General features: G+C 35.3%; 1 protein-coding gene and 1 non-coding gene across 10 annotated transcripts; one reads left to right on the top strand and one right to left on the bottom strand.

The window, feature by feature from the left end:
• Positions 1–26,686: 26,686 nt before the first annotated feature.
• On the bottom strand, positions 26,687–59,436 carry LOC141668111 (YTH domain-containing protein ECT3-like). 9 transcript variants are annotated; one of them, XR_012552923.1, is made up of 10 exons: positions 59,274–59,434; positions 58,038–58,109; positions 50,592–50,710; positions 50,427–50,504; positions 49,052–49,098; positions 48,192–48,527; positions 47,861–48,070; positions 47,473–47,627; positions 47,253–47,366; positions 26,687–37,457 (listed from the first exon to the last, which is right to left on the bottom strand). XR_012552923.1 is itself a non-coding variant. In XM_074474810.1 (10 exons), exons 4-9 carry the CDS (start codon positions 50,695–50,697, stop codon positions 47,493–47,495), a joined length of 912 nt encoding a protein of 303 aa, XP_074330911.1. In that variant the 5' UTR covers positions 50,698–50,710; positions 51,239–51,504; positions 58,038–58,109; positions 59,274–59,358; the 3' UTR covers positions 46,418–47,366; positions 47,473–47,492. The 9 variants fall into 9 exon arrangements, 5 of the variants coding, with proteins under 5 accessions (XP_074330908.1, XP_074330909.1, XP_074330911.1 ...); XR_012552924.1 differs by lacking the exon at positions 26,687–37,457 and adding an exon at positions 46,415–47,180; XM_074474810.1 differs by lacking the exon at positions 26,687–37,457 and adding an exon at positions 51,239–51,504 and having other exon boundaries at positions 46,418–47,366; positions 59,274–59,358.
• Positions 36,807–36,913, top strand: LOC141669155 (small nucleolar RNA R71). Its single transcript, XR_012553447.1, has one exon. It is a non-coding gene; the product is annotated as a small nucleolar RNA R71 (small nucleolar RNA).
• Positions 59,437–72,089: the final 12,653 nt, after the last annotated feature.

Here is a 72,089-nt window from a genome sequence, read left to right as displayed (position 1 = left end):
ACCAAGTTAGATTTAAATACTGGTTCTTCAGTAGATACAACTAACTATAGAGGTATGATTGGCTCAATCCTGTATCTGACTGCTAGTAAACCTAATATCATGTATGCTACTTGTCTTTGTGCAAGGTTCCAAGTTGACCCTAGATAACCTCATCTATTAGCTGTGAAAAGAATTTTTAAGTATCTCAAAGGCACCATGAATCTGGGATTATGGTATCCTAGAGATTCAGACTAAGCTAATTGGATAATCAGATGCAGAAGCAGAATACATTATTGCAGGAAGCTGTTGTGCTCAGATTCTATGAATGAAGAATCAATTACTGGAATATGGGTTAGACTATTCTTTTATTCCTATATATTGTGATAATCAAAGTGCTATTGCAATGACAGGAAATCCAGTGCAACATTCAATGACTAAGCACATCAGTATCAGATACTATATCATAAGGGAACATGTGGAAGATGGTATAGTGGAATTTGTCTTTGTTCCAACAGATCAGCAAGTAGCATATATATTCACCAAGCCTCTCTGTGAAGCTACTTTCACAAGATTGGTGAATGAATTGGGAATGATTTTAGGACAATTCTCAAACTCTGATAATTAAGTCTGCTAATATTATTGAAGCATGGTATCTTATTATTTGTCAGTACTTGTTAGATACTGATTCTTATGCTAAATATTGATGCCATGATAACATACAAATTGTGCTAAATGATTTTATGTGAAAACTGCATGTTGAACTACTGATTTTGCTTACATGCTCAGTTATTATTTAAACTTGTTTTGACTAATAGGTTCTATCAGTAGTTGATAAAATTCTGATATTGGTCAACCCATTTTTGACTGATAAGTCCTGATATTCGTAATTAAAATGCTGATAATAATCAAAACTTGATTTATTATTATACTTCATTGATTATTTTGAACTTGTTCAAAATAAATTATGAAGCAGTATTTTTAATTATACAGTGAGATAGTGGAATATCTTTCAATTGCTTAAATGGGTTAGTCATTGATGCAAGTATCTTGTGAAACTTGAGTATTTACATTGGGAATAGGAATCTGAAAAGAGAGATTATTTATTGTTTACCTAGATACGCGTAATCGTGTATTTGCATTATGGTCAATTATTACATGGTTAATTAAAGAGTGTCTTCAGTTTCTGAACTTCTTTTCTATAAATATAACCCTTCTCTTTCAAAACTTCTCACTGCCTTTTCACTCGGAAATTCCAAATATACTCATTTTCTTCATTCAGAATCTATGGCCACCTTCTATTCTCTTTCACATCGAGTTTATCGTCCAGTAGCAATTCCTGAATACGGAAGATTATATTTCGACATCGATCGACTTAGGGTAGTCTTCCACGACCAAGATTATTCTCTCCCTGAGATTCCTCAATAGATTCTTGATCGACTGAACTCAAATGACACTCAATCTCTTCATCTCTTTAGACTAGACGTCCGCTTTGAAAAATGAGACGAGCTGATGTGGCTGCACAACAGCGTCTTGAGGAAGAACAACGTCGCCTCATATGGCTAGCATTTCAAGAGAATATCATTTCTCTTACGGGTTCTATGTCCCGGATCTTTCATCAGAGGACGGTGAAGAAGTTGGAAGAAGAAAAGAAGAAGAAGTCGGAATAGTTAGATTGTTTAGGGTTTTATTTTTAAAATTCTCTGAAAATCTTGTACTCTGCTTCTTAATGATCAATGAAGTATTCTATCTTCCTTGATTCTTATTTGATTACTTATTTACTTTCTTGTTTGTGTGTGCTTGAATGCCTTTACATGATATATCCAAATTAGTACTGCATGCTAAACTTCGAATGTTTTTAATAGTGCATGTGAATAAACTAATCTCTGTTTAAGTTCATGTGATCACTTCAGTATAGATTGAGCAAACTATAGGAGGTAACTGTTATTAAAAAAGAAATTTATGGAAGATTTAATTCTTAGTCAATGAGGATTATTATCTTGAGTGTTACATTCTATTTAGAATCTTTGAAACTTTCTTTTTCTCATCAAGAAAGTTGTTCACACTCATTTCTTAACATTACACATCTTAAATCTTAAATTTCTTCTCACAACTGAAACACTTGAATTCTTTTCTCAAATGTTTCCAAAAATCAAGTGACATAATTCTTGAATTATGCTCACCACTCAAAAACAACATTTAGTTGGTTAGAGATTACTTGCTGAGGTAGATCCTAATGATACCAACAGAGACACAGAGGTTTCATCAGTTTTTACTGAAGACTCTGTGATAGCTTTCAATAAACACATTCAAGTATTAGTTCTTTGCCAGAAGAACAAGGTTTGAGATCATGGTACATGACAATAACCTGATCAAATCCTCTTCAATTCAAAAGGAGGTTCTCATTATTGATGAACAACAACTGTCATAACCACAGTATCAATTGTGAGCTAAATTGTGTATTCACAAGGTATAAATACTGTTATTACTTTATCAGCATTTATTCTAAATACCGATCTAGTTCTTTCAGCAATTATTATATTTTTTATGATATAAATCTTGTTGGCATGATTACTCCTAGACCTTATTTAAGGAATACCTCTAGTTGTATGACCACAGGTCACCTTTTTTTAGCCACCTCTTATTTCTGTAGGACAATCTTTCTGAACCTTTTTCTGTGAGATGTGTGAAAAGATTGAGAGAAAAACAGAATTTAAGAGAGGCAGGATCCTTCCTGGAAAAAGGAGAGGTAGATGAGAGATAAGATTTAGTAATCCTTATGAGGAAGCTCTGACTATTTAAAGTCATGAGATGTGTGGTGTGAGGAGTAATGACACTACTTTAAAAGAATAGAGAGATTAAGGTTTATTCACTATATGTTTGCAGGTGCTTAGAGTCCTAAGAAACAGATACTGAACAGCAGTCTGTTGAACATCAAGAACACTCTGATACACCAAGGGCTATTAATCTCCATGCAAGTCTAAGTACTGATACTTTCTTGCAGTCCATACATTCTTCTATTCCAGCACATAGTACAATCCCTGTTTTTGTTGAAAAACAGTCCATTTACTCTACTTTACCATCACCTGAGGAAATCCCTGTTGTTTCTGAAGATGTAGTAGCGCAACAGTCCATTCATAAAGTTTCATTCATTTAAGGATCACCACAGCATGTTACAGGAACTGAGATTCTGGAAGTAAATCTCGAAGCTCCAATTCATTTATCTACAATACTTGAAGATGTGGAGTTAACTGCTGAAGGTGTGGAAGCTTCTGAAGCTACTGGATCACATACTGCAGAAATTTCTAAATCTATTGTACATGCTGAAGCTAATGATGAAGTTCAGCTATTAGTGCAAAATCCGGTTGCTGTTGAAGTATCTAATGATGGTGAAGGAGCTAATGTTTCTAATGCTATTATAGATCCTAAGGATGATCTTTTCTTCCCTGAAGATATGCCTATGCATGTAAGACAACAGAAACTGAAAGAGTTAGATGATACAAAAGAAAAGGATTATTCTGATAATCTCTGGAATGCTCATTGGAAAGATAATACATATCCTATTTCCAGAACACAAGTTGTTGTACAACTGGAAACTACAAACAGCTCATGAAGCAACTACTACTCAAATCAATCAGATTAAAAAATCTTTGATTGCTTCAAAGCTGACTACTCATCAGGAAATTCAGAAACAAATTTCACCAATAGTTGCCAAACAAACTGCAATTGAAACCAGTCAAGCTAGATTGGAAGCTAAACAAGATCAAATGTCTGCTCAACTTACAGAAGTACAGAATTCAATGGAGCTTATTCTTTCTCTACTGCTTGGTGATGATGCCAAAACGGGGGGGGGGGGGGATTATTAAATCTAAATGCAAACAGCTGTCATTGACAAGTACTGATGATGAAAATCTTGATGGAGGTAATAAGGGGGGATAGAAGGATAGGAAAAGGAGAAAATGAAAGAAGAGTTGAAGATTTGACTGTGACTATAAAAATGCAAAAATCTTCACAAGTCACAATTGTTGCTGATGAAGACCAAGGTATTCTGGAGATAGAAGCCGGTGCTGAAGCAAGGCAATTTCTTCGATCTCTGAAAGACAACTCTGTTCTACAAGGATCTAAAGATTCAATTGTTTGATTCTGAGGAGAGTAGAAGAATATGTGCAAAAGAAAATCCAAGAGTTGATCTTGAAAAGCTAAGGTAAATAGAGGAAGACTTCAAGAATTCCATGAAGACAGCAAATGCTGATATTACTGTTATTTCTCAAGTACTTTATGAAGATGTCCTTTTAACAGACCAACCAGCGGTGTAGTTATAAGGGAAATCAGTCAAGCAAAAGATCTCAGATCACAAGTTACAGTAACTGCTGACTTGAAGCTTAAAGGAAAAGAGAAAATAGGAGAGAAGTCAAAGTTTTCAAAGTCTAAAGTCAAAGTTGTTATTAAAAAAATAAGGAAGATTATTGAAGCATTCTGAGCTGAGGAAGTGGAATTAACCTCTGACATTGCTCAAGTTAAAGAAGCAGTTCAGGATGAAGATTAAAGTCTGATATTCACTGAAGCAAGATTGAATATGCATATTTGATTCCTGCATTTAGATACTTTTGACATCATCAATTGGAACTTGTCCATATTTCCATAATGAACAAGTTGTAGGTGATTGTTAGGAGCAATTAATGATATCAAACAGAAACTATCAGAAGCATCGACGGATGATGACTACATCGACGGATGATAATAACAGCGATGGGTGATGATTACATCGATGGATGATGATGAGCAAAATCTTGCATAAATATAAAATTTCATTAAAATATTGAGCAAATACATTTTATGAAATTTAAATTACATCACAAAATTACAAGATTGTCCTAAGCTACAAATCCTAACATCAACAGCTTTTGTCCTAAGCTAAGAAGCCTGACAAAGCTGATGGTGAAGAAAAATAGGTAGCAGAAATTATTTCTTCTTCCTACTCTCAACAAAAAGAACAACGAGACGAATGATTCGCTCCTGCTGTCGGAGACGACGGAGATGTAGATCTCTTCGGACTGTCAACAGATCACGTTTAATGATCTCTGGAAATTGAATCCAGAGATTATGAGGAATGTTGTTGATATGGTATGGAGTTGGAATTCCATTTTGAAAAACATGTACAGTCTCAGTGCCATAATTGTAAAACCAGCCAAACGCAGCCATTTGTGGTGATAAGAATAAGACAAGAGTAAGTTTGTGAGAAAATGAGAGATGTGCTGGCTGGAATGAAGTGTTGGTTTATATAGCCAATGGAATGTCTGGAGATACAAGGAAAATTTAATGATTATAGGTAGAAATAATTCTACCTCATCTCCCTAGACTGATGAGAATAAAAACAGCCATTGGAAGTTTAAAACAGGATTTAATGCGCACATGAAACAAGTAAAAATAACTGTACATGGACGAGTACCACTAATCCTAATTGTATTGACTGTTAATATCTCACCCAAACATATTCTGATTTTAAATAAGACTGTTTCAGATTTTAAACACAGATAAGTCAAGTAAAGAATCAGAGTGTAATATCAGGACTTAGACTTATATCAGAACTTAACAGTCATCAGAATATAATTTCTTAACTCGAAAAATGAATGCCTATTTCTGTAATTCTTCACACAAATTTTGATTTCGTTTCTTCAGAACTTAATCATCAGAACTTCCATCATAACTTGTCCTAAGAATTTATGCAATCTGACACATAAACTGTTTATCTAAAAAATCATTTATCACCACAGTAATTTTCATCATTCATATGGAGTGTATGTGTGTGCAGTAAGCTAAATATCAGATAAGGATTAAAGTCTGATTTACTTCAGTTCATCTTAAAAATAAGGCATAACTAAGAACTTTGCTCAAAATCTGTCATGATTCTGAAGTCCACTTTAGAATGAGTTCATGCATGAGTCCACCTCAACTGTTTTGTGCTCATTTTATGCATCTTTTAAAATTCCATTTTACAGTGGCTTCTCAGTACAAGTGAGTCATGACTGCTTATCAGAATCTATGCTAATATCAGAGTATTTCTCCAGTAATCATAGAGTGTGAAAAGTCACCAAGAAAAAGATTTGTTTTTGCTTTTCTGATGCATATTACTTAATACCATCAATGCACTTGGGTCTTCCCTTTCACAGTTTTTACTCTAGATCTCAAAGGAGTACCTGATTTTTATTTCTTTTTCTTTTCCTTTTCTTTTGATAAGTGAGGCTTATCAGCACTTAGTACATTCATCAGATTTACTAACATCAGAACTTAACAGATAAGAAACATTATTTTAGTTTTTGACTTAGTAATAAGATAGACAAAGTAAACTTAACTAAGCTCAATATCAGAATTTGCTTGTGTCAATAGATTTCCACATAAATAATTACTTCTAGCATGGGATTTGGTAGTATATTAAAGTTTACTAGGTCAGCATCTAGCATACTTATCCTCATTGGATTGAATAATTACAGAAACATTCATATCACTATCAGAGTTTAGAAATTCACATCAGCCAACAATCAGTACTTAAGCAATTTTTCAATTAGGCACAGAATACACAAAGATAGCTATATCTGGAAATACTGATCATAAAGTCTGATACATCAGAACAAAAGCTAAGCAGATTTAGAAAAAGAACCTGAAACCATTCCAAGTTCATTTACCAATCTTGTAAAAGTAGCTTCACACAGTGGTTTTGTGAAGATATCTGCTAGTTGTTGATCTGTTGGAACAAAGTACAATTCCACTGTACCTTCATCCACATGTTCGCTTATGAAGTGGTACCTTATGCTGATGTGCTTTATCATTGAGTGTTGGACTGGATTACCTGTCATAGCAATAGCACTTTGATTATCACAGTAAATAGGGATTTTAAAATATGTTAACCCATAATCTAGTAACTAATTCTTCACCCAAAGAATCTGTGCACAACAGCTTCCTGCAGTAATGTACTCTGCTTCTGCAGTTGATGTGGAAATTGACTTTTGTTTCTTGCTAAACTAATAAACCAATCTGCCTCCAAGAAATTTGCAGCTTCCACTTGTGCTTTTCCTGTCAATTTTGCAACCTGCAAAATCTGCATCTGAGTAACCTATTAGTTTAAAATCTAATTCTCTAGGATACCATAATCCTAGATCAGCTGTTCCCTTAAGATACTTGAAAATTCTTTTCACAGCTGTTAAGTGAGGTTCTCTTGGATCTGCTTGAAATCTTGCACAAAGACAGGTAGCATACATGATATCAGGTCTACTAGCAGTTAGATAGAGTAGAGAGCCAATCATACCTCTGTAATCAGTAATATCTACTGATTTACCAGTATCCTTATCCAATTTTGTTGCAGTGGTCATGGGAGTGGATGCACTTGAACAATCTTGCATTCCAAATTTCTTCAGCAAATTTCTGGTGTACTTGGTTTGACAAATAAAAGTGCCTTCTTCATTCTGCTTGACTTGAAGGCCCAGAAAATAGCTAAGTTCCCCCATCATACTCATTTGATATCTTGACTGCATCAGTTTGGCAAACTTCTTGCAAAGTCTGTCATTTGTACAACCAAAGATGATATCATCAACATATATCTGAACCAAAAGTAAGTCCTTTCCATGGTTGAGGTAGAACAGTGTTTTGTTTATGGTTCCTATGTTAAATCCACTCTCCAGAAGAAACTGAGCTAAAGTCTCATACCATGCTCTTGGAGCTTGCTTAAGGCCATAAAGTGCTTTATCAAGCCTGTAGACATGATTTGGATATTTGGGATCTACAAAGCCTGGAGGTTGTTCAACATATACTTCCTCTTCCAATTCTCCATTGAGAAAAGCACTTTTCACATCCATTTGAAAGACAGTAAACTTTTTGTGAGCAGCATAAGCCAAAAATATCCTTATGGTTTCCAATCTAGCAACTGGTGCAAATGTTTCATCATAATCAATTCCCTCCTGTTGAGAATATCCTTTTGCAACCAACCTTGGTTTATTCCTTGTAATTATGACATCACTATCAGTTTTGTTTCTGAACACCCACTTTGTACCAACAACAGATCTGTTCTTTGGTCTTGGCACTAGTGTCCAGACTTTATTTCTTTCAAATTCATTTAACTCTTCCTACATTGCTTGCATCCAATCAGCATGTTGAAGAGCTTCTTCCACTTTCTTTGGTTCAGTCTGAGAAAGAAAAGAATTATAAAGACATTCACTTGAAGTAGTTGTTCTAGTTCTGACACCTGCATCAGGATTTCCAATTATTAAGTCAGGTGTATATGATTTCGTCCACTTCCTTGTAGATGGAAGGTTTTCTCTAGAACTGGATGCTCCCCCATGATCCATGCCATCTTTATCAACATTTTCTGATGCTCCCCCTGAAACTATGCTCTCTGAGTTGGATCCTTCAGAATTTAAGTTTTCTGAACTATCAGAACTTGGCTTATCAGAACTTGATGAATCAGAACTTGAAGAGCCAGTTGTATATTCTGATGCTTCTTGAGATGTGGTTGTATCTTCAGTATGCTCCCCCTGCACAGGTGCATCTTCCTTTGACGTAGTCATCACAGTTTCAATAACATCAGAGTTTAATCCATCAGAGTTTGCAGTATCAGGATTTTCAGAATCAAAATTTAAGTCTTCATTGTCGAATCTCAGCTGATCATGATCATTGAAATCTTCAATTCCAGTAATCTTCTTATCATCAAAGGAGACATTGATAGATTCCATGACAACCCTTGTTCTTAAATTGTAGACTCTGAAGGCTTTTGTGGAAAGTGGATATCCAACAAAAATTCCTTTATCAGCTTTTAAATTAAATTTGGATAGCTGTTCAGGATGAGTCTTAAGAACAAAACACTTGCATCTAAATACATGAAAATACTTCAGATTTGGCTTCTTTTTATTCACCATCTCATATGGTGTCTTTCCATGCTTGTTAATGAGTGTTGCATTCTGAGTAAATAAGCAGTCTACACAGCTTTAGCCCAAAAATAGGTTGGTAGCTTTGCTTCATCAAGCATAGTTTGTGCAGCTTCAATAAGAGTTCTATTCTTTCTTTCAACAACTCCATTTTGCTGTGGAGTTCCAAGAGCAGAAAATTCCTGCTTGATTCCATAGTCTTTGCAGAACTCTTCCATTGTCAAATTCTTGAACTAGTGTCATTATCACTTCTTATGATCTTCACATAATCTTTGACCAATTTATCCAGTTGCTTGAGATGATCAATCAAGATAGATGCAGTTTCACTTTTTGTGTGCAAGAAATACACCCATGTGTATCTGGTGAACTCATCCACTATGACCAAGCATATTTCTTCTTTGTAATAGACATGACATTCACTGGACCAAATAGATCAACATGTAGTAGGTGATAAGGCTCAAGAATTGATGATTCAGTCTTGCTCTTGAATGAAGATTTTCTTTGTTTAGCCTTCTGACATGAATCACAAAGGCCATCAGAAGCAAATACTGATTTTGGCAGTCCTCTCACAAGATCTTTCTTGACTAGTTCATTTATATTGTTGAAATTTAAATGAGAGAGTTTCTTGTGCCAGTTCCAGCTTTCTTCAATTGATGCTCTACTCATCAGACAGACTGCAGAACCATCAGTAATTGTTGAAAGCTTGGCTTCATAAATGTTACCATGCATGTATCCTTTCGGAACAACTTTGCCTGTAGATTTGCTTACAACTTCACAGTGTTTTTCAAAGAAATCCACATGATAATCTCTGTCACAGATTTGACTAACACTCAGCAGATTGTGTTCAAGTCCTGAGACCAGAGCTACTTGTTTAATGATGACATTCCCAAGATTGATATTGTCATATCCCAGTGTTTTTCCAATGTTTCCATCTCCATAAGAAACACTTAGGCCAGCTTTATCCACAAAGTCTGATAGTAGGGCTTTATTTCCAGTCATATGTCCTGAGCATCCACTGTCCAGAACTAGGATGTTTTTCATGTTGCCCTGCAATCACAAAGACCACTAATGATTAGTTTTAAGGACCCAGACTTGCTTGGATCCTTTGGCCTTATTAAGTTTGTTAACATTTGCAGCGGATTTAGCATCAGAGTTTATGTTAACATTTTTCTTATCAGCATTTACACTATCAGACTTTGTATCAAAATTTACACTAGAAGGAACAATGCTAACTTTCTTTAAAGAAGGTTTTATTTGATAATAATCATAGTACAAACTATGATATTCCTTACACGTATAAATGGAATGCCATAAACTACCATAATGAAAACAAGGATTTTGTGGCTTATATCTAACAGACTGACTCTTAACTCCTGACTTTGAAGGTAAGGAGTTTATGTTCTTATTCTTCCTGCAAAAAGAAGCCAGATGGTTAGAACTTCCACAGTTATGACATGTTTTTCTAGGAGCATTAGGAACAGGCTTATAATCATTGCTTTTATTTACTCCTTCCTTTCCATTCCTATTTTTCCTAGGTGACTTTACCTTGTTTACATTCCTAACTTCTTTCAGCTTATGCTTAAGCTGCTTCTTAGTCATTAAGCCTACGTTTACTTCAGTTGTCTTTTCCTGTTTTAGTTTGTTAGAAGTTAATTCCTCTTTAACTTCTGATTTCTCAGTTTCAGACTTTACAGCTACAAACTTAACAGGTTTTAACTTTGGCTTTTGTTTAACAACTATAGGCTTAATATCTAAAGTTCCTTTATCATTTTTATCATCTCCATAACCTAAGCCCTCTTTCCAGTTTCCACTACTTAACAAATTCTGAGTTATTCTGCCAGAGTTAGTCCAAGTCCTGATAATCTCTCTTTCCTTTTCTAACTCAGATTTTAGAGATTCATTCATTTTAAGTACTTCATCCCTAACATAGAAAGCATCATCTCTATCTTTCTGAGTTTGATGGAACATGACTAACTCTTTTTCTAAATAATCATTCCTCTTTTTACAAGCAAGATTTTCAGAAGTTAATTTTTCACATGTTAAAGTCTGATCTCTATAACTAATGAACATGGTTTTAAGATATCTTCTCAACTCATTAATATCTTCAGTATGAAAGGCATAAGTAGTTTGAGGTACCTTTAACTCAGCAGCATCAGAACTGCTATCAGCATTTGCCATATCAGCATTTACCATCAAGGCATAGTTCTCCTCACTTTCAAAATCTGAAGTGTATGTCCAACTTTTCTTCTATGTGACAAGAGCCTTTCCTTTGTCACTCTTCACTTTCTTGCAATCAGGAGATATGTGGCCTTTCTCACCACAGTTGTAGCATTTGACATTTGTGTAATCTCCTCTGTCAGACTTTCCTCCTTTGCCTTCAGACTTTCTGAAATTCTTCTTATCAGAACTTGCACCTTTCCTGGAAAACTTCTTTCCCCTCCTGAATTTTCTGTATGCAATCCTTGTGATTCCTTTCACCATAAGAGCACACAGCTTCATCATCTCTTCATCAGCATCCATCTCAGGCAAGCTTTCAGTTTCTGAGTCATCATCACTATCAGAATTTGATGACTCAGTATCAGACTTTGTGATGAGCGCTTTTCCCTTGCCTTTCCTTGAGGTAGCTGCCTTTGGGGATTCTTCTTCAGCCTTAAGAGCAACTGTCCTTGACTTTCCTCCTTTCCTCTTGCTTCTTTGTTCCATCTCAAGTTCATGAGTCTTCAGCATTGTTAGGTCCCAATATGTTTGTAGAAGGGGGGTTGAATACAAACTATACCGTTTAATCGAATAAAATGCGGAATAAAAAAATGAAACAAAATTCAAGTTAAATAAAACTATTATTAAACTTGAAAGGTGTTACAACAACGGTATCGTTTACAAGGGATTAATGTCAAATAAATTATTCCAAATCTAGAATAAATTCGACATGAACTTTTTCTATTTTTGAAATAAAAAGATCAAATGCTAAAAGCAATTCGAGATTAAGTTCTAGGGATTTTGATCCGCTAGATAGTTACACAAGAACAAGAGAAGGATTTCTAGTGGTTTAGATTTAACAATAAATACTAGAAATTAATGTCATGAAATATTGCAGTTGAAGATAATAAGTTCTCTGCTTTTCTTTTTTTGTTCTGTGTTCTTCAGTTGGTTGAGATATTCAATGTTGTTTTTTGTTGAAATATCAGCTTCTGATGTTAAGTAATCAAAACAATCCAATTGAATTGTACTGGCAAGACAATCCTTTGATCTAGCAAGATAATCGGTGAGACTATTGAATGAACTGGCAAGACTATCGGCAAGACAATCCTTTGAGCTGGAAAGACTTTCGGCAAGACTATCTAAGAGAACTGGAAAGACTTTCGGTATGACAATCCAATTGTCATACCAGTTCAAATATTTGTCTTGCTGAATTAATATTGAATATTAATTCAAAATCAATTCTGAAAAATACATAATATTAATTCAGAATTAATTAACCAATTAATTCAATTAATCAATAAATTAATCTTTGCAGATATAATTTATCTTCTTAATTAAATTATATGACTTAATTAATTAATAGAGAATTAATACTATTCTTGAACAGCAACCACTCTTCTGACAATCTTCTGAAAATCAATGAAAATTATGAATCAATTCCACCACTTCAATGTTGACACTCGATGTACTGTCTGGTTCATGAATGACTAACTTCTGTGATGTTTCTTTATGTCTTGATTTTAATAACTTGATTTTCTTCATATTAAATCCCTGTAATTAATTGATACCCTGACAAGATCTCTGTCACTTGATTAAATCCACAATCTTGATTTATATCACTGTGGCTTGATCAATTTCTTGAGCTTCTTCCAGTGAATTAATTCCTCAAGTCTGTAGATGAACAATGTTCCTTAATCCTTTGACATATGTTACTTTGAGAGATCTCTTTGACGATAAAACCACTATTTACTTGTTACATTTTTATTTGAGTTGAGTTAAATCCTCGAATAAACAAATAGGCTATGACATATGCCTTTCAATCTCCCCCTATTTGTTTGTTAGACAATAACAACAAATACCTAGAGGATAACTCAACTAACAAATAAGAAAAAGATATAAACAGTAATGCAAAGTAAATAGCAGAAAAGTTCTGGATTATATTTAACATTTTCCAGATTCCAAAAGAAATTTACAAGTGAATACAAGATAGATGTTACTCTAGACTGAACATATGACTACATTTGTCTATCTTGATTCATAAAGCTCTAAGCATATTACATTAAGTTTAGAGCTAATTGAATTCAGTTGTCTTCCCTTCCGAATTCACCTTCTTCCAAATCTTGAAGCAACTCCTTGTCAAAGACACGATCCTTTTCTGAAGTGAAGTTGTCTGGTTTAACTGGTTGAACTCCCACTGACTTTAGCTTATTCTTCAACTGATTGTACCTTTTAATGTTCTTTTCACAGTAAGCTTGAATGAGATCAGCAGCTTTAGATTTCAACTCAGATGAGTATCCAGCAATTCTTAAGTGATGTTCCATCCAGACAAGATGCTTAGCAGAGTAGTCTTTAAGAAATTGTGAATCGAGCTGGCAGATTTGAAGACAGTCCGACTTAAAGAATCTTACTTGAAGGGGGCATGTTGACCACTTGAGGACTAGCCCTATTAGCAAACTTTTTTAGCCTTTCACGAAGGACTTCATTCAATTCTGAGCTTCTTTTGACTTTGTTGAGAAGAACCCAAATCTCTGATAAAGAATGATTCTTAAATAGATGAAGTGATACCTTGAAAGATCCTTCACTCTGACAATAAACAAATATGCTCATTTCATTTAGTGATCTGTCAAATGCAGTCAGTCTTGATAGCATTTATGTATACGTCATTGTTTGGATTAGAAATTTCCAGCCTGTCGAGAAGATGAAGAAACTCCCTATCATTGTTTGTACTCAGTTGAGGTATATCAAGAACTCTTCTTGCTTCATCCCATTTAACACCAATCTTCAGCTTGACATCTCTTCTCCTTTCTTTAGCTTTAATGTCATGAAGATGTTGCTTTTGAAGAGTTTCTGTTCTTTGGATGTCTTTCCTCATGTCAATGATCTGAGATATCTTTTTAAGTTCAGCTTCTTTTCTCTTCAACTCTGACTGCTGCTGCTGGAACTCTTTCTCAAAAACAGGATCCACTTGAGCTTCCTCTTCCCATTCTTCAAAATTACTCTCCTCCTCTGCTTCAAAGATACCAGCTTTATCTTCCAAGACCGGTTCAGTGGGAACATTAAGAATATCGAAGTCATCTTGTTCTCCACTATAGTAGAAATCATTAGCCTTCCTTGTCTCTCCAGCAGAAGAATCTTTTTCTTTACCCTTTTCACTTCTCCCTTGCTTCTCCCCCTTAGTTGAGGAATCCTCTACAAATTTTCCTTTAGACCCTCAATAACCTCTATTACCTCCAGAGACTGAGCCTCCACCAGACGGCCCTTCAAAGAAGGTCCTTTGCTCTTCATTAGGGCAATGAGAATTTTTAATCATAAAATACAAGTGCTTCATCCCTTTATTGAGATGTTCCATGCCCTTTTCTATCTTCACGAATCTGGAAGAGTCCAGTGAATGATTCAATTCAACCAGGTCTTCAAGAGAATTCATTCTAGTATGGAGAGAGCAGAAGTTTGCAAATCGTCGACTGATAAAGTTGGAGATTCCTGAATGGAATTAAGCTTTGGTATCACAGTGGTCTTGAAATCTGAGATATCATTCCTGATTAATGCCAGCTGATTGTTGACAGAGGTGGAAGAAGAAGACCGTTCAACCACTTGTGCTTTGAATGTTTGAGCCTCAGCCTGACTTTTAACAAGTTGTTCTTTCAGAGCAACAATTTGAGCTAACAGATTTTCAGTGTTTGTGTCTGTGTGTGCGCTCACCTGAATATCTCTCGTGTTTGGTTCACTCAACTCACGTGCTTGTGTTTCTCTCAATATGATTTCTCGTGAGGAGCCATCCTGTTGCTGGTCTTCTGTACCTGCAATTGAAATCACCCTAGCCTCTTCAATAGAGGTTAGTGGTGGTGCAATAGAAATTCGCGAGTCCCGATCCTCAGTCAAATCTATCTTTTCATGTGAAATAGATGTCTGAATTGTTTCAGGGATAGATTGACCGAGTTGCCCTCCACTTTCTCCAGATAAATCTGCGAGTGGAGAATCCCGTGAGGGAGCCAGAGGTGTTGGATCTGGGAGGGGAGAAAATGACTCTATTAGAGGTGGCTGAGAGTCAGATTTTCCCTCTGAAGCATGTGACTGCTCTTCTGCCGTAACTATGGCAGGCACTGTAACCGACTCAATGTGCACTCCTCTCTCTGTGTCCTGAGCATCATCTATTGGTATGTATACTTCCATTGTGAGTAATGGAAATGTGCTTGACTCAGTACAAGATTCCATGGCCCTATGGCGAATTTTAATAGATTCATCTTGTTGAGAGAATGTCTCTAGTAACTGTTCATTGGCCATTTCAAAGTCCATGTCCTGTTGGGAGGACAAGGATGGGCTTTCAGATGCCTCAGTAAATGTTCTTCTTTTCTTGGGAGGAGGCAGAGCTGAGGGTTCATTCACATCTAACAACACACTACTTCCTACTAACCTTCTCGGTAACATTTTCGACAGTGGGGGAGAGTTTGAGACAGGTTGTGACTCTGTGTTTGGCTCTATGACCTGGGATTGAAGCTGCGGTTCTACAACTTCATGGTCAGCCCTATCAACCACTGGGGGTCTTTCAACAGAAGTAGGAATAGTTTGAGAGTGAGGAATTATTACCTGCAGTGGAAGAGCATCAGATGTTTGTGCCTGGGTGGCTTGAACCACTGGAGGTTGAAGCAAACACTAAACACAATACCCGAAAATGCAGATTCGTTTTTGAAGAGAAAAAGGGGAAAAATGAACTGATTTGAAATAAAGAGCTAAAATAAAATATTGGGCAGCACTCTTGTATGTATATACGTGTGTATATATATCAGAAGTGAAGTTTGGTTTGCTGAGTAAAAGCTCGAGCAGGAAGGTATAACAATGGCGGTTTTGATAAAAAAGACGAGGAGGCGGTTGTTGAAATTGATTGAAAACTGATGGACATACAAAAACACAACTGAGTCTAAGTACCACAACTGGTATGACAATCCGGGATTGTCATATTGATTGTCATACCAGGCAAACGGTTGGATTTTTAAAAGAAAATAAAAATAACTGGTATGACAATCTGATAGTCTTACCGATTGTCATACCAGTATAAAATAATATGAATTTTAACCGAATAAACTAGAAAGATAATCGATAGTCATACCGATTGTCATTCTAGTACAAAATAAAAAGAAATATATATATGATATAAGTTTTATAACTGGCAAGACTATTGATAGTCATACCGACTGTCTTGCCAGTATAAAACTATACTGAAAATTTAAATTAAACACATATAAACTGGAATGACTTTCAGCAAGACAATTTCAATAGTCTTGCCGATTGTCATTACAGTTATAAAACAAGTTAAACAGAATTTACACGAACAGAATATATTTACAAAATTAAAATATTCAGAAATAATTATATTTTATTCCAAAAACAGATTTCTGTTGAATTTTAGCAAATAAAATTCATAGAAAAATATTTGTAGAGAAAATAAAATATTCTGAGATATTAAAATTAACAAGTTGAATAAATAAATAAGATAAGATAATAACAATTACATAGAATTAAGCAAGAAATATGGTAAATATGATAAAATAAATTTGCAAATGAATTTTTCACTCATGAAAAATTCATTTGTAAATTCATTCAAGAACAGATCTCGGATATTAACTAGTTTAATCACTAAAGCTATTCAACATACCCAATTTACGAACTAATCTGGTAAATGTGGATTCATCAAGTGGTTTAGTGAAAATATCTGCTATTTGTTCTTCTGTTGGAACAAAAAATAGTTCAACAGTACCATTCATGACGTGCTCTCTAATAAAATGATACCTGATGTCAATGTGCTTGGTCCTTGTGTGCTGCACAAGGTTGTTGGTGATGGTTATTGCACTTGTATTGTCACATAGACTAGGGATTTTGTTCAATACAGAGCCATAGTCCCGTAGCTGATTCCTAATCCACAAGATCTGAGCACAGCAGCTTCCAGCAGCAATATATTCAGCCTCAGCCGTTGAGTTGGAAACTGTTTATTGTTTCTTGCTATACCATGAGACTAGTCTGCTACCTAGGAATTGATAACTCCCTGAGGTGCTTTTCCTATCAACAACACTTCCTGCATAATCTGAATCTGTATATCCAACAAGGTTAAAACCAGATTCTTTAGGGTACCAAATACCTAGATTTGGTGTTCCCTTAAGATATCTCAAGATTCGTTTAACAGTAACGAGATGAATATCTCTAGGATCCGCTTGGAACCTTGTACATAAGCATGTAGCATATATAATATCTGGTCTACTTGCCGTAAGATAGAGTAACGAGCCAATCATACCTCTGTAGATTGTGACATCTACCTTAATGGAGTTTTCACATGGTCCAAGCTTGACAGCTGTAGTTGACGGAGTCCTTGCTGATGCAGAATCCTCTAGATTGTACTTTTTGAGGAGTTCCTTGAGATACTTGGATTGACAAATAAAAGTTCCATCTAACCTTTGATTTACTTGTAATCCAAGAAAGAACTTCAGCTCTCCCATCATGCTCATTTCAAATTTGCTGTGCATTAACTTAGCAAATCTCCTACAGAGATTATCATTAGTAGACCCAAATATTATATCATCCACATAGACTTGGACTAATATAGTATCATTCTTATGCTTTTTAGAAAAGAGAGTTTTGTCTATGATACCTCTAATAAAGCTATTTTCAATAAGAAATTCAGAGAGAGTGTCATACCATTTTCTCGGAGACTGTTTGAGACCATAGATAGCCTTGAAAAGAAAGTAGACAAAATCCAAATGATCTGGATCTTCAAAACCAGAAGGTTGCTCTACATACACCTCTTCATCCAGCTTTCCATTCAGAAAGGCACTCTTGACATCCATTTGATAAACTTTAAAGTTCGAGAATGCTGCGAATGCCAGAAATATCCTGATGGCCTCTAGTCTAGCAAATAGAGCATAGGTTTCATCATAATCAATGCCTTCAGCTTGAGAATACCCTTTAGCTACCAATCTTGCTTTGTTTCTTGTAACCACACCATCTTCATCTAGTTTATTACTGAATACCCACCGAGTACCAACAGCTTTCTTGTGTGTAGGTCTAGGTACCAGTTTCCAAACTTGTTGATGTTCAAACTGATTGAGTTCATCTTGCATAGCAATCACCCAATCAGGATCAGCCAGTGCTTCTTCAATCTTCTTAGGTTCCATTTCAGAAAGAAATCCTGAAAACAGACATTCATTTTGAGTAGCACATCTAGTTCTGACTCCAACATCTATATCACCAATAATCAACTCAAAAGGATGAGCTTTATTCCAGACAGTCTGTCATGAAAGATTTGATCTTGATGATTCACCTTGAAATACATTGGGATGTTGTGTCCTACTAGTTGATCCTTCAGCATCTCCCCCTGAGTTGTTGCCAGGTTGACTTGATGATTCTTCGTCAGTAGCAGTGGTATCTCCATTGTTTCCAATGTTTCCATCACCATTACCTTGAGTATCATCATGATTAACAGGTTCTTTACCAGCAACAACCTCAGGTTCTTGATCATGTTCTGATTCTGAATCTGACATATCATCAAACTTCAGTTTCTCAGAAGGATCTTCAGTTTGGATACTAGGGAGTTTAGTGTCATCAAATGTAATATTGACACTTTCAGTTACTTTGTGTTGATCAATGATATACACCCTGTATGATCTTCTTCCATATCCAACAAAACCTCATATGCCTTTGCCTCGAATTTACCACGACAATCATCTCCATCCTTGAGCACGAAGCATCTGGCACCAAATACATGAAAGTATTTGATAGAAGGTTTCTATTCATTCATAATCTCATAAGGAGTCTTCATGAAGTCTTTGTTGATTAGAGTTCGATTCTGAGTATAACATGCAGTATTGACAGCTTCAGCCCAAAAGTACATTGGAAGACCTGATTCACTTAACATAGTTCTTGCAGCTTCAATCAATGTACGATTCTTCCTTTCTACCACTCCATTTTGCTGAGGGGTTCTAGGAGCTGAAAATTGTCTGGTAATCCCTTTGTCTGTACAGAATCCATTGAGAAGTGAATTCTTGAATTATGTTCCATTATCTGACCTTATAGCTCTAACAGGGACATTAGAATTTAACTCGATCAACTTGATATGATCAATCACAACTTGTGGTGTTTCATCCTTAGAGTGAAGGAATAAAACCCACGTATACTTGGAATAGTCATCAACTATCACAAGACAGTAACACTTCTTTGACATCGAAAGAACATTAACTGGTTCAAACAAATCCATGTGCAATAATTGAAGAACACCAGTTATGGAGGATGTGTCAGTGCCTTTGTGACTTGCTTTCTTTGACTTTCCTTTCTGGCAAGCCTCACACAGTCCTTCTGGGGAGAATTCCAGCTGAGGCAGACCTCCGACCAATTCTCTCTTGACAAGAGAATTTATTGATTTGAAATTGAGATGGGAAAGTCTCTTGTGCCATAGCCAACTCTCATCTGAAGATGCCTTTGCATAGAAACAATTGACTTCAGGATTGCTTCCAGAGTTCATGTCAGCTACGAACAGATTTCCTTTCCGGATTCCCATCAAGGAGGGTTTTTCACTTTTCTTGCGCAGAATCTGACACTTCAGCTTGTAGAATAAAACATTGTAGCCGTTGTCACAGAACTGACTAATACTAAGCAGATTATGTTCAAGTCCTTGCACAACATACACATTTTCAATGATAACATTACCAGCTTGCAAACAGCCATATCCCTCAGTTAAACCTTTGTTGTTCTCTCCAAAGTTAACCACTGGGCTAGCTTTCTCAACCACATTTGATAGCAGGGCTCTATCTCCGATCATATGTCTTGACGATCTGCTGTCAAGAATCCACACTACCGGTTCCACCTGTTTATGCCTTGCAATACAAATGGATTAGACCTTCTTCGGAACCCAAACTTGGTTGGGTCTGGCATACTTGTAGAATTGGCCTTTATCAGGAAAAACAACATTCTTAACTTTTATGTTCTCAACTTTCTCAACGACTGGACATTTGACCTTGTAAACAGCCTTGACAAATTTTTGTTTAGGCTTAGGCACAAATGTCTCCTTTCTAGCTTTAGGAGGACTAGTAGTCTTAGACCTATTATGCTTCTTATTATTCACATGCTGACGAGGAGTAGTCTTATCACTAGAAACGTGCTTACCATTAAAATAATCAACCATCAAATTAAAAGCGCAAGACATGCAATTAGGAACACCACATACTTTATGAGAGGAATTAGCAACAGGAAAATTATGCATGGTAAGCATGGCATTTTTGTTATCCAACTCAGGTGTAACACCCCCAAATCCGGGGTCGGGGATCCGGGTTGTCACGAGTTCCATTTCCCTTAATAACACCCAATCTTAATAAACAATCAACTACTCTGTACTGTGACCCCACAATAAACACACACACCACAAGTTATAGTCTCAGAGATGAATATCCAAAAATAACACGAGTCATTTTATTCCAAAATTATATGCCATTATACCTTAAAAGGGTTTCTGAATAAATTTACATTTCTTTTCCATTATTACAATTGATAAAGATACATAAGTCTGGTACATCAAAAGTTGAAAGCCTAGCCTATTGGTAGTTCCTACCTCAGCTACAGCGACATCAACGCCTATAGGAAACTGCGGAACGTTTCCTATCCGCTCGCGAATTGGGAGCTTGGTCCTGTTCATCTTGTCTATCTGATATTGTGTGATGAAAGAAGAAAGCAAGGGTGAGCAACAAGCCCACCGAAATAATATGTATAATAATTAACAATATATGAGCATTCTCATAGTACTCATAAAAGTCTTGATCAAGAAGAAATGAACCAGGCTGATATCTTAACGCGACCAAGTCGCAAAATATTCAGTATATATATACATATATACTTTTCACAATCTTTGAAATCCTCTGACATGTATAATATACACAGAGTTCCAGTTTATAACTGTATAAAAATATCGTTGCAAGGTGATCTCATATATCTAACCTTGTCTCAACATTTTTCTGAAAATCTTTGTCATTCATAAGACAATCATTAACTAGATATAAGTTTAAAAGATGAAGTTACAAGATACTCCAATATACTTATATCTTTTCCGAATACTACTTGAACTACCACCGTTCAATGTATAAATAGTCCATCCCATAGATTAAGCTACAAGACAAAACTTGTATAGAATCAATCTTTAAAATATCATCAAAATAAAATGAAGTTACGAGATACTTCATTTGATGCAAACATCATTTTGAAAACTTGACCCTGCCAACACTCAACAATTGCCCAACCGTAGCCTTTCTATCGAAGTGCTCTGGGTAGTGTTGCAGAAATATCCGATTGGATGATGAACTCATTACGGGAGTTTGCCGCGCCAGGAAGACCACTTACGATGATCAGTCGTAGTAGTGCAACCCCACCATTTTCTACATGTAGAGGAGAACCTGTCGGATTTACTTGTCAACCGAACACTGGACTCCTAAGGAATGGACCGTCTTAGCGGAACTTCCAGGCCATTTGGGCCAATATAATTAGGCTGGGTCGACGCCACTCAACCACTTACGCCACTCCTAGTTCAGATGAAATCCATGACTCTGAAACGTAAAGCTCGTCCCCACTTTCCCCAAGTAGAAACTTGTTGATACGGCTCCACCAAGAAGTCGTATCTAGTTGGAAAGGAAAACTCACCGATATTTCCCAGGCGATGCCTGTTAATGGATTAACTTGTTCCAAGAATTTTACTTCCCGAGTGTTGGGTAAGTAATCAAACATTTTTTTATCAAAATAGCAATTTTGTTGCGAATATGAAACACACCACAGAGCCGGATCCCTCAGGTTTTGAGCGAGTATTTAAATCCCCTTCGAAAGGAAGATCTTAATTATAAAAATGAGTTTTGGGATCCGCCCTAACCTTTAAAATCATTTTGAAGACTCGAAAACATTTTTAAGAATGTTTGGAGTGATGCTGATTTAATAAAATAAATCAGTCACAATATATTAGAAAATATCTGAATATTATTATTTAAATAATATTCCCATAAGGAATAATCTTTATAAAAATAATCGAAGTAGAAGTTGTAAAACTTATACTTGAAATGAATATTAAATATCCAAAGATATACTTATACGAAAGTAATATCTTTATTTGAATAATCAAAAGTAAGTTTGATTATCGACACATTATTCTTCAATAAAATAAAGAATATTATTTAGTAAATAATCGGAGTCATAAGCCCTCGAATGAATATTCAAAATAATATTCATTAATAAAATAAACGGAGTCATAAGCCCTCGAATGAATATTCAAAATAATATTCATAAATAAAATAAACGGGGTCATAAGCCATCGAATGAATATTCAAAATAATATTCATTAATAAAATAAAGTTACCGAATAAACCTTATCCGAATAATAGTTTGGAAAACTATTCATATATATATATATATATATATTATACGCGGGAACATCGACTCCCGGTTTTAGAAAAATGTTCACCTTTGGGTCCCCTATACTAAGGGTATATGCAAATTACCGCTTATCTCTAGCATAGGTATTATCAACTGAATCAACAGATATATGTATCAAGAATACGAAACATGCATGCATATATATCATATCACATGCTACAATATATCGCAAGAATTTGCTAATTAACCATCATGCATCTATCACAAGATAATGCATATACATATGTATACATCACAACAACAATATAACGGGTAGAAAACTTGCCTGAGTGCTCCCGGATAGACTTAAGCTTAGAGTGGGTCCGATAACCTATGAACAACAACATAAGTCGGAATTAAACCCTGGTCGCTTAAGAAACTAGACTTTAACCATTTAGAGTCCTAACGTTCGCTTTCGCGCTTAACGATTCACTTAAGTCGCTCGAGTACCCTCGGCTCCACCATTTTTAATAAATTAACCATTAAGAGTTTTAAGGCAATTCTTTCGCGAGTACCTTACGAACTGCCTAATCCACTTAAAATAATTGTTTCATATCCCAATTAGTCATTTAAAGTCCTTAACCAAGGTTTCAAAGTAAGGCGAGGGGAAATGGTTCGTTCGCGAAACGCCGTTACTTAAAACGGTCGTTTCTCCTAAACCGTACATCGGATTCAAACGAACCACATATCAAAACGAAGCTCGTAACATGAACTATTTAAAAATGGCAATGGTCAAAACCTAAGAGTGAGTTCAAGGGTTCTGATGTTAAGAACAAAAACAGTCTACGGTAAATCGGACATTACGACGGTTATGTTTACGCGATTTCCCAAATTTTTACCATTCCAAATCATATCAATCCAACTACCAATCAATAACAACTCAAGATACATATCAATGCTACTGATTTCAGTCATAATAAGCTCAAGGATCTCAATCCAATCATATATTATAACATCTCCAAATTCAACTAAACTACTTAACAATTAAGCTCGAATCATGCTTATCATTCAAATTACTACTCATCCATCCAAACCATCTCCAAACTTCAACATTCAAACTTATTACTAAAGGGTGTGAAGATTTATACCTTTCTTGGAGGGTGGAAAGTTACTAGGGAGCCTCAAAGAACCTTGATTTATCCTTATATAACCTTGATCTTGCAAATGAAATCAAGAAACACAAAGTTAAAATTTGAAAACACTATTCACCCTAATCTTTGGTGAATTAATTAGCTATGAATCCATTTGAATCAAGAGCTTAAAATCATACCCAAGCTAAGTTATGAAATGTAGAATCCATAAAAACAAACCATGGAATTTATGCTTGAGTGGAGCTTGGTCTTTGGATTTTTCTTCCTTGCTTGTTCCTTGAAAGCCGAGAGCAAAGATGAAAATGGGGAGAAGAAATGCTTCTTGCTTGGTTGCCTAGGTATTTATGTGGTGAATTACTTGGTTGCTTCTCTTTTATTTTAATTAACCATATTTAGAATTTACCATGGTTAAAAACACTTGGCTAATATTCCACCAATTCAAAATATCTACTAGGTCATGCTTAGGTCATCTTGATTATGTCATCCTTTTACACTTGTCTTCCTCGTGTTGGTGTGATGACATCATCATCCACTAACCCCTTGATTAACTCCTAATTACTTGGCTAATGACCGTTGATCTGTTCTGCGGTTCGCTTAACTTTCATTTTCGTTTATCGTTTGAGGGATTATACCCGGGATTTTATTACTTAGGTTTCCTTAACCTTTCTCAATACATTATATTCCTTTTATGATCATCTCTTATAATCCTTGAATTTAAATCCTTTTTATTCTGTTACCTTATACTCAATTCTTTCTGTATCTGGTAGATTTCCGGGAAAAATCAAAGTGTTTGGATTTGGATTCTGACGATCTTTACATACACTTATATACCACATAGAGTACTAATAATATCCCAGAAGATCAATAAAAGAACCCCTACATAGTGTGGCATGAAAAGTTTTCTTATTCAGCATAATCAGCAAAACACTATTCATAAGGGTTTCAAAAATTCCAAAAATTGGGGTTATTACATCAGGTGTGTCTGAGTTAGTCTTAGTTGCTTTCACAACTTTGACTGGAACTTTCGACACACCTGACTTGGAAACAACCTTCTCATTAGCAAGATCTTCAGCACGTATTTCTTCTTGAATAATAAAGGAGGTCTCATCAAATGGTTCAGCAATTGATTCTTTATAGAGGGGTTTATCAACACCCTTAAGCACATGTGGTACTTCCCTACCTTTAGCACAAATATGAGGAAGGGAGTTTATGCCTAATTCTCCAATAGCAACATTGTAATCATAACCTGCTCCAGATGTTTGATTAATAGCTTGCTTATTGTAGAACTCTTTAGCCTTAGAGCAAGAATTAATGTAAGCTTTAACCTTAGTCTCAAGACCGGTGATCTTGTTTTTAAGAATAGTTTCGAGTTGTCTATAACAGTCAACTCTATTCTCTAGAAAAGATACTTGTTCTTTTAATTTGTCTTGATTAATGTGTACAAGTCTTAATTCATTGACCTCTTTCTCAAGGTCTTTGATTTGTTGAGTTAACATTTCATTATCACGACGAGCACAATCTAAGGAGCCTCCTAGATGATAAACTAATTCAGCATCAGTAAATTTTACCTCTTTTCTTGACGATGAAGTGTTTCCATCAATAGCCATAAGTGCAAGATTCCCAACTTCTTCATCTTCACTGTCAGTATCATCCCAACTCCTTCCCTTAGCCAGGTAAGCCCTTTCAGATTTACTCTTCTGATTAGAATCATAAGAGTTCTTCCTTACTTGCTTTGGCTTCCTGCATTCTGTGGCAAAGTGTCCCAACTCATTGTAGTTAAAGCATCGAATAGTGCTCCGATAAACCATCCCTGTTTTGTATCCACCACTGCTGGTGTTAGAGGATGAAGATCCACCTTTCTGGAATCTGTTGTAGTTGGACTTGTACTTGAACTTGGGATTCCTCTTGAATCTGACATTGGAGAATCTCTTGACAATCAGTGCCATTGACTCATCTTCCAATTGCTCCAGTTCTTCCAAGGAGTAAAACTCATCTCCTGATTGATTTGTAGTAGGAGGATCAAATTCTGCTACTATCACATTTTCCTCAGCCTTGGAAGACTGTACCATTCTCTCTGACTGTTAAGATTGTTGTTGTTGTTGTGGTTGTTGTTGTTGTTCTTCAGCTACTAGAGCAGTAGACGTGCTAACCACTCTACCTTTCCCGTAAACTTCCTTCTGCTGAATCTACTCCAACTCATAGATTTTTAGCACACCATAGAGTCTTTCCAAAGAAATCTCATTTAGATCCCTCGCTTCTTTTATGGCAGTGATTCTATGTTCAAGATGAGTTGGCAGTGTTAAAAGGAACTTTTTGTTGACCTCCCTGATTGAATAATATTTTCCATTTATGTTCAGGTTGTTGATCAATGCATTGTACCTCTCAAACACTTCAGAGATTCCTTCTCCTGGATTGGATTTAAAATGTTCATACTCAAAGGTTAGGATCTCTAACTTGTTCTTTCGAACTTCCCCTGTGCCTTCATTAATCACCTCAATAGTTTCCCAGATGTGTTTAGAATTTTTACAGTTCATCACATGTCTGTTCATCAAGGGATCAAGGGAATCAACTAAAATTAATTGAAGGTTGGCATCCAAGGAGGCTTCTTCTTTTTCAGCAGGAGAAAAATCCTCAGGATCTTTTACATAGGTTCTAGCTTTGGTAATTACAACATCATCTTCTATAACCTCTGGTTCAATAACCATCGGAATTTTTGGACCCTTCTTTAACACGTCCAGATATTTGGGTTGCAACTTGTAAAAACAAGAGCATCTTCTTCTTCCACATAATATAATTTTCTTTATCGAATAGTGGAATTTTAACGGTTCCAACTTTTTGTGTAGTCATTATGAATTTTTGAGTAAATAAAAATTCAAGGAGTGGAAGAATCACAAAAGTCTAGGATCTTCATTTGTTCGTTAATCAGAATGCTCTGATACCAATTGTTAGGTCCCAATATGTTTGTAGAAGGGGGATTGAATACAAACTATACCGTTTAATCGAATAAAATGCGAAATAAAAAAATAAAACAAAATTCAAGTTAAATAAAACTATTATTAAACTTGAAAGGTGTTGCAACAACGGTATCGTTTACAAGGGATTAATCTCAAATAAATTATTCCAAATCTAGAATAAATTCGACATGAACTTTTTCTATTTTTGAAATAAAAAGATCAAATGCTAAAAGCAATTTGAGATTAAGTTCTAGGGATTTTGATCCGCTAGATAGTTACACAAGAACAAGAGAAAGATTTCTAGTGGTTTAGATTTAACAATAAATACTAGAAATTAATGTCCTGAAATATTGCAGTTGAAGATAATAAGTTCTCTGCTTTTCTTTTTTTGTTCTGTGTTCTTCAGTTGGTTGAAATATTCAATGTTGCTTTTTGTTGAAAGATCAGCTTCTGTGTTAAGTAATCAAAACAATCCAATTGAATTGTACTGGCAAGACAATCCTTTGATCTAGCTAAACAATCGGTGAGACTATTGAATGAACTGGCAAGACTATCGGCAAGACAATCCTTTGAGCTGGAAAGACTTTCTGCAAGACTATCTAAGAGAACTGGAAAGACTTTCGGTATGACAATCCAATTGTCATACCAGTTCAAATGTTTGTCTTGCTGAATTAATATTGAATATTAATTCAAAATCAATTCTAAAAAATACATAATATTAATTCAGAATTAATTAACCAATTAATTCAATTAATCAATAAATTAATCTTTGCAGATATAATTTATTTTCTTAATTAAATTATATGACTTAATTAATTAATAGAGAATTAATACTATTCTTGAACAACAACCACTCTTCTGACAATCTTCTGAAAATCACTGAAAATTATGAATCAATTCCACCACTTCAATGTTGACACTCAATGTACTGTCTGGTTCATGAATGACTAACTTCTGCGATGTTTCTTCATGTCTTGATTTTAATAACTTGATTTTCTTCAGATTAAATCCCTGTAATTAATTGAAACCCTGACAAGATCTCTGTCACTTGATTAATATCACAATCTTGATTTATATCACTGAGGCTTGATCGATTTCTTGAGCTTCTTCCAGTGAATTAATTCCTCAAGTCTGTAGATGAACAATGTTCCTTAATCCTTTGACATATGTTACTTTGAGAGATCTCTTTGACGATAGAACCACTATTTACTTGTTACATTCTTATTTGAGTTGAGTTAAATTCTTGAATAAACAAATAGGCTATGACATATGCCTTTCAAGCATCCCATAAATTTCATCAAGAGTTGTTTCTTCAAGATTATAGTTGTCTCTTATAATTGTTTCCTTCAAATCCCAACTTTCAGGAAGAGCTAACAGGAATTTAAGGTTTGAATCTTCAAGATCATACTCCTTATCAACCAGTGACAAATCATTCAAGAGTTTGACAAATCTGTCATATAGATCAGTCAATGACTCATTAGGCTTTGAGTCAAAGTGTTCATACTCTTGAGTGAGTATTGTCTTCCTGTTCTTCTTAATCGAATCAGTTCCATGGCACCTTGTCTCTAAGGCATCCCACATCTCCTTTGCAGTCTTGCAGTTAATTACCCTGTTTGACATTACATTATCAATGGCACTATGCAGCAAGTGTCGTACCTTAGCATCCTTAGCAATTGATGCAATAACTTCAGCAGTGTAATCACTCTTCTCCTTTGGTACAGACTTTGCTGCTTCACCTGCAACTACAACAGCGAGTTTGGTTGGCTTCTGAGGTCCTTCATGGATTCTGTCAAGATATTCTGGATCAATAGCTTCCAGAAACATAATCATCCTCACATTCCATATGGGATATTCAGATGGTTTCAGTATGGGAACTCTAATGGTCTCATATCGACTATGGATTTGAGTCTTTGGAGGTTCTTCAGTTTTGGTGGGCTTGGTTGGAGTTTCTGCTTCAGACATGATTGTTTTTGGATCTTAAACTGTTTGTGTGTTAACAGATAGGCTCTGATACCACTTGTTAGGTCACACACACTGTAGAAGGGGGTTGAATACAGTGTTTATCACAATCAAATCGAATTAAAGAACTCAAGTAACAGAAAACATACTTTATTCAATATAATAAACTCTGTTACAATATGGAACTATCCTCTCTCAGTGATGAACAAATATCACGAGAGCTGCTAGGGTTACAATGAATAATATTCTCGATAATGATAACACATATAGTATAAACCCTGTTTCTGTGTTTATATATCACACAGTTACAAGATAATCGCTAATTGATATGGAATATAATTCTGCTTCCTAAAATATATCAATCAGTTATCTTTTCTTCCAAGTATTCCATTCTTTATAGAATTCCTTCTTCATGCATATTTCTTCTTAAGTTTGTCTTGATCTTCTTTCCTTTCAATCAGCCGCCTTCCTTATCTGAAAGTTTCCTTTAAGTCCTGGTATTATCTCCTGATAAATATCCCCTGAACCTTAAGTACTGATAACTTAAGTTCTGGCTTCAGTATAAGTGCTGATTTCAGTTAAGTACTGATTTGTCCAGTTCAAGTAAGATCTGAAAACTAAACATAAATCATATTAGACATGACATTATCAAATATATCTAACATTAGGAGAATTTGATGTTCTTTTAGGAATGGATTGGTTAGCCAGTAATAATGCTCAGATCGATTGCGCAAATAAGAAGGTAAATTTATGAACTGAGGAGAATGCAACAATAACGTTTAAAAGCGAAAAGCAGAAACAGATATTCTTAACAATGATGCAAACGAAACAATTATTGCATCAAGGATGTCAAGCTTATTTAGCCTATGTATTGGATATGGAAAAAGAAAGTCCGGAGATCGAAGATATTCCTGTAGTTTGTGAGTTTCCTGATGTTTTTCCAGATGAACTTCCAGGATTACCTTCGGATTGAGAAATCGAGTTTACTATTGATTTAGCACCGGGAACCGAACCAATTTCAAAATCTCTATATCGAATGGCATATGTTGAAATAAAAGAGTTAGCAAAGCAATTGCAGGATCTTCTTGATAAAGGAATCATAAGGCCCAGTGTATCCCCATGGGGTGCACCAATGTTGTTCGTAAAAAAGAAGGACAGTAGCATGCGACTATGTATTAATTATCGTGAACTGAACAAGTTAACTATCAAGAACAAATATCCTTTGCCCCGAATCGATGACTTATTTGATCAACTGAAAGGAGTGGCATGGTTTTCAAAAATCGATTTAAGATCAGGTTATCACAAATTGAAGATCAAGACGGAAGATATTCCAAAAACTGTGTTCCGAACGAGATACGGACACTACGAATTTCTTGTGATGGCGTTTGGACTAACCAATGCACCGGCAACAATTATGGATTTGATGAACCAAGTATTCAAGAGGTACTTGGATAAGTTTATCATTATATTTATTGATGACATCTTGATCTACTCGAAGACTGAAGAAAAACATACAGAGCACCTGAGAATGACATTGGAAATGTTGAGGAAGGAACGACTTTATGCAAAATTTTTGAAATGCGAATTTTGGATGAAGGAAGTGCAATTCCTAGGCCACATCATTAGTGTTGAAAGAATTCAAGTCGATCCAGCAAAGATTCAAGCTATTTTAAACTGGGAAGACTGAAGACTCCGACGGAAGTCAGAAGTTTCTTGGGATTAGCAGGTTATTATAGAAGATTTGTCAAAGATTTTGCAAAAATAGCCACGCCATTGACCAAGTTGACCCGGAAGAATGAAAAGTTCGAATAGAATGAGAAATGCGAAGAGAGTTTCCAATAATTGAAGAATCTATTGGTAACCGCACTTGTACTTGTCTTACCTGATGATCAAGGAGATTTTGTCATTTACAGCGGCGCTTCTTATCGAGGACTTGGATGTGTTTTGCTGCAGCATGGCAACGTAATCGCATACGCTTCTAGACAGCTAAAGCCTCATGAGCAGAAATATCCGACGCATGATCTGGAACTAGCAGCAATTATATTCGCATTGAAACTCTGGAGACATTACCTTTATGGCGAGAAGTGTGAAATCTACACCGATCATAAAAGTTTGAAGTACATTTTCACGCAGAAAGAACTCAACATGAGACAACGATGTTGGCTAGAGCTAATCAAAGATTACGACGTATCAATCAACTATCATCCAGGTAAAGCAAATGTTGTAGCAGATGCATTGAGTCGAAAGGAAATATTAAATTGGTTAACATCTTCAGAGGAATTGATCAAAGAATTCAATAAATTGGAAATTGAAGTTCATGTTCCAGAAAGCTCCACTCAAATGATTTATGCAATGACTTTTCAACCAAAATTGTTGGAAAAGAAAAGAAGGTGTCAAGAAGAAATAATGAATCACGAAATCGATAATTTGTCAGGAGAAGAAATTACCAGCTAGAAAGATGACAAGGGAATTTTTCGAGTTGCTTCGAGAATCTGGATACCTAACGTACCGGAATTGAAAGCGGAAATTTTGCAAGACGCTCATAGCTCAAGATATTCAATTCATCCCGGAAGCACCAAGATGTATAGAGATCTGAAGGAAAACTTTTGGTGTCCAGATATGAAGAAAGAGATAGCGGAATGGGTCAGTAAGTGTTACACGTGTCAACGAGTTAAAGCTGAACATCAACGCCCGAGCGGATTACTACAACCACTAGATATTCCAGAATGGAAATGGGAGCACTTAGCAATGGATTTCGTAGTGGGACTTCCAAGGACTAAAGTAAATCACGATGCAATTTGGGTTATCATCGACAGATTAACAAAGTCAGCACATTTCCTTCCAATCAATGAAAGGTTTTCGCTCGACAAGTTGGTACATTTATATCTCAAGGAAATTGTGATGTGTCATGGAGTACCTGTATCCATTCTATCGGATCGAGATCCCCGTTTTAATTCGAGATTTTGGAGACAATTTCAGGAATGTCTAGGAACCAAGCTAAACATGAGCACTGCTTATCATCCACAAACGGACGGGCAAAGTGAAAGGACTATTCAGACAATTGAAGATATGTTACGTGTATGTGCGATAGATTTTGAAGGCAGTTGGGACGAACATTTACCGTTAGTGGAATTCCCTTACAACAACAGCTACCATGCAAGCATCGGAATGCCACCTTATGAAGCCTTATATGGGAGAAAATGCAGATCACCTACATGTTGGGACGAAGTTGGAGAGCGCAAGATTCTAGGTCTAGAACTGATTCAGCAGACCAAGGAAAAAGTAGAACTTATACGAAAACGACTCGAAGGAGCGCAAAATCGGCAACGTAAATATACAGATCCAACCAGAAGGGATGTGGACTATCAAGAAGATAGCATGTGTTACTAAAGATATCACCATGGAAGGAATTGACTAGATTTGGCAACAAAGGCAAGCTAAAGCCCCGATATGTCGGTCCATTTGAAATTTTAAAGAAGTCAGAAAAGTTGCATACGAGCTAGCTTTACCACCCCATATGCAGCATATTCATAATGTATTTCACGTGTCAATGCTTAAGAAGTATAACCCTGATACAAGGCATGTAATAGAGTATGAGCCGATAGAGCTACAGGCAGATTTATCGTATGTAGAACAGCCGGTAAGAATTGTAGATCGGCAAGAGAAAGTCTTAAGAAATAAGTTTGTACCATTAGTGAGAGTTTTGTGGAGAAATCCCGTGGTTGAAGAATCAACCTGGGAGCTTGAGAGTGATATGTTAGAAAAGTACCCTCAGTTATTTTCATAGTGTGATTCTAAGGACAGAATCCTATTAAGGGGAAGAATGTAACAACCGAGAAATTACGCTTGTATTATATCTTAATAAAGATAATTTATCTGTATTATTATGTGATTAAGTGTGTTGAGTCATAAAACCCTAACTGCTATGTGCTACGTGTTGTCTGTCCATCTTGACTTCAACTTTTCAGGGAAAAGACGGAGACGGGAGTTGAATAAAAGAACTTGTTGCCCCGGAATGAACGATTTGAGCACTAGACCCCTATTGTGCCACCTCTTGACCTTTTCCTTGTACATTTTATTGTTCTCATAAGCTTGAAGTCGAAACTCGTCAAGTTCATTCAATTGAAGCATCCTCTTCTTTCCAGCGGCGTCCAAGTCCAGATTCAATTTCTTCAAAGCCCAATATGCTTTACGCTCGAGCTCTATAGGCAAATGACACCCCTTACCATAAACCAACTGAAACGGCGACATTCCTAATGGAGTTTTATATGCTGTTCTATAATCCCAAACAGCTTCATCAAGCTTCAAAGACCAATCTTTTCTCGATGGACACACAACCTTCTCTAAAATGCGCTTGATCTCTCTGTTAGATACCTCAGCTTGCCCATTTGTCTGAGGATGATAAGCCATGGCAACGCGATGATTCACATTATACCTTTGCATCATAGCAGTGAACTTGCGATTGCAAAAATGCGATCCCTCATCACTGATTATAACTCTTGGAGTTCCAAACCTTGTGAATATCTGCTTGTGAAGAAAATTAAGCACCACTTTCGCATTGTTCGTTGGCAACGCCTTAACTTCAACCCATTTTGACATGTAATCAACCGCCAACATGATATACTGATTGTTACAAGATGAGACGAATGGCCCCATAAAGTCAATTTCCCAAACATCAAAGACCTCAACCTCGAGAAGCACATTAAGAGGCATCTCATACCTTTTAGACATATTGCCCACACGTTGACATCGATCGCATTTCAAAACGAACTGGTAAGCATCTTTAAACAAGGTCGGCCAAAAAAACCTGCCTGGAGAACATGAGCTGCTGTCTTTTATCCGCCATAATGTCCTCCATAAGCCGTTGAGTGGCAATCTCGCAAGATTCCCCCCGTTTCGCTGTAAGGAATACATCTCCTGATGATTTGGTAAGCTCCTTGTCGAAAAAGAAACGGCTCATCCCACATATACCACTTCACTTCATGTAGAAACTTCTTCCTTTGAGCATAGGATAAGTCGGGAGGCATGACATTACTCACAAGGTTGTTCACAATGTCTGCAAACCATGGTTCTTCTTCTTGCACTCCAAACAACTGCTCGTTGGGAAAAGATTCATTTATCAATGTCTTATCCACTGAAGTAGCATTAGGATTCTCTAAATGCGAGAGATGATCAGCTACTTGATTTTCAGTCCCCCTTCTGTCCTTGATCTAAAGTTCAAATTCTTGGAGCAAAAGAACCCATCTAATCAATCTAGGCTTCGAGTCCTTCTTCGAGACAAGATATCGAATTGCGGTGTGATCAGTGAAAACTGTCACCTTAGTCCCAAGTAGATAAGATCGAAATTTCTCAAAACCATATATGATAACCAAAATCTCTTTCTCCGTAGTCGTATAATTTAGTTGGGCACCATTAAGGGTCTTACTAGCATAGTAGACCACATAAAATATGTTGTTCTTCCTCTGCCCAAGAACTGCTCCTACTGCATAGTCACTTGCATCACACATCATCTCAAAAGGTTGATTCCAATCAGGTGCAGTTATGACAGGTGCCGTGATTAAACTCTTCTTCAATATTTCAAAAGCTGCAAGGCACTCGTCATCGAACTTGAAATGAAAATCTTTTTCTAGCAAACTGTATAGCGGTTTCAAAATCTTAGAAAAGTCCTTGATGAAACGCCTATAGAAACCCGCATGACCAAGAAAATTGCGAATTCCCTTAACAGAAATAGGTGGAGGAAGATTCTCAATGACCCCCACCTTGGCTTTGTCCACCTCAAGACCTTACTAGAAACCTTGTGCCCGATAATAATATCATGTCGCACCATAAAGTGACATTTCTCCCAATTGAGAACCAAATTGGTCTCCACTCAGCTCTTGAGAACGTGTCCAAGATTTTGCAAGCATTCATCAAAAGAATCTCCAAATACAGAGAAGTCATCCATGAACACCTCCACATTCTAGCCTATCATATCAGAAAAGATGGCCATCATGCATCTCTGAAATGTGGCTGGTGCACCACACAGACCAAAAGAAACTCGTTTGAAGGCAAACGTACCAAATGGACAAGTGAAGGTAGTTTTCTCCTGATCTTCTAGAGCGATACAAATCTGATTGTAACCCGAATAGCCATCCAGAAGACAGTAATACTCATGCCCAGCCAACCTGTCAAGCATCTGATCAATGAAGGGCAAAGGGAAGTGATCTTTTCTAGTGGCTTTATTCAGCTTCCTATAATCCATGCAAACTCTCCACCCAGTGACTGTTCTAGTAGGAATAAGCTTATTCTTCTCATTTGCTACCATAGTAATACCACCTTTCTTTGGCACACATTGAACCGGGCTCACCCATGAACTGTCAGAAATAGGGTAGATGATCCTTGCATCTAGCCACTTAAGAATTTCCTTCTTTACTTCCTTCATGATTGGATTGAGGCATCTTTGTTGGTCGACTGTAGGCTTGCTACCTTCCTCTAGCAAAATTTTATGCATACAATAAGAAGGGTTGATTCCCTTCCGACTTGAACTCTCTCATAGTCTCAAAAGCTTTTCCTCATCACTACCTGAAAGGTCAGATGCAATAATAATAGGCAGAGTAGATGCATCACCTAAAAACACATACCTCAAATGCTCAGGTAAAGGTTTAAGCTCAAGAGTAGGAGCTTCCTCGATAGATGGCTTGAGGCGTTTAGGAGCTTTTCTCAATTCCTCCATTCCAAGAGATTCAAAAGGCATATCAACCTTCCTTTTTTAGGGAGAAGCATTCAAATATTGCAATTATTCTTCACCTTCGTCATCTTCACTGTCTGAATTTCCCAATAAGGTTTTCTCTAAGGCATCAGACCTTAGCAATTGATCAAGTTCTGAAGTAACCACATAATCGACCAACTCTACTTTTAAACATTCCTCATTATCAGTAGGAAATTTCATAGCATATAACACATTAAAAGTTACATCCTGATCTAGTAATCGCATTGTGAGCTCACCCTTCTGCACATCTATCAGAGTTCGTCCAGTTGCCAAGAAAGGTCTTCCCAAGATTATGGGAATCTTCTTATCTTCCTCGAAATCCAGAATAATAAAATCAGCAGGGAAGATGAGTTAACAACCTTGACCAAGACATCCTCCACAATACCTCGCGGATAGCAACTTCTGTTGCAGCATAGCACTGCATTCCTCCGTGAGAGCGATAGCCTCTAAATCATCTAGCTTCACTTTCTGAGAGAGAATACCTTTCATAAACTTTGCATAACTAGGCATTTGCTCGAGAGCCTCGGCGAAAGGTATGTTAATATGAAGTTTCTTGAACACCTCCAGAAACTTCTTAAATTGCTTGTCCAGCTTTTTCTTCTGCAGCCGCTTCAGAAAAGGTGGTGGAGGATAGATCTGTTTCTCCCCTGTATTACCCTCAGGAGGAGTGTGCTCAATATTAGTCTTCCTTGGTTCCACTTATACTTCCTGCTGCTCTTCTTCTTTCTCAGCCTCAGCTTCTTCAGTCAACTTTTGAGTTTGTTCGGTATTAGCAACCTTTCCAGACCTTAACGTGATTGCCTTTACCTGCTCCTTAGCTTCCTTCCTTCCTGGCACCTTAGTGTCACTAGGCAATGTACCAGGTTGATGATTTATCAAGGCATTGGCAATTTGCCCAATTTGATTTTCCAAGGTCTTGATAGAAACAGCTTGACTCTTGCACATAAGCTTCAACTCCTCTAGTTCAGATTTTTCATTGGCTTGTTGCAGCTGGAGTTGTTGTCTTGGTGCATATTGCGGTTGCTAAAAACCTGGGGGGTTGTACTGCTTAGCTGTATATTGCTGATAAGACTGTTGAACCACATTCTGAGCGTTGCTCCAGCTGAAATTAGGATGATTGCGGTTGTTGGGATGATAGGTGGTCAGCACTGGTTGTTGCGAACGCTGAAAATTACTCACAAACTGAGCTAATTCAATAGATATAGAACACTGATCCATCTCATGGGCCCCAGCACAAAGTTCACAGACGCTGGTGATTTGATTAACTCCATAATTAGCCAAAGAGTCCACCTTCATTGTCAAAGCCTTAAGTTGGGCAGCGATAGCAGTTGCTGCATCCAACTTCAGAATTCCTACGACTTTCCCCTGAGTCAGTCTCTAGGAACGATTCTGGTATTCATTAGCAGCCATCAGTTCAATAAGTTCATAAGCTTCATCGTAGCTCTTAGCCCACAAGGCTCCTCCTGATGTTGCATCAAACATGGGTCTAGAAGTAGCACCCAATCCATTGTAGAAACAGTTGATAATCATCTAATCAGGAATGTCATGGTGTGGCCACTTCCTTAGCATCTCCTTATATCGATCCCAAGCCTCACACAGAGATTCTCCTGTTTGCTGAGCAAACTGGGTAAGAGCATTCTTGATTGCAACAGTCTTCGCCATAGGGAAGAATTTAGTGAGAAACTTTTGTGTCAGATCTTCCCGTTTAGTGATAAACCCTGCTGGTAGAGAATGTAACCAGCTCTTAGCCTTGTCCCTTAGAGAGAATAAGAGAGTAGCAGCTTGATAGCATCTTCAGACACATCATTAAACTTGAAGGTGTCGCAGATCTCGATGAAATCCCTGATGTGCATGTTGGGTCTTCAGTAGGAGAACCCCCAAACTGAACTGAGTTCTGTATCATCTGAATCGTGCTTGCCTTGATCTCAAAAGTGTTATCCCTAATGGCTGGTCTGACGATGCTCGACGGAATGTCATTAATCTTGGGCTGAGAATAGTCCATCAAAGCCTTTGGATTCTCTGTTTGATCTCCCATCGCTATTATAACTGGTTCTTCGACTTTCTCTTCTTCTTCTACCTTCTTTTATTCCTCAAAAACTTCCCTTCGAACCACCACAAGTTCTTCCTCGGCTTTATCCAGAGTTCTCTTACGAGTACACGAACGCGTATGCATACACCCTCGCTCGAGCACCTGAAATAAAACAAGGAAATAGATAAGTAACAATGTCTGAGTCAATGAACTTTAATGACAACTGATGGAAAGCACATAAATTATCAATTAACACTGCAGTCCCTAGCAGCGGCACCAAAAACTTGTTAGTCGCTAAACACGCGCTAAGAATACATGCAAGTATACGAGTTCGCAAGTAGTATAGAATCTTTTCTAGTTCGTTCCCACAGAGACTGTATTGGTTAACTAATTAATTTATGCACCTAAGCAACAATGTATGGTTATCATTCAATGCTAAGACGAATCACAATTTGAGGTTGATTATCAATAAGAATTACCGAATAATTGTAATTATGAGAATAAGATTGATTGAATTAATATATATGACAAACATGGGATTCTAACTTCATTAAATACTTCATTCAATAGCCTTTTCATTCTTAACCTAAGCATGCAATGGTGATGATACTAATCAGATAACACGAAACTGATAAACGCCAACTTTCGGTTACACGAGTACCATACTACCAGACATCCACAAAAGAGATAGAAGCTGAATAGACACCAATTATGTTGAGACCCTATATGTCTATAGAATTTGACAACATAACGGTTTAAGCACAAGTTATCAATCTTGATTACACAGAGCAAGTAAGATGATTAAAATTACCTACGAATCATGCATAATAATACATGAACCTATGCTAGCATGGCAAGTTCTAAATCCTTAAATTCATTTTCGCTTCATTAAGAATTAGCACACTATCTTATAAGTTTGCGACACTCATAAGACGAACAAGCACAACCAATACTAGGTTATCAATCAATCACCACACACTAATGCATCAAATGAAATAACTAAAGAAATCCATAAATAAATCCGCTAGAACCCCACGATAACGATTAGCCCATAATCGGACTCATCATCAACGTGGGTTCCGATGAAAGCATGGTAAAACAAACGTAGTCTTTATAACAAATAATTAAAACCAAGTACAAAACAAGAGTATAGGTTCAACAAAACAAGAAACGAGCATCCAAAATTACAACTCAAAATAAAGATTCACAATAATAAACTAGATTGTCTTCGCCTTTGTTGAATTGTGTTATAGGTCTCTTGTCGTCTTCTCAATGCGTCTGTCTTGATATATCTTAAAAATGACTTAGAAATGTTTATATAGCAGCCCCCAAGCAATCCAGGAGTCCAGGAAATAGAATTATAATAGAATCAGGATTTTCTTAGCCCAACACAGTACAAAACATCAATCCAAGCCTTTATAGAGCATTATAAAGTGTCATAAATACCACTCAACATGCTAGAGGAACAAGCATCTTTCATTTCAGTTAAATAAGAAATCTGGAAATGCAGAATTTGAACCAGAAAACCAGTAGCATTATTTGCAAGTCCTGGTACTTTACTTTTTCTAGTTGTTAGTTAAGTTATCCTATCTATTTAATTTGTTTGTTAGGTTTAACAATCAAATAGAGGGAGATTGTTGGTGAGACTGCGTAGCTGTATGAATAGTATACGTGATAACTCAACACTAGATCAACACTAGAACAGGACAGGTAAATAATACTATGTCTATACAAGAAATCAGAAGAAATGAAGACAAGGCAAACATAAAGAATTAAAAGATTAGAAGAATACTTGAAGTCTGTTTACAGGTCACTGAAAGAAGTTCATTAATATGTTCGTGGCTTAGTGAAGAAAAAAGGTTAAAGACTTTCAGGGTTTCTGAAATGATGAAGATTCAATATATAGGTGCTACCAGAAGATTTCAGTGTATCAGCATTGATTGAAGATAGACAGTGTTCGAAGCATAGAAATCTAAAGAATTGAAGACATGGTATAGACAGAGGTTAAAGAAGACAGCTGCAGTCTTGAAGTTATACTCACTGACATGAGTTCACTTATATGTTCAAACATCAGTGAAGAATAGTGAATGAAGTATTCAAGATTGTAGTAGCAATAAAGACGTTGTCTAAAGTACCAGAAAGGATTCCAGTGAAAGTACATTTGTTTATTGACAGTCAGTGTTCAAAGCGATGAAGTTGTTGCAAGCTTAACAATGTAATCAAGGATATAATATGAAGACCTGAATCGAAACTAGTCGTCTGTGAACCACACCAGTTGCACTAGGCGTTAGTGATTTGTGAAAGGAATCTGAGTATTATCATTAGGAAGATTGTTAAGTGAGGATTCGTATCTGGATATGGTAGATATATGGTTTATACGAAGACTCAGAGAGAAGACTAGAAGACGGGACAGTTTAAGGGTTAAAGCGTTCTACAGAAACTAAGTCAAAGTGATCAATATCTTGTAGTAGGAGTCACTAAGATCGTTCTATTGCTTAGCAGGAGCAAGAACATTAAAGTACAGCTCATAACCTAAGTAGAGGAATTGGTTTTGACCTAGTAGGAGCAACAAGGAAGAAATGGAAAAAGAAACTAACTTAGAAATGTTTCTTCTACACTCTAGTCGCAAATCAGAGATTTTTCTAAAGCAAAATATCTTACTAGGGTGAAGGGGTCGCAAGTAAAGGTCCCTAGGCTTCCTTGGTCGCAACTTGGGATTTAAACTAAGTCAAAAGTGTATACTAGTGACCCTTGGTCGCAAGTAAGAGCTATACTAGGGAGATGGGTCGCAACTTCGAATTTTTCCTAAGGTAACCACTTCCCCTAGGTGGTGTGGTCGCTAGTTAGGTTTTTCTGGAATGCAACTACAGCAAATTCACTCCCTAGAGCATGAAGAAGTCGCAAGTAAGCCCTACAAGGGTCTAGAGGTCATAACTCATGAATTTGGCTAAGGCAAAGTTCACTCCAAGGCTCCATGGTCGCAAGTAAGAATGCTTGGAATTAATTCTAAGTGCCAAACCTCCTTGTAGTCGCCAGTAAGGAGTTGTGTTGTTAATTCAAATGCTAGACTCTCTCCTTGTATGCGCAAGGAAATGAAGTCCTAGGAACAAGTTTTCTCCACCACACTTTATTGATTCATTCATTTGATTTATGTGGTAAACAAATGATCACATATTTATATTGAATATAAAGACTATACTACAGCAGCAGATCAAAATAATAATTAAGTTTGTAATTGTTCTGTTCGTCTTCTCTCTCACGAGAGTTGATGAAAACAAGAAACAAAGAGAATACAGAGAAGCTCAGCACATTGATATCCGTTTAACTTCTCACCGGAGAAACGTTATAATGCCCGATTTAACTCGTGTATATTCGTAGGGGCATTATAATCGTTATCTGGTAATTAGATCCTTAGGCATACAAAAAACTAGATCATTGTATAGGATTTAATTTCTATATCTTTGTAGAAGCAAGAACATTGTTGTTCTTGGATTGTAGTCGGTTAATTTATTTACCGAAGTGTAGCAACACCCCCGAGGATTTATATATGAATACATATTTCCCCGAATATCTTGTGTTCCTCGATTTACTCTTCCAAACACTATTCACCTCAAGAACACGGAACCACTAACCGAACGCTAAATTATTTATCCGTAAAAGACTCGAAAGAATTTTTTAATTTAGTGAGTATCGTATTCAACCCCCCTTCTACGATACTTCGGGACCTAACAATTATCGGTTAATATCTTTAAAAATATAAATATTGAAATGATAATATATCAAATATACTTTTTAAAGATACTTTTTCATTATTTTAATATTTAATATTAATAACTTAAATCTCGTGCGATGCACAGGTTTCATTAATATTTGAATAAATTTTAAATTTTATTTATTCAATCATATATTAATTTTAATATATTTATATAAATATATAATAATTATTGATATACAATGAAAATAATAAAAGAATTAGAAAGGGACTGTTATCGTAGTTTAGTAGGATAAGTTTTGGTCGTAGTTTAGAGTGACAAGGAGACTATATCTAGTCATTTAGCAATTTAATAGTTAATATGTGTATTGTAATATCCGGGATATATCGTGTAATTATTTTTGCTATTAAGTAATTATTATGTGCGTTTAGTATCTATTCTGTGAGTTAATTGTTAAGCGATATATGTACTTGAATATTCAAAAATAATATTAATTGAGTATTTTAATTTTTATATGTCCAAAATAAAATATAGATAATTGTCATATCTTCCTAATTATTTTTATGTTGATTTATGGATTTATAAGAATCATATGAAATTTCTAAAATCTTTTTCCGGGTAATTAAAATCTATTTATAAAAACGGGAACCAACCGACGTCAACCGTTGTTACGTTTTTGGAACCCGAAACTCTTCCGAGAACTCCTTCCTAACCTAATTGTAATATTCCGAGCATATTCCATGTTTCGACTTTTTCGATCCGGCGTACGGTTTGTCCTGCGCGGGTCCCGGCGCAACATTTTCGATACAATATTCGTTTCGGTAAATTAATAAAACACGTATTTTCGATAAACGGGAGCTTTTTATTAAACTATCCCAATTATCACTTCGTAATACGTGTAACTGGGCGCTGAGACCAAGACCGCAGTACAAATTGTACTGATTTGGATAATTATCACAAAAACTGATACCGTTTGGATCAGTTTTTATAAATAAACGTACCGTTTTATATCTGGAATGATCCAACGGGATACTAATTTTCCGTAATTATAAATAGCCTCTACCGTATTTTATTTTGTACCGGAAATCAATTGCAAACAGTATTTACAGAGTTTTTACAGAGAAAATACTATAATTATATTTTGTTCTTCGTAATCAAACACAAATTCGAAGGCGTTATTGATATCCGATTTTGGCGTACATATATTCAAAACGAAGCTACTGAAATCTAGAATCCAAATCTTCCATCATTTCAACCCAGAAACATCAGGTGATTTTCTATTTAATTATTTATATTCGAATTTCTTGGTATTTAAATTATGAATTTTTGTACGAATGGTTGTTTGAATGATTTAATGATTGTATGTTGCAGAGCTTGTTTTCCTGATCATTTTGGTATATTATACTTCAAATTTGGAGTTCAATAACATGTTTAATTTTGGGTTTGATTCTCGGAATTTAGAAATTAGGGTTTATATTACTTTGAATGTTTTCAATTCGATTTGGGGAAATCTTTGTTAGGGGTTCTCAGTTGATCTGGATGGGTTCTTTGTGTTCCTTATAAAATTTACAATCGAACCATGTATTTATATCTTACAAACGATTCCTGAAAAGTACGGAGTTGTCTTTTAAAGTTTTCGCCGGAGTTTATATCGATTTTGGTCGGAGGTTGTGTTCCAGACATGGTTTGTGATGATTGTTACTTGATTAGTGTTTCTGGGAAGGCTGTAAATGAATTCCAAGCAAAAACCAGACCAAAACGTATTGATTTGAACATTAATCGGGGTCGCCGGAGCTTCCCGACCTCGCCGGATTCTGCAAAATTTCCGGCGGGTCTGGGTTGTTCTTGGCAACCCGATTGTTGACCCGTTTTGTTTATATTTTGACCCGGTTTTGATCTAAAAAGTTCTTAAATCAAAATGTTTTTGGCAGAATTGCAGATTAGTACCTGGAAGTTTCTGGAACTTTCAGAAACCAGATTTCTGTTTTAAAATCTTTTAAAAACTGGATTTCTTTTATAAAATCATTTCCAAAATTGATTTTTATTTTCAAAAAAAAATTCCGAAAATCATTTATTTTAATTCTAAAATTTATTTTTAATTTAAAAATAAATCTAAATTACTTAATTAATTAATTTTAATTAATATTTAATTGATTAATTGATCAATTAATTTAGATTTTAATTGATTAATTAGTTTAATTATTTATTAATTAATTTTAATTGATAATTTAATTGGATTTAATTATTTATAAATGATTTAAAAATTTCGAAAAATAGTTTCGAGCTTTAAAATATTATTTTAAATTATTTTCAAGGCTCGATAATTATTATAAAATTGTTTCGAAGCTAGAATTGGCCAACCGAACCTTGTTTATTACTCTGAAATTGATCCAACGACCCGTTTTAATTCCGAAAAATATTTTAAAAATCATTTTAAATACCCGAAAGCCTATTTATGACCCGAGACTTCTTTATAAATGAGATGTCATTAATTATTTGACGTGTAATGTGTTATATGTGACTTGTTGGTTGACTGTCGGTCTATATGTTCGGTGATTACTTGTTTATAGCGTAACTTTCAATCCGTTAATCGGATTTGGGTAAAACGAAGGGTAAATAGAAGTGTATGTCGAATAGAATGGTATGAGTTAAATATTAATAGATACTTATGATGCCTAGCAGAGTAAGAAAGGCGTAAGAAAGAGAAGCAGGTGATGAGAAAATAGAATTTACATGTAGAAAATACAGCAAGTGATCAGAGATTAGAAGCGAGGCATAGGAGAAACAGATGAATGGTGGTTGAATAGAGTCGTAGACAAGTACAAGTGAAGTCGGAATCGATTATGATAAGGCAAGTACTTCTAAACCTTTCTCAAGACTTATTGCGAATATTTCTAAATTCTCTTGTGACCTATTGTTAATATTCAAAATAGCTCTGTTTTATATTGAAAATACTTTAAATCCTCCAGCCTTGAACCTGAGCCACATCATTTGATCTTTGAGCCGTAAGCCTTATTCTTTGTAAACCATTTCTTGTGGATTTATCAGATATTAAACCACACAAATACGATACTACTCCACAAATAGATATCCATCATATACCAAACACTGGAACAAAATTGTTTATATATACAGAAACTTTTATACTTAACCATACCTAGTGATATCAAAGCACTAAAACTTTGTAAAAACACTATTCATCTAATACCCGATTATCCTACCGGCTGAAGGCCAATTCTTTTATGTACTTTGACATACCCTTTCGGTAACCATGAATTTTTATTATGCTCTTATACAAATGTTTCATTGTTATTGATTATGATCCGGTTTATTGAACTCTCTTGTTTATCATATTGAAATGATTTAGAATTTGATAGTTTTCTTGTATGGACCAGATTCGTGGTTAGACCATATCGATGGTCAAGTTAGGCCAATGTGTGCCTTGGATCCAGTAGTTAGAGCAGTGCTGTGTGCTCTGCTCGGGGTTAGTGCGTGACTGATCAGCAGCCTAACCTTGGTTTTAAAAACTTAAATTGAATATCCAATTCTATTGGTTGTTTAACAAGAAACTTGATTCCTTTGAATCATCTCGTTTATTATTGTTTAACCTCAGTTATTGATAATATGACTTACTGAGCTAGTTAGCTCACTCTTGCGAATCTTTTTATGTATTCTACAGTTAAGAAGGATATGGTTGATAGCGAGGTTTCCCAGTTCAATGTTCGAGCTAGGATTCCAGATTATGATTGATCGAGCTAGCAGGAGCTTAATACAGTAGTGAGATAGTAAGGTTGTAAGAATAATTTCATATCAGTTGGGATTAAGTTAGTTGGGATTTGGTACGTTGTAATAAAAGTTAAGGTTGTGGCTTGTTTTCATACTTTAACCTGTTGCGATCCGTGGTTAAGTAAAGCAGGGTCATTGTAAATAATATTTTATATTCAGGTTTATATTTTGTGTATGTGTTGTGGACCCCAAACTTCTGACCGGGTTTGGAGGGCGCCACAGGTTGGTATCAGAGCTACAGGTTATAAGTCACTGAAACAAGCCTAGATTGTCGGGATTGGGTAGAGGGTTAGGATTAGGAATAGGAAATAGAAAGATAGGTTATAGTGAGGTTGAGTGCGACTGTATAGTAGGTCTCCGGCACGGTTCGTGTTGCGATTCAGGATTCTTAACTAGCGACGTGATATTCAGGCAACGGCAATGGCAAATCCTCATTTCTCTGCATCAACTGATCATTTGGAGCTTTCCGTTTAAGGATCGTCATCTTCTCTCAGATTCGATTTGCGCCATGTTCTCCATCAGTATTAGCGGTATTACCTTCTGTTATGATAATTGCGCCTTTCCAAGTTATTCAACGTTATTCTATCATCTCTTGATATGAGACTACCTATTTAAACACCTTCCTTTGCTTATTCTTGTTCCTTTGAACATTCAACTATGATTGTATCTTTTCTTATTACTATACACCATATTCTATCAATGAAACAACAGCATTTGCGAGAAGGGACACGATAGCTACAGTAAATGGTGAGTATTGAGATTAAGGTGAGAAGGAATTTAGAAAGAAGATTCAAGTGTTTTGGAGGATGGCTGTTACCAGGTTACAAGAAGCTATTAGTAATTAGGCCATTTATGACTAGCTTGTGGAATGAAGAAGATAAGTATTGAAGAGAAAGAGTTAGAGGAGATTAGGGATCTGAAGATTTCTTGAAATTAGAAAATGGTGTTGTAATTATGGGATATATATTTTAACAAGATGATGCGACATTAGCTGACTTGTTGACTATTGGATAGTCTGTTCCACTTAATGATTACAAAGTGGTTAACGGGAGTACTACCAGTATGGGAGCCTTAATGTGAAGCTACGAATAAGATAACGTGCAACGACAGCGGAAGTGTTCATTGATTACAGAAAGAAATAGACCCCAATGAAGGAGAGGAGATAAATGGAAGTGAATGGACCTTTGAGTGATTGTTCTTTAACTTGGTATTTGGTCATAAGAAGGACAACAACCAACTCATATAGTAAGGACAACCAGAGGTGTGATTTTCAAAATTTTCAAAATTTTTAACAAGTTTTCGAAAAAGATTTTTCCTCACAAAATTTCTAAAAGCCTTTTTGAATAAAATAAGTTTTAAACATCGGTTGTCAAGTTACTACTTGAGTTTCTTGTATGTCAAAAGACTCAGATTAGCTAAAAGGATATTATTTTAGATTTAGTATTGATTCAGGGGACACTCAAGGTTATTTGATAAGAACGCCATTATGATCGAATTACTGAAGTATTATACGTGTAAGTGCGACGTTACAGACGCGAGACTTAACAAGTAAGAATCTACCATAATGCTTAGTTGCGAAGGCATTTTTGCATACTTCTAAAATTGTTATGTGATATAATTGGGAAAATGATCGAGCAAGCTCGAAAGATGAATACAAGTGAAATGCGGATGGTGACCAATGGTATCATTTTCATCCTCAACATTACAGCATATATTCCTTTTTAATTCCTAAAAATGTATGAACTCCTTTTTCTTAATAATTCTTTCCGATGATATCGAAACGGAGGATTATGCATTCCTTTCAAATTGAATTGTTCCCCTCAAGTTTTGCTTTCCGATTGGGACAAACAGTGTTATGATGAGATACTTTGTCGGAATGACGAAGAGTCGGGTGGGACGCCACCTAATCATGTGCTGTATGCCATACGGTATGAAAGACTGGCCATCTTAAGTACCAATGTGGTTGTCTCATTCATATTCAAATCATTACTTCTTCATTCTCTTCAACTCTAAGTTTATAAAATTATGAATCCTTCTAGTTGTTTCGTTGTACCGTTGTTCCTTGCAAGAGCTTTTCAAACAAAAGTCAACATATTACACACCCAGCGGGCAAAGTCTCATCTACCTCTCATGCATGGAAAGGAAACAAGGGCATATGGTGAGAATTGCAAATCACTGGCCCTAGCCAGGAATGCATTAAGAGTCAAGGGAATCTACTTCAATAAGGGATACGTCTTCGAGAACGAGAATTTGCAATATGATATTTAGAATATAGATGTGATGACGTGTAAGATTAATGCGGATACCTTATGCGTTAAAGTATTGAAATATGTGGGAGCAACTTGATCGTATATCTCTCAAGGTTTTATTGATAAGATGAATTATCCTGTCGAATCAATAAGTTTATGACTAAAGGACTAGCAAGTAAAGAACGTGCAGTTATTGAACAAGTAAGTACCAATGGCGGAATCGATATTTCTGGCAATAAGTGGCGAAGAATTGGCAATAAGTGGCAAGTAAAGAACGTGCAGTAAAGAACTGATTGTTCTTTCTCCTCCTGCTCTTCCATGTTCTGCGGATCATGAGAAATGCGAAATGTGAAATGAAAAGGATTGCCAAAATATTAATATAAACAAGAATTTAACTTCAGAGAACAGGAAAACATGTTGCATTTAAACCTCTGTTTAAGTTGCTTGCATTACTGTTCCTCATCTCGCCCTAAGCGAATGCTCCGCTCCCTCTTATCATAAAAGTTGATATCATCCAGCATTGATGTCATTGCTGTATAGTTCTTGAAAATTCTCAGCATTTCTAAACCTTGTTGGAGTCCAATCTGAGAAGATATGCAATATTAATATCCACAAGTATCAGAAATTATCAAGATAAACCTTAACAGTATCATAACATTAATGGCAGAAAGAAAATTAGGAATATGGTAAGTACTTTTTTATGCTTTTACTATAAAAATTGTTACTTATAAATGCTCTTGACATCATTATTTTTTGTGAATGATGATTTTTGAATCAGAAAGCCCCTGAGCTAATATGTCATACAAATGTCGCGTACCTCCTGCAGATCCCTGGTATGTGTTACAGGTCTATTAATTCTCTCAACGATAATGTGACTCAGTTGTGTGTTGGGAACATCCTTAATTATGTGCCACTTCACTGGAAAGAACCCATTCCAGTTTTTGCTCTGCCAAAAGTCCAGTGTCTTGACAAAGTCCACCCTTCCGATCATTTCAGCCACGCCTACAAACTGCCCACCCCTATTGACCTAATATGCAGGACAAGAAATATTAGGCAACACTCATTTGACTAAAATGCAAATATGATATAGACAAGAAGTCAAGAAGAATTTATATAAGACTCCGTAACAGAACTTTACAAACCCTTACCACAAAAAACAGGAAAATTGGACAAACAGGATCAGCTTCACTTGTGTCCTGTTGTGTTTTACAAAAAACGTCATTCAGTTTCCCATTACCATGATTGGTACATGACCAGACACTGTATTTAATGCTTTTATGTATGTCATCTTCACCAATTGACTTGATGACATAAAACTTGGCATTATCATAGTTTGTCCGGAAATCTTCTTTGTTGTATTGATCTCTTGGTGATAAGATCTGCCTCCAATCATCCACAGCCGGTCTATCTGAAACAGATTTGTTCCTTTGGTTTCGAGGACCACGAGAAATTAACAGACAGGCTGACCTATAACCGGAAGTTAACTGTAGCACATCACAAACAATGCATAGTTGTCAGCGCAATTAAAGGCCTAGCAAAACAGATATTTACTTCCAAACCAACCCATATAACAAAACCATCTTGAACAAACATCAGGACTTCCTATAAAACATTGCTCAATGGGAATTTAACCTGCAGTGGACTAAAGCTTAACACCTCATCAGATCCACCAGGTCACAGAAACACTTATTGTTCAAAAGTGTACCGTGGATCTAGTTAACCCAAAATAAACAGCATCACTAGAAGAAGCAGTAAATTAAATGGAAAAATTGGCACTCATTTGTGAGACTGTAAGCAGACTCTAAAACTAAAAAACGCAGGCACTAAAATCATCTCATAATTCTAATAGAGAACTTTTAGAAAACTTTGTACATGTATCTCACTAGAAGTAAATAAAAACATAGTGAAAAATTAACGGTACCAAGATATCTTATGAATTGGTTACTGTAAAGATGCCAAAACGTTAGACACAAAATAAATAATCAAGCGAAAAATCTGAAGTACTTACGCTTGAATCGCTGCTGGCACCCGATTGATTTAATTTTTCATTATATCCTGACAAAGTTACACAGAAAACCAGATAAACCACAAAGTCTAATTAAATCAATAAAAAACCTAAACAGAAAAATCAAACCTCAGTAACCTTCCACTACCTTTCTAATATATAAACACTGCAATCATCATTTACGGGTGCACACACCCATTTAAGCTAATGTATTAACACACGAATAACATGACTGGAACTGGCTAGATGTTCAGTTTAGTAATAATAAGCTAATAGCAAGAGGACGAAATAATGGAGACTGGGACGACGCCGTAGATTAAGGAATGCAGAATCATTTGTTAGTTTTGATCCCAAATACATATATTTATTCAGTAGTAATATTTCATATATTTGTTGTTGATGGAAAGATAACAATTATAACAGATATAACTTTGGTCATAGAAATATTAAAAGCAAAAAAATCCTGAAAGGTTCCTAGAGTCCTAAAAGAGTTTCTAACTTGTACGGAACTTACTACTGAATAAAATATATGTATTTGGGATCAAAACAATTATAACAGATATAACTTTGGTCATAGAAATATTTAAAGCAAAAAAATCCTGAAAGGTTCCTAGAGTCCTAAAAGAGTTTCTAACTTGTACGGAACTTTTTCTTGGCACCTAATTGAAACATCAGCCACTTCTTGGGACCTAAAGTACTTCCTTGACATCCATAATGGTGTTTTGAGTCTACGAAGCCAGTGACAAATTTTATTCCCCTAGAAGTAGTCTTTAGACAATTTTTAGGTCCCTAGAAGTGGTCGGCAGGGGTTAGAAACACTTTCTTGGGCTCTAAAAATAGACTTTAGGTGCTAGAAAGATGTGTCTTCGATCACGAAAATTTCAAATGTCTTTAAGGCGCCTTTCTACAATTTCTCCAACTTCTAATTACTGTTCATTATGCTTAATTTTAGTAATATTAAATGGACATTCTTCCTTAACAAAGAATTGCCCAGCCTATTGGGTAGCAATATTTGACCGTAATTTGAACAATCTTGATAGGCACAGAGTTGGATTACAATTGTAGTTAAAGCGGTGCGGAAAGATAAATAAACCCATTTTCAAGTTATGACCAATTCAATAGCACTCATCTTATCTATTATGATTTGGCAAAATTCATAAACTCGGGCAAATTAGCCAATATTTGGGGTAAAGTTAATCAACTGAAAGGCTATCGTTGGCTAGTTAAACGTGAATAGCAACTACGTAAAAATCCACACCAAGAATAAATTAAATTAAAACTTACTAATATAGTTAAGAGAATCGTAAACTAATTTCACAAATATATCATTTCCTAAGAAAAACACAACACAGCGAGGGATTGAGAAATTAAGAAGTACCAGATCCGTCATTCATTGAAGCCCTTCTTTCGTCAATCGGTGCACCATCCCCAGATATGGTATGCATCATCCCGTTAACTACAATAATTAAAAAGATTCTTAAACTAAATTCACAAATACAACATTTCATAAGGAAAGACACAAGAGAGGGGGGGAGAGATTTACGAATACGAGATTCGTCACTTGTCACCACCCTTTTTTTGTCGGCCGCCGTCGTGCGGCTGCAGCGACTGTCACCGGACTTGGTAGATATCATCCTTGTTCTCTCCATCTGCCTTTTAACTCTAAGAAAAATTTGAAATACACACAATGAAAAGATAGAATAGTTGAATCAATTGCAAATGAATCACTACCCTTGTAGTAACAAAAAGAGAGAGAGACTCAATTGAAATGTTTCAATAATTTGGGATAGGTCTACCTTACGAGAGGAGTGGCATTACTTATATAGTACACATAAAACCCTAATAACAAAATAAAATGGATCAAGGCCCAATAAAATTTGGGCTTATTATAAAATAAGCCACATAACTAATACACTCCTAACCTGCCACAAATAAAACTCATAACATAGTTACACTTAAAATTTATAAATTATTTAAGATATTAAAACAAATTATTCTCTACGTTCATGTCCATTCCCCTTCATTCTCGCCTTGTTAATGAAAATATGAATATGAGCAAGTTTTATACTTGGTGCATTTCGAGATGGGACCATAAAATATTCCGTGCATTTTGAGATGTTTACTTATATGAAGAAAGTTGAAAAAAAGATCTAAGGCAAAATATCAAGATGTTGGAAGAAAGAATTATACCTATATCGAGAAGTCTATCATGTTCCTCTAACGAAGCACATATTGTTGGGTTCATCACATGAATATTGAGATATCCACACGGCATAGAGATATCCACAAGGCATAAAAAGAACTATTGAGGAGTTCTGGAAGCATATTGATGTCTTATTTACACCATTCAAGCCTAGATCGAGAAGTCCACACGGAATGATGCAGATAAATCTAAACTCTGGTATTTCAAATTGATCAAGTCATACAATTATTGGAGCACCCAATTCATTGTGATCCTGCAAAGTATTATAAAGACCGGTGTCAAGCATACAAATTAACATGAAGAGAAATCTAACACACAACTACATAATGTAAAATGGAAAATGCTTTTAAGATATAAAGTGGTCCAATTTCAACCAACAAATACATGTAGAAAGAATAACAATCCTTGTTGAATTTGTTTTATGTTTTTCAATGACTACAAAATTTATGGAACTGCAATTTATATTATATATACACAACCTTGGCACATTTTAAGGACTTAGAACTAACTGCTACGAGAAATACACACAACTATACTAGATTCAAATAAAGCAATGCAGAGCACGCACAAAATATATAACGCGCGAAAAACCACGTCCCAACTCGTATATTAATCGAAACAATTATCAAGAATACATCAATCGAACAATAACACCAGAGTTGTGTTCCAATCGACACTTAAGGTAAAGAATGCTCAAGCATCTCCCAAACATTACTAAGTCTACATCTTAAGTGTTCTCATGCCTATCAAACACAATATAACTATGTATATATAGCCATCTTAAACTTAGCCACCAAGACATATCATACTTGTTGTACAAGTCATTCCATACTTGTTATACAAACCTGCCTATCTTAATGTCTAATTACCAAACTTTGTGAATAAAACATATCATATATATCTACTCATACAATTATACTCAACCTAATTATATCTTGTATCACCAAGGTCATACTATCGTATTGGGTTTAAACACAACACTAACCAACTCAAGACTACCTTGCAAGAATTTTTAATGCAAAATTGCATATGGCGACAAATTTTTGAGACCTTTTAATAAAAATACATTGAAGTAGCTAATAATATTTATGTTCTTGTATTACACACAAATATTTATTATCATATATATTATCATGACCACTACAATTATCACCCCCACCACATCATCACCAACACCACCACACAATCATCATCAAAATTACCAAAATCAATTTGAGGTCAAAATTATACATCAACACCACCACCACTATCTACAAAATTACCAAAATTACCAAAATATAGGCTGCCATCAATATCACCACTATTTACAATTCACTAAATTAAAACCAAATCACCAACATTTTATCATAAATTTCCAAATTTCCAAATTAAAATCACCAGAAGTTCAAAATCAAATTATATAAAATTCATATTTGAAAACATCATATTTCTCACACATCCATCACCACCATCTTACCTTCGTCTCTCTGATAATCTGATATAATGAAAACGAGCATAAATTTTATCGATGTGAGCGGGTGAGAAGAATAGATGTTGAAGATGAAAAAAGAACATGATGCGACGAACATAGGGTGAGAAGAATAGATGTTGAAGATGAAAAAAGAACATGATGCGACGAACATATCGGAGCAACGATCTCGTGGTGGCTAATGGTGGCATTGGTGGTGACAGTGCAATTATGGTGATGATGGTCTACCGTGTGGAAAGATAAGAAGGAGAAAGTAAATCTGAAATGTAGATATTATGAATATGTATGTATATGTACAATATGTGATTAAGATTTCAACTAATTATAAAAATGAAAGGTTGAGATTTGGTCTTACTTTTAATTTTAATATAAATTCTCATTTGATCACCTCCCAATATATACGTGGTCCAAATTAAAAATAATTATAAGAAATGAAAGGTTGATATTTGGTGGAGTCTCATTTCATCACCTCCCCATATATATACGGAGCTTCCCCAATTGATTAGGACAATGGTATAAGGGAGGGGTTAAAAAAACAAGGGGATAAGGCCTATCTGTACAGAGAATCAACAAGAAACACACAAAATTCGCAGATTGAATTCATAATTCAACTCTATTCAATAATAACATATTACAGGAGTTTATATAGAAAATTAATTACTTGGGAGCCAAGTAATTTCCTCAAAAAACTAAATCTTTTAAATAAAGGAAACAAATTCTTATTTTATTCTATAATCTATTCTAGAATGTTCCAATAATATAATTATTTAATATAACTTAAATTAACCAATCAACTATAATTTCTTTTATTCCTAAATAAAAAAAATAATATACACAAATCAATTAACTATTCCTTGTTCTGCATCACCAATGAGAACCCTCTTGTAATGAGAACTAAAAACCCAGGTGGAATCACCAAATTTTAAACCAAATCATCATAATATAGATAAATACAAATACATGGTATATTTACATACACCTCCACTACCATAACTCTTCCCAAGATCTTAACAAACATAGCTCGTACCCATAACTTTGACACAAGCATATAAGTTGTTAATGATTTGTTCAACCAGGTTTTTTATAACACCACCATTTCTATTACTTCTCTAAAGGGATTCTACATATTCATATCTATCTCAATGAAACTGTTTTGATGGTATCCAGAACTTAGAATTCTAATGAAAATTGGACACCAATTTGACCAACTAGCTCTAATTACATGAAGGATTGCAGAAAATCATACTCACGGCTATAATAAACAAGCGAGGCTCGAGGCTTCCTATTATAATGATCGTTGGATAGCCAACAAACCATGACAAAGGCTAACCAGACTTTACACACCATAAAGTTCTACTTTCCGTCACATCCTATGTAAAGTAAAACATTCCATTTGTGCATGTTAAATGTTGCAAAATACCATTTTCCCTATATACATATGGTGATAGAAAATGACCCGTACCGTGCACAGATTATTAAATTACAATACTAATTTAAGGGCATATGTATACTTTCACATATATATCATACACGGGTAGTGAAGGAACCAAAATCACCTCAATTCCCGTTAAATTTTTACACATTTTTCTTGAAATCCATCTCGAATCATACAGAAAAAAGTTCAAAATTAAAAAAGATAAAAGAAAATGCAAAATGGTGAAATCAATTAATCTTCAACCAATAAGCCGCCAAAATCAAATAGAATGGTAGAGAAAACAATTGGATCTGGCTAAGTCATAAGATATGTAGAGATTTTTATCAAGTCAAATTTCAAAAAATATAAGTAGACCAACCAAATGGGAGCATTTATTAAAAAAATATCTCACATCATTCTTTTATAATAATAAACATTAGCGAACTTCTATCCAAATTAATATCAATTTTAAACTAAAAATTCAAAACTTCTTTTTTCTGTAATTAAGACCAATAATTTAATGCATACAAATTACCCACTTCAATCGAATAATATATAATATTTTTAATTTTGACTCTATTTTTAGTAGAACAAGTACTTAACAGAGGTTTTCTATTAACTTCTCGTGAGGTTCCCTATTACATTTGGTGAGACTAATCCCAACCATAGACGAGCAAGATTTTTTTAACTTTCTATTTAAGCCTAATTTCTGTCAATTTTAAAATATATATGATAGTCATATGGTTTGTAACAATATTAAAAGTCAAGTTTTATATACAACAAAACTTTGAAATATATACATATAAGCTACTTGCTTTATACATGGTAATGTACCACACACAGAGTAAAATATACTTTAATATTGAATACAAATTTAAGAATTATTTACAATTATAAAATTGAAAAATATACCATAAGCCACCATAAAAAAGGTAATTTAGCGAAGTGTTCAAATACACTTGTTTTAAAACAGAGTACAAATTTAACAATTGTTGTAATATATAGTTTCTTTGTATATTGTTCGTTAATATTAAAAGCTTAAAATAGATTACCATATCTAAGTGCAAACACATCTTATTATTATGGTAAACAAATTTGTAAATAGAATGCCAACCAAGGGGTTGCCGCACTGTTCGCGCTCTTGTCCTTCTTATGGGAGGTCAAGAATTCGATGCCGGGTGTGTGTGCGTGTATAATTAATTAGCAAAAAAAATTGTGAATAGAAATTAGCTACCCAATCAACTAAATAATGATGAACAAGATATTCACATCTAGAAATAAGAATCTACAAGTAAAAATAAAAAATTATGGAAAAGGACCAACTTGACACTATATATCGCAAAACACAGCTAAAGAGAAGTATACGAGATACATTAAGAGTATAACATACCAATGGGCCTAAGGGCTTCAACCACAGACCAACTTGGTACACAAGTATTTTATTCTACTTCATATTTGCTTGAAATAAAAAACATGATGTTTGGACAATAGCGTATCAACTTTAATAGTGAATGAATAAGGATTAAAAATGAAAATAAAGAAAGTTTCATTAGGCACGAATAAAGAAAGACTCATATGACCAAATCTAATGATGGACTCCACTACATTTATAATTTATATTATATATGATGAATGACTACTATAATTATAATTTTATAGAGTCAAAATAAAGATTTGAATCTTAAATACAAATATGTATATACTTAAGAAAATATATATAAACACATAGCTTGAAATTCAGTAGGTCAACTACCCCCACTTCCTACCATAATGGTACGTCCCAGAGGCTAGAGTAACAGTGTACAAGATCCTCATCGTCTAGCCAAAAACAGATTTGATAATCGCAAAAAAAAGTGTTTGCGTTATAATGACATGTAGAATACTTAAAACCGAAATGAAATCATTGTTCAATAAAAGTGCAATTTCAGTGAACCGCTTTGTATCTTGTGCACAGGAAAAGTAGGCAAATCTATTGCAGGGACTTCCATTTCAATTCTTAAAAAAACAATTTCCGAGAAGTATTATTTGGACAATGACACTTATGATTACCACAGGCGCCATCAACATATGAAATTTTCAGCACCATATTTGCATTAAATAATAATTTATTACTAATTAAAGCCTTGATAAATTGATGCAATAGAAGTCAGTGGAAGATATTACCCCATCTTATATGTTATTCTTGAGCAAGGTATGAACTTCAATATTTGTAAAAAACAATTACCAAATCAATGCAAAATAGTTAAAGAGAAATTTATCCAAAGATGAAAATTGATACTAGATACAACAACTTAATGTGCCAGACTTTTTATTATAATTAGAGAACCAAAAGCAGAACAATTAAATAGATGACCGGATCACAATCGTATAGCACCATACGGAGTTTCATGACTATCTATTGGTATTGAAACTGGGATCAGACATGAAATCCAATATCCATTCATCGGAGTCCTTAATAAAAGCCTCATCGAATGGTAAACATTCATTAGGACATGGAGCTTCTTCAGGTTCATAGACTGGATCATATGGCTCGGTTTCTGAGACATCAGTTGGGAAAACTGGTTTAGGCACAAACAGATATGTTTGTACATCTTTGTAGCTAACCTTGGGTGGATATGCATCTACTTTGGTAAATGGGATTGAAAGTGCATTTGAAATGAAGTTGGTTGAAGGAGAATTTAGAGCATCTACATTCGAAAATTTATTACCAGACAAAGAAGCATTTTTTGGGAAATTAACAAGCCCCCATCTACCATCTGCAGAGCCAACATCAACAATCTGAGCTTCATTCTTAGCTAACTCGTGACGGTATGAACATCCCTTTCCATCGGAATCTGGAATAACTAACGGGGTAACAAAACTTTCTTCAATCGTGCCGATGCGCATATGTTTCTATCCACTCCTCTTGGTACGAGGCTTACGCAGATTCGACACTGGCTTTAAATCCATAAAAGATAGCAAAGAGATAACTACTATGAACTTTATTTTGTGGCTAAGAGGCAGAAGAAACATTGATTCTAGAAGCTAAATGATATTTATAATAAAGGTTGGAGGATGCAAATGAGCCTAGGCTATATAAATAATGCACTAGATATGCTGGAGAATACTGGATGCAACATACATTGACACGTGTCTGCTATAAGCATTACGTGGAGGTCCATCTTTGGCACGAGATTCTCTGTGCATGGGGAACCTTCTTGAATATTGAAACGGCCCACTCAACCACATACACGCCAATATAATTAAAAAAGGAATTATTTTAGACATATATATTTAGAATGACAAAATCAATATTGTACATTGTTGGCGAACAGATTCTATTGAAGAAAAAGTTATCCCCTTCAAGAAATTTCCATAATTGAGAAGGAAATCTAATTTTTACTACATAAGTGTGCAAGTAAAAATAAGAGAAGCAAAACTATGTAAATTTCCTAAAGAATGCACCAAAAAAATAAGAAGATGCTGGCATAGAGAACTGCAAACTTCACTAAGGTTTATACCAAATAAGGTAGAGAGGGCTAAAACCAATCCGAAAACCAGTTATGGGAAGGAAATTCAAAGTTACTAAATTCTGTATTAATCCAATTATAGTTTGTCCACAAAATCATGACTCTCATGAGAAAATTAGGGTATAAAAAAATTCCAGCTTACTCAAATAAACACAAAAAACTACTAAAAAAATTGAAGCTCACCGCTCCGATTCGGACACTACTGGATATGAACTTATTTAATAGTTTTCACGGATAATTTCAAATAAAAACAAACCAATTTTTCGGAGTAAAACTGATTTGTGCATATAAAAGAAAATAGACTAAACTAATCAAAACTGCAAAATACGAAAATTAACGAGCAATGCTTATAGATAGATAAAAGCAAGAATAAAAAAGTAGAAATTTATATATACCTGTAACTGATGAGCACTGTTAAATTACAAACATCGTTTGTAGATTGTAGAGTCTCTGTAGAGTAGAGTCCCCTAAACAATACATACAGTGAGAACACATATTTGGGTGATAGAATAAATATCTACTAAAAAAGAAGATACATATACAGAGACATTAGTTATATGAGATATACATGTGCTGAAGCATATATCTGCAGCCCGAAATAAAATTCTTATTTAACCTTTTCTAATCAATGTAAGACTGTTGTCGCCTTCTGTTGCCTAAAATAAGACTGAATGGGACTTACGGTATCTCGAAGAGACTCGCTACTTAGTCTCTGAAGTCAAAATTGAAAGACCGGGTGTCATAATATTGCTCTTAGGGACTCCTATTCCCTCCTCAAATCAGTAACAGCCTTTCTTCCGTCCCTTTTACAGAGCCTCTCTCCCACTCCTTTTTTATATATATATTGCACTTTCTTTTCATTTTAGATATTTTTGTCCTCCCACTTTCACAAATCATTTCACTATGGTAATTTTAACAAATGAGTAGTTGGAGATGACACACTAAATTGATCAGAGCCAAATTATTATCTATATTATATTTCAAGAGTCGACTAGGAGTCTCTCGGAGAAACTCATGTAGGATTTCGTTATCACAAATAAGTGAGTTGATAACATAGCACGTAAATATAACACTAAGCACTTAGCCTCATGTCCTATCATGTACCTGAACTCTTTCACAATCAAACTCAAACTCAGAATATTATGCAAATCGTCGTTATACTTATGGAGAAATAGTGAGAGCGTAAGAAACGGTTTCCAATTCACTTCAAGTCTTCAACACATCGCATTTAAATCAAGTCATCCGTCCAACAAATTTAGCTTGCGGTTAGTGATTACTACAAGACTAATAATAACAATAAGCCATTAAGAAAAGGAAATAATGTAATTACGAAATTAGACCAACAGAAGCAAAACAACCTTCTACTTGAACAATCTCATAAACCATTTCGAAAACTCGTGCTTATAATAGAAGCTAACCGCTCTGATTCGGAAACTACTGGATATAAACTTATTCAATAGCTTTCACAGATAATTTCAGATAAAAACAAACTAATTTTCTCGGAGTACAACTGATTTGTGCACAAAAAAGAAATTAGAATAAACTAATCAAAACTCGAAAATACGAAAACTAACGAGCAGTGCTTATAAATAGATTAAAGCAAGAATTAAAAGGTAGAAATGTATATATACCTGTAATTGATGAGTGCAGATAAACTAGAAACGATCATTGTAGAGGAGAGTGAGAACACTCTCAGCTGCCGTCGCACCGATTATGATGTAACGGCGTCGTTTTTGAGTCCGAAGGCTGTGTTGGTAAGTTGGGCTTCTTGTACAATGGTGGGCCACGTTTGTGGATTTTGGGAAATTTTGGAACAACAGCTACATTTAGAGCCCGTTTGGCCCTGTTTAAATTTAATTAACTTTTGAGTTCTAACTTCTAACAAGTAAAAAATACAAAGTGACCGTTTGAGAAATTTTAAAATAAATAATTTATAACTTAAATCAAATAAATGACTGATAAGTGATAGGTTGATAAATGCTTATAAATTATACAAGTGTTTGGATAATTTAACAAGTTAGATTTTTTTTATTTAAATGAACTAAAATAAATAATTTTTAAATATAATTATTTAATTCTAATATTTTAATTAGATTAACATTAAATATATATATATATTTTTTAAAACTAAAATTGATAAAAAAAAATACAAAATAAATTGAGAAAAAGTACGTCGTTACTAAGATTCAACTTATCAGCTTATAAGTTGTAAATTCAACTTATAATTTGGGTCGACAAACATTCGTCAATAAGCTGTTGCACGCTTATAAGCTAATAAGTTTGGCATATAAGATTTGTCAAACAGTCACAAAGAAAGGATGTAGTAGGGCTGCACATGGGTCAGGTTGGTCGGGTTAGAGACGTTTTTACAACCCGACCTAACTAGATCGGTTTGAAATTATAAATAAACTAAAATGTGTATAACTTATAATTATAGTACTTATGTTTAAATTTGATTAACATTGTAATTTTAGTAATGTATATCATATTGTAAATCATAAGATAACGGATGTGAGAAAAAAAGATAATACATAACTCATTTAATATATTGTAGTATTTAAAGAAAGACATCTAAAAAGATGTATAGATAAGTATCAAACTTAAAAAATTAAATAAAATTAAGAGTGACATATTAATAAATCGGGTTGGGTTGGGTTGGGTCAGGGTAAAAATATTTGAAACCCATATCCAACCCATTTACGTTCGGGTTGAGTACGTCACAATCATCTATTATTTGATTTACATTGAGTCGGATTTTTCAGATTAAAAAAGGGTTGGGTTGGGTCGGTTTGATCGGTTTATGCAAGTCATCTGCAGCCCTAGGCTATAGTACTTAAATTCGTTTTTGAATTTGTAATTTTATTAATTATTTTCACATAATGTTAGGAGCAATTGATGATATCAAACAGAAACTATCAGAAGCATCGAAGGATGATGACTACATCGACGGATGATAATGACATCGACGGATGATGATTACATCGACGGATGTTGATAATCGATGGATAATGATGTCAACGGATGATGAAATCAGTATTTGTCACATCAGTTGATCTTTGAGAAGGAAAAGGAAACAGGAACTCAAGGCGGTGAAGGACTTTATCTCAGAAGCAATTGTATAGGTTTCCTTGTTGTTAATAGAATAGGATTCCTTATACATTAGTAGTTGTGCTCTATATAAAGCACAGATTAGGTTCATGCTATAAGCATTGCGACATTGTTATATCTTTCGCATAACCTAGTAGCTCTCAAGGATATTTGTTCATCCTTTCGAGAGAGTACGTTTGTAATAAGTTTTTATCAGTTAATATAAAAACTGTTGATTATGTTGAAGCTTTGTCGAATTGATTGTATTAACTGTATTCACCCCGCTCTACAGTTGATTAAGGGTCTAACAATTGGTATCATAGCTTGCTGTTAACGTACAAACAGTTTAAGATCTGAAAATCAATCAACCATGTCAGACAAAGAAGAAGAAGAAACACAGAATCCGAATCCGAAGCCACCACCCCCAGCCACATCACAAATAAGTAGCAACATGAGTAGGTATGAAGCAATCAAGGTGCCTATCCCGAAGATACATGAATATCCAATCTGGAAAGTCAGGATGACCATATGATTGGAAGCCACAGATCCTGAATATCTGAACAGGATCTATGATGGTCCTCACAGACCAATGAAGGTAGTTGTTTCGCTTGCAGGAGAACCAGAGAAGATGATAGACAAAGACATGAAGGACTACTCTCCTGAAGATATCTCATCTATCATGAAGGATGCTAAGGTCAGACATATTCTGCACGGCAGTCTTGATAGTGTTATGTCCAATAGAGTCATTGGATGTAAAATATCAAAAGAGATATGGGATGCTTTGGAAGTAAAGTGTCAAGGTACAACTGCTATCAAGAAGAACAAGAGGATAGTACTTACTTAAGAATATGAGCACTTTGACTCAAGGGACAATGAGTCGTTAACTGAGATCTATGATAGATTTCAGAAGTTGCTGAATGACTTATCCCTTGTCGACAAAGAATATGATTTGGAAGACTCAAACCTGAAGTTCCTACTTGCTCTCCCTGAAAAGTGGGACTATAAAGTCACATCAATAAGGGATAACTATCAACTAGACATCACACCTCTAGATGAGATCTATGGATTTCTGAAAACTCATGAACTAGATATAGAGCAAAGAAGCAAGAGGAAAGGATCAAAAGCTAGACCAGTTGCACTCAAGGTTGAAAAGAACCAAAAGGAGAAAGCTAGGAGAAAAATCTACTCCAAAGGGAAAGCCATGATTGCACAGTCAGATACTGAATCATCAAATTCTGATGATGACTTAAATACTGATAGTGAATCAGATACTGACAGTGATCATAACAACAATGAAGATATGGATCAAATGGCTGCCCTACTGGTTAAAAGATTCAAGAAGATGGTCTACAAGAACTTCGGGAAAGGGAGAAGATTTTCCAGAAAAGGCTCCAGTTCCTCAAACTCTGATAGGGGGAACAACAGGAGAGATACTGATGGGAAGAAATCAAGATCTGGAAAACTTGACAAGTCAAAAGAGAGATGTTACAACTGTGATGGAATTGGACACTTTGCAGCTGACTACAGAAAACCCAGAGCTGAGAAGAAACAAGCCTTGATCTCAAGGAAGAGAAACTAGGATGATTCATCAGATTCAGATGATGGAGTCAATTATGCTCTCATGGAAAAAGCCGATGCTGAGGCTGACAATGCTAAATTAAAGGTACCTTAGACTACTCTTGCTTTTGATACTGATGATATATATGAATTAAGATTATTTCTTAAGTCTCTGCATTTTAGGTTTTAGGATCAACCTTAGAGAATAATAGTATCAAGAGTGAAAACTATGTGTTAAAGAAAAGGAATGATCACCTAGAAACTGAGTTGCTTTCCATGCTAGAAATTCAAAAAAAGAGATAATGATGTTTATGTTAAAGAAGAACTGCTAGAAAAACATGCTTATATAGAAAAGGAGCTGGAAAAAGAAAGAAAAGTCATTAAACTTTGGACTAACTCAGGAAAATCAACTCAAAAAATTCTACAGAATGGTTGTTGGGGATCAGGATTAGGATATTCAGCTAGATCTAATTCTGATAAAAAAAAGTAAAAAAGAAACTGAGATAACAGAACCAATAAAAAATGATAGCAAGGTCAAACAGAATAAGGTTCAAATAAAGACCATTAAGTTTAATCCTAGTGCTAATTCTGTTAAGTCAATTTATGAGGAAGGTAGTACCTCAACACATAGATCAAACTTAATCACTGAAAAGATGAACTAGTTCACATAAATTCACTCAGAACCAGCTTAAGCAAAAGCTGAAGGATCTACACATGAAAGACAAGAGGAAAAGGTCTAGGAAAAATAGGAATGGCAAGGTAGGTGTTAATAAAAATGGAAATTATGTAACCTCACATAATGCACCTGGAAAGACCTGTTCAAACTGTGGTAACACTAATCATCTTGCTAACTCTTGCAAGAAGAATAAAAAGATAAATATTGTTTCTTTCAAATCAGTGTTTAGGAATAAAACATTTAGATATAAACCACAGAGTCCTTGTTTTCATTGTGGAAGTGTTTGGAATTCTATTTATACATGTAAAGAGTATCACAGTTTGTATTATGATTTTTATAAACTGAAACCCTCTTTAATTAAAGCAAACTCTGTTTCTGCATGTATAAATACTGATAGTAAGGATGTTAACATAAACTCTGATAAAAAGTCTTCTGCTACATATGTTAACAAACTTAAAAGGGCCAAATAATCCAAGCAAGTCTGGGTCCTTAAAAACACTAATGGATTCAAATTATTGATTGTATGGTGACAGGAGGAATGCTCTAGTCTTGGACAGTGGATGCTCAGGACATATGACTGGTTATAAATCCCTGTTATCAGAATTTGAGGAGAAGGTTGGCCCAAGCGTTTCTTATGGAGATGGCAACTTAGGAAAAATCTTGGGATATGGCAAAATCAAAGTTGGAAATGTCATCATTGAAAATGTAGATCTAGTTGCAGGACTCAAGTATAATCTGATTAGTATGAGTCAAATCTGTGACAGAGGTTACCATGTCAACTTTTATGAGGAGCATTGTGAAATTGTCAGTAAGTCTGATGGCAAGATCACATTGACTGGTGTGAGACATTGTTGCAGGAAGCTGTTTTGCTCAGATTCTATGAATGAAGAATCAATTACTGGATTATGGGTTAGACTATTCTTTTATTCCTATATATTGTGATAATCAAAGTGCTATTGCAATGACAGGAAATCCAGTGCAACATTCAATGACTAAGCACATCAGTATCAGATACTATTTCATAAGGGAACATGTGGAAGATGGTATAGTGGAATTGGTCTTTATTCCAACAGATCAGCAAGTAGCATATATATTCACCAAGCCTCTCTGTGAAGCTACTTTCACAAGATTGGTGAATGAATTGGGAATGATTTTAGGACAATTCTCAAACTCTGATAATTAAGTCTGCTAATATTATTGAAGCATGGTATCTTATTATTTGTCAGTACTTGTTATATACTGATTCTTATGCTAAATATTGATGCCATGATAACATACAAATTGTGCTAAATGATTTTATGTGAAAACTGCATGTTGAACTACTGATTTTGCTTACATGCTCAGTTATTATTTAAACTTGTTTTGACTAATAGGTTCTATCAGTTGTTGATAAAATTCTGATATTGGTCAACCCATTTTTGAATGATAAGTCCTGATATTCGTAATTAAAATGTTGTTAATGATCAAAACTTGATTTATTGTTATACTTCATTGATTATTTTGAACTTGTTCAAAATAAATTATTAAGCAGTATTTTTAATTATACAGTGAGATAGTGAAATATCTTTCAATTGCTTAAATGGGTTAGTCATTGATGCAAGGATCTTGTGAAACTTGAGTATTTACATTGGGAATAGGAATCTGAAAAGAGAGATTATTTATTGTTTACCTAGATACGCGTAATCGTGTATTTGCATTATGGTCAATTATTACATGGTTAATTAAAAAGTGTCTTCAGTTTCTGAACTTCTTTTCTATAAATACAACCCTTCTCTTTCAAAACTTCTCACTGCCTTTTCACTCGTAAATTCCAAATATACTCATTTTCTTCATTCAGAATCTATGGCCACCGTCTATTCTCTTTCGCATCGAGTTTATCGTCCAGTAGCAATTCCTGAATACGGAAGATTATATTTCGACATCGATCGACTTAGGGTAGTCTTCCACGACCAAGATTATTCTCTCCCTGAGATTCCTCAGTAGAATCTTGATCGACTGAACTCAGATGACACTCAATATCTTCATCTCTTTAGACTAGACGTCCGCTTTAAAAAAATGAGACGAGCTGATGTGGCTGCACAACAGCGTCTTGAGGAAGAACAACGTCGCCTCATATGGCTGGCATTGCAAGAGAATATCATTTCTCTTGCAGGTTCTATGTCCCGGATCTTTCATCAGAGGACGGTGAAGAAGTTAGAAGAAGAAAAGAAGAAGAAGTCAGAATAGTTAGATTGTTTAGGTTTTTATTTTTAAAATTATATGAAAATCTTGTACTCTGCTTCTTAATGATCAATGAAGTATTCTATCTTCCTTGATTCTTATTTGATTACTTATTTACTTTCTTGTTTGTGTGTGCTTGAATTCCTTTACATGATATATCCAAATCAGTATTGCATGCTAAACTTCGAATGTTTTTAATAGTGCATGTGAATAAACTAATCTCTGTTTAAGTTCATGTGATCACTTCAGTATATATTGAGCACACTGTAGGAGGTAATTGTTGTTAAAGAAGAAATTTATGGAAGATTTAATTCTTAGTCAATGAGGATTATTATCTTTGAGTGTTACATTCTATTTAGAATCTTTGAAACTTTCTTTTTCTCATCAAGAAAGTTGTTCACACTCATTTCTTAACATTACACATCTTAAATCTTAAATTTCTTCTCACAACTGAAACACTTGAATTCTTTTCTCAAATGTTTCCAAAAATTAAGTGACATAATTCTTGAATTATGCTCACCACTCAGAAACAACATTTAGTTGGTTAGAGATTACTTGCTGAGGTAGATCCTAACGATACCAACAGAGACACAGAGGTTTCATCAGTTTTTACTGAAGACTCTGTGATAACTTTCTATAAACACATTCAAGTATTAGTTCTTTGCAAGAAGAACAAGGTTTGAAATCATGGTACATGACAATAACCTGATCAAATCCTCTTCAATTCAAAAGGAGGTTCTCATTATTGATGAACAACAACTGTCATAACCACAGTATCAACTGTGAGCTAAATTGTGTATTCACAAGGTATAAATATTGTTATTACTTTATCAGCATTTATTCTAAATATTGATCTAGTTCTTTTAGCAATTATTATATTTTTTTATGATAGAAATCTTGTTGGCATGATTACTCCTAGACCTTATTTAAGGAATACCTCTAGTTGTATGACCACAGATCACCTTTTTTTAGCCACCTCTTATTTCTGTAGGACAATCTTTCTGAACCTTTTTCTGTGAGATGTGTGAAAAGATTGAGAGAAAAACAAGATTTAAGAGAGGCAGGATCCTTTCTAGAAAAAGGAGAGGTAGATGAGAGATAAGATTTAGTAATCCTTGTGAGGAAGCTCTGACTATTTAAAGTCATGAGATGTGTGGTGTGGGGAGTAATGAGACTACTTTAAAAGAATAGAGAGATTAAGGTTTATTCGCTATATGTTTGCAGGTGCTCAGAGTCCTAAAGAAACAGATACTGAACAGCAGTTTGTTGAACATCAAGAACACTCTGATACACCAAGGGCTATTAATCTCCATGCAAGTCTAAGTACTGATACTTTCTTGCAGTCCATACATTCTTCTTTTCCAGCACATAGTACAATCCCTGTTTTTGTTGAAAAACAGTCCATTTACTCTACTTTACAATCACCTGAGGAAATCCCTATTGTTTCTGAAGATGTAGTAGCGCAACAGTCCATTCATAAAGTTTTATTCATTTAAGGATCACCACAGCATGTTACAGGAACTGAGGTTCTGGAAGTAAATCTCGAAGCTCCAATTCATGATCTACAATACTTGAAGATGTGGAGTTAACTGCTGAAGGTGTGAAAGCTTCTGAAGCTACTGGATCACATACTGCAGAAATTTCTAAATCTATTCTGCATGCTGAAGCTAATGATGAAGTTTAGCTATTAGTGCAAAATCCGGTTGTTGTTGAAGTATCTAATGATGGTGAAGGAGCTAATGTTTCTAATGCTATTATAGATCCTGAGGATGATCTTTTCTTCCCTGAAGATATGCCTATGCATGTAAGACAACAGAAACTGAAAGAGTTAGATGATACAAAAGAAAAGGATTATTCTGATAATCTCTGGAATGCTCATTGGAAAGATAATACATATCCTATTTCCAGAACACAAGTTGTTGTACAACTGGAAACTACAAACAGCTCATGAAGCAACTACTACTCAAATCAATCAGATTAAAAAATCTTTGATTGCTTCAAAACTGACTACTCATCAGGAAATTCGGAAACAAATTTCACCAATAGTTGCCAAACATACTGCAATTGAAACCAGTCAAGCTAGATTGGAAGCTAAACAAGATCAAATGTCTGCTCAACTTACAGAAGTACAGAATTCAATGGAGCTTATTCTTTCTCTACTGCTTGGTGATGATGCCAAAAAGGGGGGGAAATTATTAAATCTAAATGCAAACAGCTGTCATTGACAAGTACTGATGATGAAAATCTTGATGGAGGTAATAAGGGGGGACAGAAGGATAGGAAAAGGAGAAAATGAAAGAAGAGTTGAAGATTTGACTGTGACTATAAAAATGCAAAAATCTTCACAAGTCACAATTGTTGCTGATGAAGACCAAGGTATTCTGGAGATAGAAGCTGGTGCTGAAGCAAGGCAATTTCTTCGATCTCTGAAAGACAACTCTGTTCTACAAGGATCTAAAGATTCAATTGTTTGATTCTGGGGAGAGTAAAAGAATATGTGCAAAAGAAAATCCAAGAGTTGATCTTGAACAGCTAAGGCAAATAGAGGAAGACTTCAAGAATTCCATGAAGGCAGCAAATGCTGATATTGTTGTAATTTCTCAAGTACTTTATGAAGATGTCCTTTTAACAGACCAACCAGAGGTGTAGTTATAAGGGAAATCAGTCAAGCAAAAGATCTCAGATCACAAGTTACAGTAACTGCTGACTTGAAGCTTAAAGGAAAAGAGAAAATAGGAGAGAAGTCAAAATTTTCAAAGTCTAAAGTCAAAGTTGTTAATAAAAAAATATGGAAGATTATTGAAGCATTCTGAGTTGAGGAAGTGGAATTAACCTCTGACATTGCTCAAGTTAAAGAAGCAGTTCAGGATGAAGATTAAAGTTTGATATTCACTGAAGCAAGATTGAATATGCCTATTTGATTCCTGCATTTAGATAGTTTTGACATCATCAATTGGAACTTGTCCATATTTCCATAATGAACAAGTTGTGGGAGATTGTTAGGAGCAATTAATGATATCAAACAGAAACTATCAGAAGCATCGACGGATAATGACTACATCGACGGATGATAATAACATCGACGGGTGATGATTACATCGATGGATGATGATGACATCGACGAATATTGATAATCAACGGATAATGATATCAACGGATGATGATGTCAACAAATGATGAAATCAGTATTTGTCACATTAGTTGATCTTTGAGAAGGAAAAGGAAACAGGAACTTAAGGTGGTGAAGGACTTTATCTTAGAAGCAATTGTATAGGTTTCCTTGTTATTAATAGAATATGATTCCTTATACATTGGTAAATATGCTCTATATAAAGTACAGATTAGGTTCATGCTATAAGCATTGCAATATTGTTATATCTTTCACATAACCTAGTGTTGGGTATAATTCTAACTACACAGCAACAATGGGCAGTTATATATATAATAACAAGAACAAGGCAAATAACCAAATAACCAACTAATGAAACAAAACACGAAGGTAATAACAAACTATAAAGACTGTAATTGACAAAGAAAGTAAAGAAAACTTATCTCTTATCGCTTTCCAAATTCTGATAAGAATAAGAACACTACAGCTGAGTCGCCAAACCCTTCAAGAGGACTTGACTGTTCTTGAAGAGATTATTGCCCCCCACTTAAGCTGTGATGGAATGCAGCAATATCGCTTCCAGGATAAAACAGCAACAGATCAATCTGGCCACAGAACCAACAATGATCAACGGTGACTCGCACCTCAGTGCCCAAAAAACCTATGCAACTCATATATGTTTGCGAGGTAGGCACCGAGACTTGTGTCATTTTAATCTCAAGTATACCTCTCAATATATAGGCATCTCAAGTTGCTCTTCTTCTATTTTACTCGATGTGGTACACCAAGTAACAAAAAAGAAAAAGTAAACAAAATGGGTTTTCCTTATTATTTATATTATATCCAGATTAATTAATATTAATATTACAAAATATATTCAGAGTATGATTAAAATAATCCTTACTCAATATATTTTATATTAATAATTAAATAATCAATATAAATAATTAAACTTGTAATAGAAAAGAAAAATATAAGAGCTCTCACTAGCTCTAGGCCACACAAGCATTCCACTTATGCTAGTAGTTGTAAACAACACTAACACAAGATGCTATATAAACTCAATATCGTTCTTTTACAATACCAATGTGGGACAAAATCCCCATAACTCATTTCAAACAAGCAACTTTGTCTCAATATATTCATGGATTCCACTAAGAAAATATCTTAGATCTAAATATGAAAGTTTAAGTCCTCATGTCAAGGAACAACATCCAAGTGTTAGTTTCCGGAAATCATATCAAGAACATATATAAAATATGCCTCAAACTTTCCATTTTCTAACAATCCCCCACAAATCTATAATTAAATTGCATACCAGATTTTATCATGACTTACTTTTCAGAGTCGGTACCCTCCCGGGTTTGAACCCTCCTAAGTCCTCTACTTCGATGGCTACCGGATACAGATGGAATGTTTCACCTTGAATCTTTATCCGTTGGGTGTAACCACACTCCATAGACGACGAAAAGTCAAAGGCTATGGTGCCAATCTACGGCTTTGAGATGTTAATGGTCAAGTTTCAATCCTGTTCGTCGAATGTTTTGAGGAATAACCCTTTCCTCTAATTGCGACCACACAATTACATTCGCTTAGCTGGGCATCTCCAGAGATGTACTGATATCATCTCGTCAAACGACTTGACCTCATTCAGAGTTCAAATAACTCTTGTTAACTAGCAGTTCAAGTACCTCTTAAGGTTTATAGGGAATAGACTCAGATATATAAGTATCTAAATGTATATGGTAGAGGTACTACCAATTCATCCTTACAACTTGTTATTACCACATTGAATACACTTCGAGGGATCTCCTCTCAGGTGTATTGGGTTCCCGCTGTTGATGAATTATGATGGGTTACCAGTCCCATCCCCAACCTCGACTTAAGGACTATAGCATGCTCAATCCCTTTAGTCAGCGGATCAGCTATATTATCCTGAGTTCCTACTATAGCAATAATCCTATCAAACACAAGACCCCTTATAGACTTTAGTCTAACTTGGATGTGTCTCTTTGTTTTAGCATTATACTTTACACTTCTGACTTTGTCGATAGTTGTACGGCTATCACAATGAACAGAAATGGCAGGAATCGGCTTGCTTACTACAAGTAACATACTCATGAGTCCATGTAACCATTCAGCCTTCGTCTCCGTGGCATCAAGTGCACACAACTCAGCCTCAAAAGTAGACCGAGTAATCAAAGTCTGTCTAGAAGACTTCCAGGACACTGCTCCACCCGCAAGGGTAAACACATATCCAGTCACTCCATTGGAACCAGATTTCTTAGATATCCAACTTGCATCACTGTACCCCTCGAGTACCCCCGGAAATCTCCGGTAATGCAAGCCAAGGGAAATAGTTCCCTTTAGATATCTAAGAACTCTAACCAGTGCCTCCCAATGAGTCTTGTTTGGATAACTTGTATATCTAGCCAACTTAGACACAGAATAAGAAATATCTGGCCTAGTCACGTTAGCAAGATATTGCAAACTCCCAATAATCTAAGAATACCTTAAATGAGACACAGGAACTCCTGAATTATTCTTGACTAAGGCAACTTTTGAATCATATGGTGTACTAGCGATTCTACAATTTGAATAACCATACTTCTCAAGTATAGATTTCTCTATATAATGAGACTGTGACAAAGTTATTCCATCAGTTGACTGAGTCAACTTGATCCCAAGAATCACACTAGCTTCACCCATATCCTTCATCTCAAAGTGCATCTTCAAGAAACTCTTTGTCTCGTTAATAATCTCAATATTGGTTCTAAACAACAAGATATCATCTACATACAAGCACACAATCACACAATCATTACCTCTAACCTTATAGTAGACACACTTGTCACTTTCATTAACTAAAAAATTCGAAGTCTAAAATTGTTTCATCAAACTTTTTATGCCAATCTATAGGTGCTTGTTTAAGGTCATAGATGGACTTGACTAGTCTACATACTTTCCTCTCATTACCAGAAGCAACAAATCCCTCAGGCTGATCCATATAAATCTCTTCTTCAAGGTCACCATGAAGAAAAGCTGTCTTTACATCCATTTGATGGATGATAAGACCATGTACAGAAGCCAATGCAATAAGCATTCTGATTGTTGTCATTCGGGCAACTGGAGAATATGTATCAAAATAATCAATGTCTTCCCTTTGCCTAAAGCCCTTTAGCAACTAGCCTAGCCTTGTACTTATTTCTTGAGTCATCAGGGTTTAGCTTCCTCTTGAAGATCCATTTACATCCAATAGTAGAACACCCTGGAGGGAGATCAACTAACTCCCATGTTCCGTTTGAAACAATTGAGTCAATTTTACTCTTTACAGCGCCTTTCCAATGCCTTGACTCCGAAGAATCCTTGGCTTGACGGAAAGTTAAAGGCTCATCCTCGACATTGTAAGTGATAAAGTCACTTCCAAAGTCCTTGACTACCTTTGCACGCTTACTCCTTCTAGGTTCCTCTACTTCGTTAGGAGTAGAGCTATTACCAGGATCCACCCCAACATTTGTCATATTTTTCACATGATTAAGAATAGAAGTCGATGTGTGAGTGGGATCATCCTCAGAACTACCCAAAGGTATACCAGTCTTCATAAGGAATACTTCCTCAAAGAAAGTTGCATCACGAAACTCAACTATCGTATTCGCCACAATACCATCTATGTTAGATTATAATACAAAAAATCTCATAGCAGTTGTGGTTTCAAGATAGCCCAGAAAGATACAATCAACAGTTTTCGGACCCAGTTTCTTTCTCTTGTGTTCAGGGGCAAACACCTTAGCAAGGCAC

This window comes from Apium graveolens, chromosome 6, assembly GCF_009905375.1.
Source record: "Apium graveolens cultivar Ventura chromosome 6, ASM990537v1, whole genome shotgun sequence".
Lineage (NCBI taxonomy): Eukaryota > Viridiplantae > Streptophyta > Magnoliopsida > Apiales > Apiaceae > Apium > Apium graveolens.
The sequence above is the reverse complement of the archived record's forward strand: the minus strand, read 5'-3'. Positions and strand labels throughout refer to the sequence as shown.

What these genes read in the sequence shown, in the direction of transcription:
- LOC141668111 (XM_074474807.1), bottom strand. Translation starts at nt 59,311, where the DNA reads ATGATCGTTTCTAGTTTATCTGCACTCATCAATTACAG. An exon ending in TCTGCACTCATCAATTACAG is followed by an intron (nt 58,110 to 59,273) that starts GTATATATACAT and finishes TGTATTGTTTAG; the next exon opens with GGGACTCTACTCTACAGAGA. An exon ending in TTCAATGAATGACGGATCTG is followed by an intron (nt 49,099 to 50,426) that starts GTACTTCTTAAT and finishes TAACTTTGTCAG; the next exon opens with GATATAATGAAAAATTAAAT.